At 51.1% G+C, this 64054-nt stretch overlaps 4 protein-coding genes across 7 annotated transcripts; 3 read left to right on the top strand and 1 right to left on the bottom strand.

Moving 5' to 3' along the window:
- The first annotated feature begins 7257 nt into the window (after positions 1 to 7257).
- LOC115384721 (transmembrane protein 94-like) lies at positions 7258 to 21109 on the top strand. The gene is made up of 32 exons (XM_030086962.1): positions 7258 to 7371; positions 8390 to 8576; positions 11329 to 11448; positions 12406 to 12533; positions 12625 to 12761; positions 12893 to 13098; positions 13199 to 13350; positions 13441 to 13543; positions 13631 to 13717; positions 13803 to 13919; positions 14053 to 14109; positions 14197 to 14301; positions 14399 to 14572; positions 14658 to 14879; positions 15060 to 15372; positions 15462 to 15635; positions 15715 to 15817; positions 15897 to 16105; positions 16186 to 16367; positions 16456 to 16588; positions 16658 to 16773; positions 16853 to 16952; positions 17041 to 17149; positions 17266 to 17482; positions 17563 to 17640; positions 17722 to 17807; positions 17891 to 17972; positions 18090 to 18253; positions 18353 to 18447; positions 18582 to 18675; positions 18757 to 18927; positions 19003 to 21109. Exons 2-32 carry the CDS (start codon positions 8553 to 8555, stop codon positions 19073 to 19075), a joined length of 4131 nt encoding a protein of 1376 aa, XP_029942822.1. The 5' UTR covers positions 7258 to 7371; positions 8390 to 8552; the 3' UTR covers positions 19076 to 21109.
- Positions 21110 to 22429: 1320 nt separating this feature from the next.
- Positions 22430 to 27621, top strand: LOC115384723 (tudor and KH domain-containing protein-like). Of its 2 annotated transcripts, XM_030086967.1 has the most exons (15): positions 22472 to 22507; positions 23411 to 23557; positions 24297 to 24454; positions 24529 to 24620; positions 24694 to 24904; positions 24991 to 25130; positions 25223 to 25565; positions 25678 to 25844; positions 25928 to 26103; positions 26287 to 26351; positions 26435 to 26586; positions 26667 to 26777; positions 26881 to 26935; positions 27042 to 27111; positions 27179 to 27621. In XM_030086967.1, the coding sequence occupies exons 2-14, from the start codon at positions 23493 to 23495 to the stop codon at positions 27095 to 27097; spliced, it is 1791 nt and encodes a 596-aa protein (XP_029942827.1). In that variant the 5' UTR covers positions 22472 to 22507; positions 23411 to 23492; the 3' UTR covers positions 27098 to 27111; positions 27179 to 27621. The 2 variants fall into 2 exon arrangements, with proteins under 2 accessions (XP_029942828.1, XP_029942827.1); XM_030086968.1 differs by lacking the exon at positions 23411 to 23557 and having other exon boundaries at positions 22430 to 22507.
- Positions 27622 to 28054: 433 nt separating this feature from the next.
- On the top strand, positions 28055 to 33478 carry LOC115384722 (MBT domain-containing protein 1-like). 3 transcript variants are annotated; one of them, XM_030086965.1, is made up of 15 exons: positions 28058 to 28278; positions 29858 to 30062; positions 30173 to 30306; positions 30380 to 30494; positions 30571 to 30653; positions 30730 to 30847; positions 30955 to 31089; positions 31190 to 31278; positions 31363 to 31597; positions 31674 to 31729; positions 31803 to 31907; positions 31991 to 32138; positions 32236 to 32553; positions 32632 to 32703; positions 32806 to 33478. In XM_030086965.1, exons 1-15 carry the CDS (start codon positions 28258 to 28260, stop codon positions 32913 to 32915), a joined length of 1944 nt encoding a protein of 647 aa, XP_029942825.1. In that variant the 5' UTR covers positions 28058 to 28257; the 3' UTR covers positions 32916 to 33478. The 3 variants fall into 3 exon arrangements, with proteins under 3 accessions (XP_029942823.1, XP_029942825.1, XP_029942824.1); XM_030086963.1 differs by having other exon boundaries at positions 28055 to 28278; positions 32632 to 32915; XM_030086964.1 differs by lacking the exon at positions 28058 to 28278 and having other exon boundaries at positions 32636 to 32703.
- Positions 33479 to 37057: 3579 nt separating this feature from the next.
- LOC115384724 (nucleoside diphosphate kinase A2-like) lies at positions 37058 to 40205 on the bottom strand. Its single transcript, XM_030086969.1, has 5 exons — positions 40109 to 40205; positions 38073 to 38205; positions 37563 to 37664; positions 37361 to 37473; positions 37058 to 37289 (listed from the first exon to the last, which is right to left on the bottom strand). Exons 2-5 carry the CDS (start codon positions 38199 to 38201, stop codon positions 37175 to 37177), a joined length of 459 nt encoding a protein of 152 aa, XP_029942829.1. The 5' UTR covers positions 38202 to 38205; positions 40109 to 40205; the 3' UTR covers positions 37058 to 37174.
- Positions 40206 to 64054: the final 23849 nt, after the last annotated feature.

The raw sequence follows: 64054 nt of genomic DNA, 5'->3' as shown, positions 1-64054 counted from the left end.
TTCAACTGGCTAACGCCGCCAAAGAAGACGCCCTTCTCCTTGAAGGCGGTGGCGGTTATTCAGCTTTTCCCTTTCAGCGGCCTCTATGGTGCGCCGCCCGAAGCGCCGCTCGAGTGCGGTGATTAATGCGGCCAGGATCCGCTCTTGTCCGGGCACGAAGTCGAAGAGAACTTGCTGGGCCTTGCCTTCCAAGGCCAGGGCTCGATGCGCGGCGGTGTCTTGGCCACTCCAGCTGTTGTGCGTTGCGGCGACTCGTGTCTGCTTGATGAAGAGCTCCAGTGAGCCGGCGCCATCATACTTCGGCAGCTTGACGGCGGCTCTCGCTGGAGCGGTGGGTGGGCGAGCTCCCGCATCCACGCGATCGCCACCGTCCTCAGCCATCCTCGCCGCTTCTGGACGGTGCTTCGGCCGATCGCTGGACCCGTCGGGCCGGCTCGGAGTCCCCCACTGCGCGGCGATCCTTCCTGCGTTCTCCGGGCGTCTTCTATCTGAAGCTTGCCGTGGCTCCATCCAACTTCTGACACCAATGTGGCGATTTCGAGCGGCGGAGACAACGAAGGAGACTGAGTTTGACCTTTAGGTTCACAAGCAACAGGCCCTCCCCAGCAGCGCGAAGGCCGCATCCCTCCCCCAAAGGTCCCCCTGAGCCACGGTGCACACAAAAAGGAACACAAAATGAAGGAAAACACGGCAACAGCAGAGAACAACAATGAACAAAACACATGCATAATAAATGAAACACAAATAAACCACACAGAATACGCAAACCGGCAAGAAATGGCCCAAAACCCAGTCCCGCGTCCCATCATGCCTTGCAGCGGCAGGCAAAATCACACGCAGCAGCCCCCGGGGCCTACTATCAGTCAGAATGGTGGCTTGGCAACAGTGCATTTTGGAGCAATCTCACTTTGAATTGGGTTGGATGAGTCAAAAATGCGCTTTTTCAGAGGGCTCTTACTTTGACAATACACATCAGATCTGGATGACACTTGGTGAATGGGACCCTGGGGGGGCCGACTATCAGTCAGAAGTGGAATGGTTGCTCGGCAACAGGGCGTTTTGGAGCAATGCAACTTTGAATTTGGCTGGATGAGTCAAAAATGCGCTTTTTCAGAGGGCTCTTACTTTGAAAATACACATCAGATCTGGATGACACTTGGTGAATGGGACCCTGGGGGGGCCGACTATCAGTCAGAAGTGGAATGGTTGCTCGGCAACAGGGCGTTTTGGAGCAATGCAACTTTGAATTTTGCTGGATGAGTCAAAAATGCGCTTTTTCAGAGGGCTCTTACTTTGAAAATACACATCAGATCTGGATGACACTTGGTGAATGGGACCCTGGGGGGGCCTACTATCAGTCAGAAGTGGAATGGTTGCTCGGCAACAGGGCGTTTTGGAGCAATGCAACTTTGAATTTGGCTCGATGAGTCAAAAATGCGCTTTTTCAGAGGGCTCTTATTTTGAAACTACAAATCAGATCTGGATGACACTTGGTGACTGGGACCTTGGGGGGGCCGGCTATCAGTCAGAAGTGGAATGGTTGCTCGGCAACAGGGCGTTTTGGAGCAATGCAACTTTGAATTTGGTTGGATGAGTCAAAAATGTCAGTTTTCAGAGGGCTCTTATTTTGAAACTACAAATCAGATCTGGATGACACTCGGTGAATGGGACCTTGGGGGGGCCCACTATCAGTCAGAAGTGGAATGGTTGCTCGGCAACAGGGCGTTTTGGAGCAATGCAACTTTGAATTTGGTTGGATGAGTCAAAAATGTCAGTTTTCAGAGGGCTCTTATTTTGAAACTACAAATCAGATCTGGATGACACTCGGTGACTGGGACCCTGGGGGGGCCCACTATCAGTCAGAAGTGGAATGGTTGCTCGGCAACAGGGCGTTTTGGAGCAATGCAACTTTGAATTTGGTTGGATGAGTCAAAAATGTCAGTTTTCAGAGGGCTCTTACTTTGAAAATACACATCAGATCTGGATGACACTTGGTGAATGGGACCCTGGGGGGGGCGGCTATCAGTCAGAAGTGGAATGGTTGCTCGGCAACAGGGCGTTTTGGAGCAATGCAACTTTGAATTTTGCTGGATGAGTCAAAAATGCCCTTTTCAGAGGGCTCTTATTTTGAAACTATAAATCAGATCAGAATGACACTTGGTGACTGGGACCTTGGGGGGGCCCACTATCAGTCAGAAGTGGAATGGTTGCTCGGCAACAGGGCGTTTTGGAGCAATGCAACTTTGAATTTGGTTGGATGAGTCAAAAATGTCAGTTTTCAGAGGGCTCTTATTTTGAAACTACAAATCAGATCTGGATGACACTCGGTGACTGGGACCTTGGGGGGGCCGGCTATCAGTCAGAAGTGGAATGGTTGCTCGGCAACAGGGCGTTTTGGAGCAATGCAACTTTGAATTTTGCTGGATGAGTCAAAAATGCGCTTTTTCAGAGGGCTCTTATTTTGAAACTATAAATCAGATCAGAATGACACTTGGTGACTGGGACCTTGGGGGGGCCGACTATCAGTCAGAAGTGGAATGGTTGCTCGGCAACAGGGCGTTTTGGAGCAATGCAGCTTTGAATTTGGCTGGATGAGTCAAAAATGCGCTTTTTCAGAGGGCTCTTACTTTGAAAATACACATCAGATCTGGATGACACTTGGTGAATGGGACCCTGGGGGGGGCGACTATCAGTCAGAAGTGGAATGGTTGCTCGGCAACAGGGCGTTTTGGAGCAATGCAACTTTGAATTTGGTAGGATGAGTCAAAAATGCGCTATTTCAGAGGGCTCTTACTTTGAAACTACAAATCAGATCTGGATGACACTTGGTGACTGGGACCCTGGGGGGGCCCACTATCAGTCAGAAGTGGAATGGTTGCTCGGCAACAGGGCGTTTTGGAGCAATGCAACTTTGAATTTGGTTGGACGAGTCAAAAATGTGAGTTTTCAGAGGGCTCTTATTTTGAAACTATAAATCAGATCTGGATGACACTTGGTGAATGGGACCCTGGGGGGGCCCACTATCAGTGAGAAGTGGAATGGTTGCTCGGCAACTGGGAGTTTTGGAGCAATGCAACTTTGAATTTGGTTGGACGAGTCAAAAATGTGAGTTTTCAGAGGGCTCTTATTTTGAAACTAGAAATCAGATCTGGATGACACTCGGTGAATGGGACCCTGGGGGGGCCGACTATCAGTGAGAAGTGGAACTGTTGCTCGGCAACAGGGCGTTTTGGAGCAATGCAACTTTGAATTTGGCTGGATGAGTCAAAAATGCGTTTTTCAGAGGGCTCTTACTTTGAAAATACAAATCAGATCTGGATGACACTTGGTGACTGGGACCCTGGGGGGGCCCACTATCAGTCAGAAGTGGAATGGTTGCTCGGCAACAGGGCGTTTTGGAGCAATGCAACTTTGAATTTGGTAGGACGAGTAAAAAATGTGAGTTTTCAGAGGGCTCTTATTTTGAAACTAGAAATCAGATCTGGATGACACTCGGTGAGTGGGACTCTGGGGGGGCCCACAATCAGTGAGAAGTGGAACTGTAGCTCGGCAACAGGGCGTTTTGGAGAAATGCAACTTTGAATTTGGTAGGATGAGTCAAAAATGCGCTATTTCAGAGGGCTCTTACTTTGAAAATACACATCAGATCTGGATGACACTTGGTGACTGGGACCCTGGGGGGGCGTACTATCAGTCAGAAGTGGAATGGTTGCTCGGCAACAGGGAGTTTTGGAGCAATGCAACTTTGAATTTGGTAGGACGAGTCAAAAATGTGAGTTTTCAGAGGGCTCTTATTTTGAAACTAGAAATCAGATCTGGATGACACTCGGTGAATGGGACCCTGGGGGGGCCGACTATCAGTGAGAAGTGGAACTGTTGCTCGGCAACAGGGCGTTTTGGAGCAATGCAACTTTGAATTTGGCTGGATGAGTCAAAAATGCGCTTTTCAGAGGGCTCTTACTTTGAAAATACACATCAGATCTGGATGACACTTGGTGACTGGGACCCTGGGGGGGCCGACTATCAGTCAGAAGTGGAATGGTTGCTCGGCAACAGGGCGTTTTGGAGCAATGCAACTTTGAATTTGGCTGGATGAGTCAAAAATGCGCTTTTTCAGAGGGCTCTTACTTTGAAAATACACATCAGATCTGGATGACACTTGGTGAATGGGACCCTGGGGGGGGCGACTATCAGTCAGAAGTGGAATGGTTGCTCGGCAACAGGGCGTTTTGGAGCAATGCAACTTTGAATTTGGTAGGATGAGTCAAAAATGCGCTATTTCAGAGGGCTCTTACTTTGAAACTACAAATCAGATCTGGATGACACTTGGTGACTGGGACCCTGGGGGGGCCCACTATCAGTCAGAAGTGGAATGGTTGCTCGGCAACAGGGCGTTTTGGAGCAATGCAACTTTGAATTTGGTTGGACGAGTCAAAAATGTGAGTTTTCAGAGGGCTCTTATTTTGAAACTATAAATCAGATCTGGATGACACTTGGTGAATGGGACCCTGGGGGGGCCCACTATCAGTGAGAAGTGGAATGGTTGCTCGGCAACTGGGAGTTTTGGAGCAATGCAACTTTGAATTTGGTTGGACGAGTCAAAAATGTGAGTTTTCAGAGGGCTCTTATTTTGAAACTAGAAATCAGATCTGGATGACACTCGGTGAATGGGACCCTGGGGGGGCCGACTATCAGTGAGAAGTGGAACTGTTGCTCGGCAACAGGGCGTTTTGGAGCAATGCAACTTTGAATTTGGCTGGATGAGTCAAAAATGCGTTTTTCAGAGGGCTCTTACTTTGAAAATACAAATCAGATCTGGATGACACTTGGTGACTGGGACCCTGGGGGGGCCCACTATCAGTCAGAAGTGGAATGGTTGCTCGGCAACAGGGCGTTTTGGAGCAATGCAACTTTGAATTTGGTAGGACGAGTAAAAAATGTGAGTTTTCAGAGGGCTCTTATTTTGAAACTAGAAATCAGATCTGGATGACACTCGGTGAGTGGGACTCTGGGGGGGCCCACAATCAGTGAGAAGTGGAACTGTAGCTCGGCAACAGGGCGTTTTGGAGAAATGCAACTTTGAATTTGGTAGGATGAGTCAAAAATGCGCTATTTCAGAGGGCTCTTACTTTGAAAATACACATCAGATCTGGATGACACTTGGTGAATGGGACCCTGGGGGGGCGTACTATCAGTCAGAAGTGGAATGGTTGCTCGGCAACAGGGAGTTTTGGAGCAATGCAACTTTGAATTTGGTAGGACGAGTCAAAAATGTGAGTTTTCAGAGGGCTCTTATTTTGAAACTAGAAATCAGATCTGGATGACACTCGGTGAATGGGACCCTGGGGGGGCCGACTATCAGTGAGAAGTGGAACTGTTGCTCGGCAACAGGGCGTTTTGGAGCAATGCAACTTTGAATTTGGCTCGATGAGTCAAAAATGCGCTTTTTCAGAGGGCTCTTATTTTGAAACTACAAATCAGATCTGGATGACACTTGGTGACTGGGACCCTGGGGGGGCCCACTATCAGTCAGAAGTGGAATGGTTGCTCGGCAACAGGGCGTTTTGGAGCAATGCAACTTTGAATTTGGTAGGACGAGTAAAAAATGTGAGTTTTCAGAGGGCTCTTATTTTGAAACTAGAAATCAGATCTGGATGACACTCGGTGAGTGGGACTCTGGGGGGGCCCACAATCAGTGAGAAGTGGAACTGTAGCTCGGCAACAGGGCGTTTTGGAGAAATGCAACTTTGAATTTGGTAGGATGAGTCAAAAATGCGCTATTTCAGAGGGCTCTTACTTTGAAAATACACATCAGATCTGGATGACACTTGGTGACTGGGACCCTGGGGGGGCCTACTATCAGTCAGAAGTGGAATGGTTGCTTGGCAACAGGGCGTTTTGGAGCAATGCAACTTTGAATTTGGTTGGATGAGTCAAAAATGCGCTTTTTCAGAGGGCTCTTACTTTGAAAATACACATCAGATCTGGATGACACTTGGTGACTGGGACCCTGGGGGGGCGTACTATCAGTCAGAAGTGGAATGGTTGCTCGGCAACAGGGCGTTTTGGAGCAATGCAACTTTGAATTTGGCTGGATGAGTCAAAAATGCGCTTTTTCAGAGGGCTCTTACTTTGAAAATACACATCAGATCTGGATGACACTTGGTGAATTGCACCCTGGGGGGGCCTACTTTCAGTGAGAAGTGGACTGGGTTGTTGCCAACAGGATTTTTTTTTTTTTTTTTTTGGGCGTCTGTTCGTGTTTGGTGTGTGTTCGTGTTTATTTTGATACTTTGTATTGTCGCAGTAGAATATCAGTTTCACTGTGCCTGTCACTCCAGGTCGTGAAAACTTAAGAAAACTAACTCGGCTAACCAAATCAAAAGGAAGATCTCATTCAACTTAACCCAACTTTTATTGTGAAGTCACTGTGAAAACGCTGTTCCCGTAATGCACAGAGTATGCGCGCACCACAGAGTCAATTGAGTGCTAGGTTGACCGTGCTTTCTGAAATGAGGGCGGGCTTGACCGCAGTTAACTAATTCGTGGGAACGAATTAGTAATTCGTGCGCACGATTTAATTATTTCGAGGGAACGAATTAGTAATTCGTGCGCACGATTTATTAATTCGTGGGAACGAATTAGTAATTCGTGGCCACAATTTAATTTTTTTTTTTACCATGTCATGTCCGGGGCTCCGTACAATAGAAATACAGTGCAATGAAATAAATATAGAGATTAAAAAATAAAAACAACAGAAAATCAGCTAAGAAAAGGTGAATGAAAAAAAAAGAGATTTAAAAAGATAATTAAAAGGTCTTGAGTTTCTACAAGGTTATATGGGGTTAAATAAGCTGAAATTAATCCGTTTCTTTGTTGAAATTGAAAATTAATTGGTTTTTAGGTTTAGAAAATATTTCTTTGTTGAAGCCCACAACACAAGGTATAATAGCAGGAAACCGTGGGTTTTTTTTAATGTGTGAAAATTTGGGGAGTTGTGATTATTGTAGTTATGTAAAGACCTGCTTGGTATAAATAAATGAACAGGGGCGCGTCGGGGACCCATCCAAGATGGCGGCCACGCAGATTCGTCCGCTCGAGTCTTGACGTATTTACGTCTCTGGTTTGACGTCTTCGGACGTAACAACATCCTCATACAAACAACCCCGTAGGACCGCCCACTTTCAGATGAGCCAATCACAGCGCGGCTCCGGCTGCGCCCGTCCAATCACGGCAGTGCCTGGCTCCGCGCAGAAGGCTCCATAACATGGCTGCTGCTGGTGTACGCTGAGAGCTCGCGCTGAGACTTGCTTTTTTGGAGAGGACAGCGTTTCCGAGGGGACGCGGGCCTCGCCCGGGACTGGGCCACAGGTGAGTCTCTGCGGGGCGGCAACGGGGAAACAGGACGGCGCGGCGGAGCGACTGTAGCTCCGGTTTTCTGCGCCGAGGCCGCGGCTGTGTTAGCATCTGTGGCTGACATGAAGGGACGGCGGGACAGGCTCGGTCTCATTCAGAGACATGTCCAGGAAGCCTCTCTCTCTGTCCTGAACCCGCCCGGTCTGCTGAAGCTCTGCTCCTCCAGACCTCCGCAGTGGCTGTTCGGAGGGAATTCCTGTCATGTTCCAGTGTTTGTTCTGTGTGAACAGGTTCTCCTGGACAGGTGAACCAGTCTAAACAGGTTCACCTGGACAGGTGAACCAGTCTGAAGGTGAACCAGTCTAAATGAAGTCCATGTGTCTAAATATAAGAAACACTGGAAGGTGCAGCAGCAGGATTAGAGGGATGTGTTTGGATCTGGGGGCTGGACCGGGTCCAAGGTGAGCTGTTCCTGTAAACCCCAACACGCTCACCTGCTGTAACAGGTGACCTCTCTTCTCTCACACCAATAAAATAAAATGAATAAAGAGGCTTTTTTCTTCCCATTAATATCTGAAGCAGTCCCCCTACTGAAATCCAGATTATAGAGCATCTTCCTCCCACCAATTGCGGAAGACAGCTGACATTCATGAAGGTGTAGCTTCTTTAACACAGAGAACCAGAGAGTTCTGTCAGGGTTCCATGTTTGTCTCCATGGAGTACATGGCAGAACAGGCCATGTCTGTAGAGTGTTTTCCCCTGCAGTCAGACAGAGACAGTCCTCAGTCCTCCGTCCTCCTCTCTGGACTGGCTCCGCCTCCTTTCTCCTGTGTTGCTCACAGCTTTGGCAATAGGGATGCTGACAGTGGAGAACAGCTTGCCTGTCCACAGTGAGCAGATCAGTGGATTCCTGATCCTCAGCCCACAGACACACAGAACACTCAGAACCTACAGAACCCACAGTGGAGGTGACTTTAAGAAATGTCTCTGTAATGCGGTTCATACTGATCTCCTCCTTGTGCTTCACCCACAGACCTGAATGTTCTGAGGACCTGCGGGACGGTCTGGTTTTACCGCTGCAGGCGGAGGACCGAGGCTGCATCCGCCCAGTGGCACCCGCCTGCAGCTCGTTCGGGCCGACGGGCGTCCGGCCGGCTCGGGCCATCGGCGGAGCATGTTGAGTGTTTGTGGTTGCCATGGAGACGCAGGATAAGAAGTGGGTGAGTTTGATTTGCTGGTCGCTGGAGAAGTGCCCCGGGGGCGGGCGTGTGGGTGGGGTGGGGTTGTTTACTGAACACCCGATGCCCCTGAGTCGTTCCTCCACCCCGAGGGACAGCTCGGTTCACCGTCCCTGGCTTTTTCAAAGGGGTGTAGTTATTATGCTTCAAGGAGACGTTCATGTAGAAACAGCAAAACACCAGGTCCTCAAACATGAGGTGGCTCTGGAGGTCAAAGGGGCAGCTCTTTAGGTCAGGGCGATGGCGGCTCTGGAGGTCAGGGGGACGCTGTGGTATCGGACGTGAAAAAGTGGTGCTAATGTTTAAACAACCATCTTCAAATAACAATGAGCAGAATGTGAGAAAAACACCCAACACTGAAAACCCAGTCAGTGGAGATATTATCAGAGGTTTACAGATGAATGTATTAGCATGACCTGTTTAGTCCTGTAATACCACGGTAGTCCACCAGATGGTGTGTTGAGTCAGGCAGGACAGTTAAACTCTCTTTATTTCAGCTGAGCTGCATCGATACATGAAACCAGGGCTTAGTGCGTGGGATTACTGGATCTGGACTGAACTGATCAAAGACTGACGGAGAACTGGTTCTTCGTCCAGACTGAGTGACTCCAGGCTGACAGAGGAGGGCTGGACGTTACACCTGGACCTCCAGGAGGCTCTCCCCTGTCGTCCTGGAGCACCTCTGCTCCCGATTCGCTAATCATTAACCGGCAGCCGCTCGGTGAGGAACGTGGAGCCTCCCTCCTCCAGAACACTGAGCGTGCTGCTGGCTCAGGGTTAGAGTTCACTCTCAGTCCTCTTCCTTCAGGACATGGTGAGTCTGCGCTCCTTTAACGCTTCAGATCCAGGTAGTCCTGGTTCGTCTCGCCAATAAATAGATCGATAGACTTCTATCTCCTCAGTAAATCATCTTTATTATTCTGTTTCTGTGGTGTGTTGTTCAAACTGTAGCTGTAGTCTGCTGCTCCGCTTCAGTCCATGTGGAAATTCATGTTTTGCACTGGTTTATTAAACTGAAACATTCCCGTTTCATCCTCACAGCTGTTAAAAGCTAACGTTAGCTTAGCTACTCTCCAGCCTGATGCTCTGCTCCATCGGTATTGTAGCTGAAACAAGATGCGGGAGTTGTTTTTGAAACCTAGCAAACACTTCCTGTGGCTGAAAGACGGATAAGATGGTGAAAGTTGAGGAAAAATGTGGACCAAATGTTCCTCTGTCAAAAAAAGGAAACGTTGGCGGTGAAACTTGATTTAATGCAGAATGAAGAGTCCGTTCTGTCATTTCCTACGACACACTTTAGCTACTGCAGCCAGAGATTTCAGATTCCAGGTCGTCAGTTGGTGAAAGCGGCTTGTTCTCCTGTGAGGTGAGCCTGAATCTGGGAGAACAGCAGCAGAACGCTGTGTGGAACCAGATTAACACCGTTACACATTAAGCTACGTTAGCAGGAGCCGGTCTTTACTCGCCACTCTGAAACAGACGGAGCAGCTCCACCTTATAGTTTCACTCCTCCAGCTGGGTCCAGGAAGCAAATCCAGAATAGCTCTGGTGTTTTCTCCCTTTGTGGATCTGGTGGGAACCGTCTCTTCGTTGTGTTCTTTGCTGTGGACGAAGGTTAAGAAACGCCTGAAGGCGGCTGCACTCCGTGGTCTGACTGGGCTGAAGAGGTCAGAGGTCATGATAATTATCTCTTGCACGGTGACAGAGTCAGTGATGGAGGGTTAGAGGACGTCAGTCTGACCGCCGCTACCAGCTACCGCTGCTAACAACCAGTGGAAAAACAGCCGGAAACCACACTGTCATCAGACTCGAGCTGTAAGCTACAGTTAGTCTCATAGAGGCAGGAGGCGTCGTTCTGCAGGAAAACATTTTTCACCACACAGAAATACTCATAGAGTAGAATAGTAGAATGATTTTTTTTTCACAATGAAATCACAATTTTATCACCATTCTTTTTTTTTTTTTTTTTTACATTGGTTATTGAGATCAATCTGTAGGTTTCAGAACAGTGGAGCCAAACCCTTTCCTGATGTGAAGCCTCCTCAAACAAGATCATTTAGGGTGAAGAACCTTTCTGAACATTGTAGTTTAAATAGTTTATAGTAGAAATGGAATCAGGAGCATGAGAAGTCAAATAAAAACTCCAAAACAAACTAACAGCGGCTCCGCTCGGCTAGCTTCACGTGTTTCCTGAAGGCCGCGGCGTGTTGCGGTACGCCGTGCAGAGAGACGACCCGCCGCTCCAGGTTTATTAAATCTGATGCCTGGAGCTGAGGTTCTCCTCGTACGCCGACGACAGTGTGGTCAATGGTTGGAGATGTGGACTGGTTGGTTACTAACTCCAGCACCGCCCCTTCAGCGGATCAGCCTCTCACCCTCGGCCACGGCTTCCTGGAACGACTGCGTCTTAACGGAGGAAGTGAGCAGAAGCCGTGGGACCGGGAACGCAGCCTTTCCCAGACTCAGGGTCACCAAGTGTGTGTTCACATAAAAACAACAAGACAGAGATGAATATGGCGGCCTCCACACTGATCCAGGGCTGAGCGTTCGGGCTCGCCGTCCCACGCACCCGGCTATAAATATCCCCCACTTCCCAGAGAAACCAGCAGAAGCCTTCAGACGCAAACATGAGGACCGGAGTGTGACGGCGGGTTTGGTTCTGCCGGAGTGTGACAGCGGGTTTGGTTCTGCCGGAGTGTGACGGCGGGTTTGTTTTGGTTGTGTGTTGCTGCAGAAGGAGGACGTGGTTCCGCTGGGGCTCTCCACTGGCCAGGCTCTGGTCAAGCTCCGGGACCAGCTGAGCAGCCTGCTGGACCAGCACCAGAGGAAGGCCCGCAGACGGGCCTCAGTGCCGGTAAAGAGCTGAAAGCAAGCGCACACACACACACACACACACACACACACACACACACACACACACACACACACACACACACACACACACACACACACTCTCGAACACAAAAACAAGCACACACACAGGATGCAGACAAGCCTCAGTGCCGCCACACATACAAAAACAAAGCATGCACGTCAAACCTATGCATGCAGATGGGCCTCAGTGATGGCACACACACACACACACACACACACACACACACACACACACACACACACACACACACACACTGGCAGAAACAATAACATTAGAGCAGACTTCCATAGAGAGTTCCAGGGTTTTCATTTATCGTCAGTACACAGAGAAGATTCAGAATTCTGTCTCATGAATGACATTCAGATTGTGTTTGAATATAAAAACGTCTGTATTGATCCAACATGCAGACGTGTCTCGTCCACACGTCAGTGTTTAAATCTCCACGCCTCCATGCTCCCACTCTGTCCCTGCAGCTCCTGCTGTCTCGCCCGGTCTCTGTCTCTCACTAGTCCTCTGTCTCTCTCTGTCTCTCGCCCGGCCTCTGTCTCTCGCCCGGCCTCTGTCTCTCGCCCGGTCTCTGTCTCTCGCCCGGCCTCTGTCTCTCGCACGGCCTCTGTCTCTCACCCGGCCTCTGTCTCTCACCCGGCCTCTGTCTCTCGCACGGCCTCTGTCCGGTCTCTGTCTCTCGCCCGGCCTCTGTCTCTCGCCCGGCCTCTGTCTCTCGCACGGCCTCTGTCTCTCGCCCGGTCCCTGTCTCTCGCCCGGCCTCTGTCTCTCTCTGTCTCTCGCCCGGTCTCTGTCTCTCACCCGGCCTCTGTCTCTCGCACGGCCTCTGTCTCTCGCCCGGTCTCTGTCTCTCACTAGTCCTCTGTCTCTCTCTGTCTCTCGCTCGGTCCCTGTCTCTCTCTGTCTCTCACCCGGCCTGTGTCTCTGCAGGAGCAGCTGGTCAACAGCTTCCTGTACCATGGGAACCGTCACTCCTGCCTGCACTGGCCCGGGGCGGCCCTCACCCTGCTGGTCATCCTGGGACTGGTCTGTTGCCACGGCAGCCAGCCGAAGGGCAGGTGGGTGGCGTCCTCCGCTCCGTCCGGGGGAACCCTCCGACTGGTCTCGGACGGCGTGGAAAGTGACTCGTGTCGCCTCTCGCCTCCTCAGCTCCGGCATCGAGCTGATCAACGCCGCGGCGCTGCTGCTGCTCTTCCTGCTCAACCTGCTGCTGGTCGGCCGCCAGGAGAAGCTGAAGCGGAGCGAGATGGTGCGGCGGCTGAAAGGCATCATCTCCCAGCTGAGCGGTGAGTCTCCGACCCGCTCCGCCCGGCGTGGGAGAACCGGCCCGACTCGCTCCGCCTCCGGAGCCGCGAACAGCCTGACCCAGATAGACAGTTGTAACTCGTCCTCACCGCCTCGTCCGTCCTCCTCCCAGACTACCTGTCGGGCTGTGTGGGGGACGTCCGCTGGCCCGCGTCCTCCTACCCCGACCTCTACACGCCCCCGTCCCCGTCCTGGTCCCTCCACTGGACCTACAGGGACTCCCAGCTGGTCAACCTGCCCGTCAGCCTGCTGGTGGAGGGAGACGTCATCGCCCTGAGGCCGGGCCAGGAGGCCTTCGTGTCCCTGCGGGGGATCAAGGTCCGCGCACACACGCACACACACACACACACACACACACACACACACACACACACCCTCCCTGCTAAGACGGTGAATAACCTGGCCCCTCCCCCATCAGGACGACGAGCACATCGTGTTGGAGCCGGGTGACCTGTTCCCGCCCTTCTCCCCTCCCCCGTCCCCACGAGCCAATGAGAAGAGAGGACCGCAGAGCCCCCAGCAGCACCGGCTCTTCAGGGTGGTCCGGACCCCCGTCCTGGACATGGTCAGGTAGGGGACCGGGCCCCGCGGGGCCCCCCGGTCACGGCGGAGGGGGAAGCGGGTGGATGAGTGACGCTCTGCTCCGTCCGCCGCCCGCAGGAACAGCCTGGACTCGGCTCTGTCTCGGCCAATCACGGTCCTGAGCAACGAGAGGTTCACCGTGCAGTCGGTCATCACCAAGGTGGTCTGTCCCGTGGTGCTGGTGAGCCGCTCCTCCACCTCCCTGGACTCTGTGTGTGTGTGTGTGTGTGTTCCCCCTCTTACTGATGTGTGTGTGTTCGTCTTTCAGGTGGCCTTCCTGCTTGTGAACACGGTCCGGTTCTTCTGCGACGCTCCCAACCTCACCCCCGTCTGCTACAACTTCTTCCAGCTGCAGGTCAGAATTCGCTCGTGGCCCGGGACGGTACGGGTCAGAGGTCAGGGGTCAGCAGTGGTCAGCAGTGGTCGGTGTGTGTGTTCAGGTGATGGGGGTCCTGCCCGTCCTGCCGCTGCTCTTCCCGGTCATGTGGGTTCTGGTCAATGCCTTCGGAGAGGCCCGGGTCCTGGCTGAGTTGAGCCGGGCGTCACCAGCTGGCCTGGTGAGACACACACACACACACACACACACACACACACACACACACACACACACACACACACACACACACACACACACACACACACACACACACACACCCTCTGAGTGTTAACCAGCCTCTTCTCTCCTCCCAGCTTGCTAAGTTCTCTGAAGACACTCTCAGCAGCTACACTGAGGTGGTTTCCTCCCAGGTAAACCTCCACCCCACCCCCGACCTCTGACCTCTTGCCATCTGTGTGTTGATCTGACAGTGTGTGTGTGTGTGTGTGTGTGAGCAGGAGATGCTGCGCTGTGTGTGGAGACACCTGCTGGGCATCCTGAGAGGAGACTCCCAGACGCTGTGCTACACCTCCAGCCTGCTGCACACGCTGGGATCGGTCACCGTGAGTCCCGGCTCCGCTCAGACCCCGAACCGGCACCGAGGGCCCAGTCCCAACAAAGCCCCTGAACTCTCAGGTGTGTGTGTGTGTGTGTGTCCAGGTCCTGTGCTGTGTGGACAAGCAGGGCATCCTGTCCTGGCCCAACCCCAGTCCAGAGACCGTGCTGTTCTTCAGCGGGAGGGTGGAACCGCCTCACAACAGCCAGGACGACCTGAGAGACGACCTGTCCGTCAACTCCTACTGCCGAATGGAGCCCGAGGACGAGCGGGAGGAGGTGAGGCCACCGAAAACCTGACCTGGTCCATTCAGAACCAGAGGACGCACGTCGTGGATTAAATGAGATGAAAATGGTTCCACAGGCCCAGGAAGGCGAGGCCCTGCTGTGCCTACCCTCGGAGACCAGCATCCAGCCGGGGGAGGGGCCCGAGCCCAGCGAGACGTCCCACGACACGGCCCGGTCGTCCGACACGCTGCAGCCGCGGCGCGCCGGCCAGACGCCGCACACCCGGACCAAACACCACTCCGGGTCCAACGTGAGCTTCAGCCACGACACCGAGGGCGGCGAGGACGACCAGCTGCAGGTAGAGAAACTACCCTGAAACTACCCTGAAACTACCCTGAAACTACCCCGAAACTACCCTGAAATTACCCTGAAATTACCCTGAAACTACCCTGAAACTACCCTGAAACTACCCCGAAACTACCCTGGCACTCGCCTGGCACTCGCCTGGCACTACCCTGACTGTGCTGCTGCCGGACAGGACCTGGCCCTGGGCTGCCCGGACGCCGAGGCGGACGACTTCGTGTGCGACTACCACCTGGAGATGCTGAGCCTGTCTCAGGACCAGCAGAACCCGGCCAGCATCCAGTTCGACGACCTGTCCTGGCAGTGCCACCTGCCCTCCCTCAAGCCGCTGGGCCTCAACATCATGCTCAACCTGTGCAACGCCAGCGTCACCCAGCAGCTGTGCCGCTTCTCCGACCACCTGTCCAACCTGGCGCTGCAGGAGAGCCACGGCACCGTGCTGCCTGTCTACGTCCCCTGGGGGCTCTGCGAGCTCTCCAGGCTCATCGGTGAGTCCCTGGAACTGCTGCGGCTCTGGGAGGGGGACGGGACGAGAACCACTGTCCTGAAACGGTCTCTGTGGGTCCCGGTGTCTCAGGGTTCACCCCCGGCGCCAGGGAGCTGTTCAAACAGGAGAACCACCTGGCCCTGTACCAGCTGCCGTCCGGAGAGAAGACCAAGGAGTTCTCGTCCCGCCGCCTTCACTACTTCACCAAGCGCCAGCCGCCCATCTCCCACCTCATCTCCCTGTTTGTCAGGGACTCGTCCTCCAGTGAGTCCTGCTTCTGTAGCAGAGGACAGACGGTTTCGGTCCGGTCCTGATGCTGACGGACGTTCTCACGCTGTTCTAGATAACGTCCAGATGCTGTCGCACGGTTCTGCAGACCTCATCCTGGAGGCCTGCACGGACTTCTGGGACGGGACGGACATCTACCCTCTGTCGGGATCCGACAGGTACGACTCCGCCGGGGAGTCTCCGCCCGGAGACGAGGGTCCGCCGTGTCTCCATGAGGCGTCTGGTTCTCCGTTGCAGGAAGAAGGTTCTGGACTTCTACCAGCGTGCCTGCCTGTCGGGCTACTGCTCCGCCTTCGCCTACAAGCCGATGCAGGTGTCCCTGTCCAGCCAGCTGGACGGGAAGTGCGTGGAGCTGGCCCCGGGCCCCTGCCTGTTCTCCGGGGTGGAGCTGCCCTCCACCACCCCCATCAAGCACGGCTCCTGCAGGAACAGCTGGAGCTCCGACGGTCAGTACGAGTCGCTCCTCCCGTGGCGTTCCGGCGTTGAATCCCCCGCTCTGAGGCGTTTTCCTCCCCGCCGTCTGCAGAGGGCATCGGCGAGGGCGCGGAGCGGGACGACTGCGTCCACGCCCTGAGCGGGCAGATCTTCATGGGCATGGTGTCGTCCCAGTTCCAGGCGCGGCTGGACACGGTGCGCCTCATCGACGCCCTGGTCACCGCCTGCATCCGCTTCGTCTACTTCTCCATGGAGGACGAGCTCCGCAGCAAGGTGAGCGTCCGTCCCGCCCGCCGCCTCGGCGTGGAGAGCCGGGCCGAGACGCCTGACGCCGGGGGGGCGGGGGGGGTTTGATGTGCAGGTGTTTGCGGAGAAGATGGGTCTGGAGACGGGCTGGAACTGCCACATCTCTCTGACTCCGAACGGGGACAGTCCCTGCGACGGCGCCCCGTCCAGCCCCAGTCAGGGTTCCCTGCACGAAGACATCCACCCAGGTAGGGTCCGGTCTGCGCGACGCCGTGAGGAACCGGTACCGGTAACCAGCGCTCTGCTGTGTGGCGCAGACTCCCGGGACGAGGCGGAGGGCCCGCTGCTGCCGGAGGAGGAGGCGCACTCCGACCTGGTCAGCTTCCAGCCCACCGACAGCGACGTGCCCAGCTTCCTGGAGGACTGCAACCGGGTGAGCCCCCCTCCCCCCTTTAAACAGACCCCCCGACACCACCTGCCACCGGGTGGAGCCTGACTGTGTTTGCTCCCAGGCCAAGTTGCCTCGAGGGATCCACCAGGTGCGTCCCCACCTGAAGAACATCGACAACGTGCCTCTGCTGGTGCCGCTCTTCACCGACTGCACCCCCGACAGTCAGTCCGCCCGCCGCCCGCCACCCGGCCTCCCGGCCCCCCAGCCGGTCTGATCCCGCTCAACTCAACGCTGGTCTCTCTGTTGCAGCCATGTGTGAGATGATCAAGATCATGCAGGAGAACCGAGAGGTCACCTGCTGCCTGGGGAGCTCCGCCAACTTCCGTAACAGCGGCCTGTTCCTGCAGAGCGACCTCAGGTGAACCCGCCCTACATGAATGAGTAGAACTGGACGACCGTTCGTCTTCTCGGGTTCCAGACTGGAAACTTCAAGTCTTCCTTCAGGACTTCCTGTGTTTTCTCTTGGCTCCTCAGCATCGCTCTGGACCCTCTGTACCCGTCCCAGTGCTCCTGGGAAACGTTCGGCTACGCCGGAGGAGGCGGGGGAGGCGGCGGCGGAGGGGGAGGGGGGTTCGGCGGGGAGGGGGAGGGGCTGTCGCCGCTCCGGCTGTCGGGGCAGCTCAACAGTCTGGGCTGCTCCGTCACCTTCCACCAGGGGGAGAGCGTCAGCATGGTGAAGCTCATCGAGCAGGTGGGACACACACACCCGTGTCTCTCACACACGCACCCATCAGGTTGGATAATTAGTGTGTGTGTGTGTTTGTGTTTCAGGCACGACACACAATCTACGGTATCCGCAAGTGCTTCCTGTTCCTGCTGCAGTGTCAGCTCAGTCTGGTCATCATCCAGGTGGGAGGAGCTCCAGCTGCTCAGCCTGCAGCAGGAAGTGTGTGTGTGAGTGACACAGTGTGTGTGTGTGTGTGTCTGCAGTTCCTGGCCTGTCTGGCTCAGCTTCCTCCACCCATGAACACCACTGACATCCTGTGGGTGTCGTGCTTCAGCTGCCCCCTGCTCAGGTGAGCCGCCCCGCCCTCGGGGTCGGGCCGGGGCCGCCGGTCCCGAGCGCCGCCCTGGCCTGACCGTGCACTTCCTGTTTCAGCGTGTCTCTCCTGGGGAAGCCTCCGGACAGTTCGGTCATGAACGTCGCCACGGGGAAGAACCTGGACGCCATCCCGAGGAAGGTAAGGTCAGGGGGCGGAGCCTGGAGCGCAACGTCACGGTTAAATGAAGCCTTCTGTGAACAGGGGTGTGTTCTGATCTGTGTGTGTGTGTGTGTGTGTGTGTGTCTGTGTGTGTAGACCCAGAACTACTTCCTGGGCTGCTTCCTGCTGAAGTTCGGCCTGACCATGTGTGCCTACCTGCTGGCGTTTGGCTTCACGCTCCAGGCCGTCTGCCCCTCAGGCTCCGCCCTCCCCTTCCCCGACAACTCCTCCGTCTCCTGCGGCTGCCTCTTCACCGCCAGGTGAGGCGGAGGTGGAGGCGCAGCAGGAGGCGCCGCTCCACCCGCCCTCGTTGTGACGTGTGTGTGCGTGTGCGTGTGCGTGTGTGTGTGCTCCTGCAGCTCCTCGGATCAGGCCCTCCACTGGTTCTCGGAGCTCTCCAACGGCCTGCTGCTCACCCAGAAGGTCATGTCGTGCTTCCTGGTCCTCCACACAGGTGCAGCCTCCTCCTCCTCCTCCTCCTCCTCTTCGTCCTCCTCCTCCTCCTCTTCGTCTTCCTCCTCCTCCTCCTCCTCCTCCTCCTCCTCCTCCCTCTCTGTTAACCCGCTCTCTTCCTCCGGCTCCCCCCAGTGGTCATCTCGCTGAGCTACGTTCACCGCTCGCAGCCCCTGTGGAGGAAGAGTCCGTTCAGCAACACGTGGTGGTGCCTCACCGTCCCCGTGGTGTGAGTGTCTTCACGGAGCGCCGCCGCCGCCGGCCCGTCCGGACCCGGACTAACCCGCCTGTGGACCTGCTCTCTCCTCAGACTGGTCAGCCAGGTGGTTCAGGCCACCGTGGACTATCAGCTGTGGCACGACGAGCGCAGCCTGCTGACCTTCGACCTGCGCCGCATCCCGCTGGAGGCCTGGCTGCTGGCGTCGCTGTCCCCGCTGCTGGTGGTGGTGGTGAACGAGGCGGTGAAGCTGCACGAGATACGGTACGGGGTCCGCCGGGGGTCGGACCAGGTCCCGAAGCCCAGGAACCGGTCTGAGCTGTGATGTCTCCTCCGCAGGGTGCGAGTTCGATACCAGAAGAGGCAGAAGCTGCAGTTTGAGACCAAGCTGGGCATGAACTCTCCGTTCTGAGGCGAGGGGTCTCCGGTCCTGGTCCTGAGGAACTGGTCAGGACAGGTGGTGCAGAGACTTGAAGGTCGCCCTTCAGATCTGAGTCCACCTCAGGTCCAGGTGAAAGACCTCCTTTCCAGACCAGAAGGATCCGTTTCCACTGAGAAGAGCTATTTATTGCCTGGTTTTAGTTTTCGAGGCATGAAGAATGTTTGAAGGTTTTCTGTTCTCCGTCACTCTGAGAGTCCTGCATGCTCGCTCCTCCTCCTCGGGGCGGGGGTCCCAACGTCATCCAGACCCCCGGCAGTGTGGGAAACCCCAAAACCACACCCTTCAAACACGTTAACGTCACGTCCCAGTCCAGGTCCTGGAGGTGCTCCGGTCCAGGTCCTGGTCCTGCAGGTTTTACCTGGTGAGGCTCTCCTGGTCAGTGATGGCCTGGTGGTCCAGCAGGACACGTGAACCCTGCAGAACCGGGTCAGAGCCTGCAGCTTTAGGACCATGAACCCTGAAGGTGCAGCCGTCAAACAAGAATTTTACCACATTTTAGAACTCCAAAAAACAGATTTTATTCAGATTTTTTTATTAGATTAGTTTTCCGACACGTCAGATTTTCTGTTTTTATTCCACATCATCGTTTCCTGTAACGGTCCGGTCGCTGCTTCCCACTGAATCAGATGAATTCTCTAAATTCCCACGAGCTGCAGTGACGAAACGGAATACGTTCTTCCTGTGACCTGTGACCTCTGTAGGACCAAAACACACTGGAACTCTGAACCAGAGTCTTTGGAAGCTGCTGCTCCGCTCGGCGTTATTCCACTCCTCCCCACTAGATGGTGTCTTGAGTCCTTTTAGACCTTTATTTTAAATTTCTTCTCAAATTTTGAAGTCAGCACGCTGTTTGCTAATTCAGAGTGGGTCCAGCATCTCCTCTGGGCGGTATGTCGCACCTGAGTGGGAGTCGGATCTGTTCTTTATGTCCGAAGGGTTAGGGTGTGTTTCTAGTTCCAGGCAGGATGTTTTGATTCTAAAGAGGTCCTCCAGAGGAAGATACTCGTGGCCTCACGGTCGGCTCTGCGTTCACTGCTCATGTGCTGATTGGCAGTAAAAAGGGCGACGCCACTGTGGAAAAACAGAAAATATCGAACTCTTGGGGTTCCACACAGGGTCAGATGTAGCCTCTACCTCTCGGAGAGCCATGTGACTGGAGCTCCATCCTGAGCCGAGCCTCCGTCAGACCTGCTGGAACAAACACTGGGAGGCCCGAACGCCACGAGGCTGTCCGCCATCGTACGTTTCTGAAAACCGCTGACGGGTCCGACATTCCTGAATCTCTAAACTGCTACTACCAGTGGGAAAACATTTAGCTGTTGAAACTTAGCATTAGATCAGAGACTACACTGACAGAGAGCCATATGTGGCTGGAATGATTCCATTTTTAAAGGTGATCCCAATAAAACGGTTCAGTTTGCTTTCGCTAAAAAGGATCTTTCTCTTAAAATTAGCTCATATCTTTGCTCACGTGATGCATTTTTCTGCTTCGGTAAACAAAGAATCTTTTTGGATTAAAGTCCGTCTGTTCATCCATCCAGCCCAAAACTGATTTGACGGTTTCTAAATATCACCCGTTATAAATGCTGTGGCCACTAGAGGGCGGGCTCTGCTCCACTGGCGGGCCGTTGTTCTCTGGTTTTCAGAAAGATACGATGGCGACATGTTGGTGTGAGCTGCTCTTTTCCTACGCACACGTCTTTAAAGCTCCGCCCACAGGCTGGCTAAGGCTGGTTTTCGATGACTCGGTTCTGTCAAATCTCACACACTGTACCTTTAAACGCCGTGAAGCCGTACTGATCACCAAAGGGCCTGCGATGGTTTCCGTCTGTCCTTCATGCCGTTCCTTAGCTTTGATTTCTGCCATGACAAACATGGACGATGCTGCATGAGAACAATCCAGTGAATGTTCACGTTCTGTACAGTTCCACGGTGCTCGCACTCGGACGCAGTCAGCATGGATCCCGTGTGTTAGCGAGCTAACGCTAGCAGCTGGAGGCGGGTGGGGGATGGGTGGGGGGGGGTGAACTCTGCTTCAGGCGGTCTCGGGACACATAAATGTATATTTTGTATTTTTGAAGTCTTTATGTTGGAGACTTGGAGCCGATTTGTTTGTGTATTGGGTCATGTTAATAAAACTGCTCTTTTATTTATAACTTCTCTGTGTTTGTGAACAGATCGCACGTCTTCTGAACATTCCTGTTGCCCATTACATCTCAAACCCGTTATTTGTATTATTTGTTTTTTTTAAGAGCTGTAGATGTTACAACCGAGCCAAAAAGGATGAAAGCTTCTAGGAAAACCACAGTAGCTGCATTGTTTCCATACAGTCCTGGTCTACAGCAGGTTTTAACCTGTTCACGGCTTCATGTGCACGTGAACCCTGGACCCTCCACGTTTAATTCCAGCGGCTCTAATCTGAGCTGGGCAGGCCTGAAACGAACCCTCACCGTTTTAACACACTGCAGAAAATCACTTCAGGACCAAACCGTTCTGGATCCCAGCCTCACTTCATTTCAGATCTCCTCTCAAACCTTTAGAGAAGTTCATATAACGAAGGTTTTTCCAGTTTCTCACAGCTGAGCTGTTGATGTGAGGACTGAATAGAGCATCAGGTTTCTACTCTGTTAGTGTTTTAGTGTTTCTACTGAACAGCAGGTGGCCAAAGGCTTCTGGCCATACAGCAAACTTAAGATGAAGAAAACAAGTTCATTTAAGGTCGCAGAATTCACAGATTTCTATATTTCTTTGATTTCATTCATGAAATCTGCCACTCGCTGTCCTGTTATGAAGATCTTCAAATATTGATGTAAACTGGAGCTGCTGTGAAGGCCGAATGTCCCAATGAGGGATTAATAAGATCTGATCGAATCAATGCATTGCTCGAGGTCAATGAATTAAAGTGAAATCATAGGAAAAAGTAGTCTTCCGGTTGAGCCTTCAAAATAAAATATCCTACCAGTTGAACGGCGTGTTTTGAATCAGAGCTGGTGAGTAAAGGAGTGTGCTTGAATTTTAAATCCTTTTTTTGTTTGATAGTTTTTATGATTTTTAACCTGGCTGTCAATAGTCGTTTTTGGTTTTAAGTTTTTGGAGTTATTTTGTTGAGCTCTTTTCTAGTGTTTATTCCCTTAAACCTTTTTGTTTTTGCTAATGGTTTTTCTTTTACCTCGTTTGTGTGGTTTTTTTTATTTTATTTTAGTGTCCTCTTTGTATTTTCTGCGCGTTTCTCCTTTAAGTCTTTGCCGGTCTGTCTTTCTTGTATCTGTACCTGTAACCCTGGTGCGTTTTATTGTGAAGCTCCGCTCCTCTTCCGGTTTGGGACTTCCTGCTGCGGACTTGACGGCTGCTGCGGTCCGGGTCGGAGGGACGGAGCTCGGCGGACAGGACGTGTCTCTCCCGGTACGTCTCCCTCCCGCCTTGGTGTCTCGGTCCTTGTCTCTGAGCGCAGGGTCCGGGTCCGGACCCGGGTCCGGTCCCGGTTCCGTGCGTCCCGGGACGGCGTCGTGTAGCTAACCGGCGCGGAGCAGCTAGCGGCGCTAGCCGGGAGGAGAAAGTGACAGTCGGTCACGAAGCGAGCGAACCGACGGTCAGAGAGGAATGACAGCAGAGGTGAACTCCGCGGTGTTATCAGCGTCCAGAAACCGTTTAAATGCTTCAATTCCGACCGGAGCGCGGCCGCATCCCAAACCCTTTACCTGACACCCTCCCCTCCGGAGGAAGCATCCAAAACACTCCTTCATCCGGAGGAAGGATGTAAAACACTCCTTCATCTGGAGGAAGGATGTAAAACACTCCTTCATCCGGAGGAAGGATGTAAAACACTCCTTCATCTGGAGGAAGGATCCAAAACACTCCTTCATCTGGAGGAAGGATCCAAAACACTCCTTCATCTGGAGGAAGGATGTAAAACACTCCTTCATCCGGAGGAAGGATGTAAAACACTCCTTCATCTGGAGGAAGGATCCAAAACACTCCTTCATCTGGAGGAAGGATCCAAAACACTCCTTCATCTGGAGGAAAACACTCCTTCATCCGGAGGAAGGATGTAAAACACTCCTTCATCTGGAGGAAAACACTCCTTCATCCGGAGGAAGGATGTAAAACACTCCTTCATCCGGAGGAAAACACTCCTTCGTCCGGAGGAAGGATCCAGAACTCTCCTCCAGTGAATTGTCTCATCCTGAAGACCTGACTGTTGGTTTTCTTCTCACCATGTTGTTTCCAGCGTAGACGTTCTTCTCTGTGGACCTCAGACTGACCCCCCCCCCCCCCCCCCCCCCCATCTCTCTCCTCCATCACTAGTCCTGGTCTTGGATGTAAAGAGAATTTAGAAACAGTCAGAGCAGGTGGGACGGGAGACGTGTCTTGTCCCCATTCCTCTGAGATGGACGTTGGAGTGTCCAAGTCCCACGTCTTTGTCAACTACAGCCCCAGAGCGCTGCTGTCCCAGTGAGACACACATCTGCATGGTGCTGCTGTCCGTCTTCCTCGTTCTTGTCCTCATCCTAGCTGTCCTCCTCCTCCTCCTCATCCTCCCCGTCCTCCCTAGTAGGGCTGCATGACGTCTGAACCAGCATCACTTTAAAGAAACTCTTCAGTCCATTGTTTTGAGTTGGGATTTCTTCTTCCTGGACCAGATGTTAACCAGACTTTCACCAGATGTTAGCTTGACCTTCACCTGACCTTAACCACATGTTAACCAGGTGTGTGTTGTTCTCCTGGTGTGTTGCCACATGATTTGATGAGGTGTTGGAGTTGTGCAGCCCTACAGGGAAGCGCCGTGTGTGTGGGTGTGTGTGTGTGTGTGTGTGTGTGCCCTGAACTGGGAGCTGCTCTGCTTAGTTCTCCATGACAACACGTCTCCTGCAGTGGTTCTCAATGTGTGGCCCTGGGCCCGTCCGGGTCCGTCATTACTGTGTTTGACTGCTCATCTGGTTCCACAGAATAGTCTGATGCTAATGCTAATGCCTCATTCGGGTTACGACCCCCCCCCCCCCCACATGTTTGACACCCCCAGCTCCATGTTTGCTGCAGAACGGTGTCCAACATACGGCTGGAGGGCCGCCGTGGGTCGGTTCGCGGGATGTGGCTGGCTGATGCTTTGACTCTGTGTGCTGCATGAGCCGGCGGAGGTTCTGCCGCGACCTCCTGACCCCTGACCCCCGGCTGAACGAGGCGGTGTGTGCAGGTGGAGCCTCCCGGCCGGCGTTCGGCGACTCATGGACGCAGTGAAGGAGGGACGGAGCGGCCTGGGCCCGGCCAGGGCCCTGGCCGTGGCCGCGGGCCTGTCGCTGGGCGCCACGGTGGGCTACATGCTGTACCGGCACGTCAGCGGAACCAGCACCGGTCAGTCTGCATGTGTGTGTGCGTGCACGTGCGTGTGTGCGTCTCCCTCTCTGATGCCTCCCCGCCTCTCCCAGAGCCGGACCCGGACCCCACCGTGTCCACCGTGACCCTGCCGCTGGAGGCGTACCGGAGCCTGTCCAGACAGCAGGGCCAGTTCGTGGACCTGGTGAGTCCCACTCCGGCTCCTCGTCCGGGGTGTTTGCCACGCTGCGGCAGCGTCTGGACCACGTGTGTTTCAGGTGGCCCACAAGTCCGGGGCCCAGGTGAAGGTGGTGTCCTCCTGCGAGGACGCCGGGGACCAGGCGGACCAGGCGGACCTGTCCGTCCAGCTGCAGGGCACCACGGAGCAGGTCCTGCTGGCCCGCTGCGTCCTGGAGAACCTGGTCGCCGACTGTGAGCCCGTCTCCGAGGTGCTGGAGGTCCCTCAGACCTGCCTGGGCCGGATCATAGGTACACCCGCCACATTTAGAAGTGTGTGTGTGTGCTGATGGGGGGATTCATCAGTGTGTGTGTGTGTGTGTGTGTGTGTGTGACAGGGCGTGGTGGAGAGAGCTTGAAGACGATCACCAGGACTACAGGGACCAAGGTGTGGTGCTCCAGAAAGAGGTCCGGCGGCCCCGGGGCCATGGAGAGGGTGACCATCTCAGGGAGCAGGCGGGAGGTGCAGCAGGCCAAGGTGAGGGGGGAGGGGCTCCGGACCCCCGACCCCGGCGACCTCCGTGACCTCTGTGACCAGACCGGGACACTGACGGCCTCCTGTCCCCGCAGGAGCTGATCCTGGAGAAGGTCTCTGAGCACCAGACGGTGAGGACCATGATCTCCAAGTCCTCGGCTCAGCGCCACAGACGGGGACAGACGGTCTCCACCCCGCCCGAAGCTCCGCCCCTCTGCCTGAACAACAACGGGCCCGTCTGCAAGGAGAAGAACGGGGCCCTCTACCCCCCCGGGACCAACGGGGGGCCAGGGGGGGTCCTGAAGGAGACGGGGGAGCTGAGCCTCTGCTGCTCCGACAGCAGGGGGGAGGAGGAGGAGGAGGAGGAGGAAGAGGAGGAAGAGGAGGAAGAGGAGAGCCCCTCCACAGAGTCGCTGCTGGAAACCTCCAAGTTTGAAAGTGAGCGCTGTTCACTCCAGAACCCGGACCGGGAGCTGCTGCAGACTAAAGAGCATCTTCCTCCTCTAACTGTGTGTGTGTGTGTGTGTGTGTGTGTGTGTGTGTGTGTCAGTCCCCAGCCCTGACCTGAGCTTCCAGCCCGACGAGCACCTGGAGGTCTACGTGTCTGCGGCGGAGAACCCGAGCCACTTCTGGATCCAGATCCTGGGGGTCCGCTCGCTGCAGCTGGACAAGCTGACTGAGGAAATGACCCGGTTCTACGGCAGCGCCAGCCCCACCGTAAGGCCCCGCGCCTCCCGGAGCGTTCCCGGCCCGGCCCGGTCTGAACAGCGCCCCCTGCTGTGTGGCTCTGGTCCCTGCAGGACCAGGCCGTGGAGTCCCTGCTGGTCGGGGACATCGTGGCGGCGCCGTACCAGGACCACGGCACCTGGAACAGGGCCCGGGTCCTGGGCGTGCTGGACTCCGGCCTGGTGGACCTCTACTACGTGGACTTCGGGGACAATGGGGAGCTGCCCAGAGACGGCCTCCGGCGCATGAGGTGAAAGGTCAACAGGCCCCGACAGAGCAGGGTCAGAAAAGAGACTTCAGCGTGTCAGATTCTGTTTCCAGCTAGAACCTGAAGGCAGGGCGGCTTTCTTTAATGGAGGGTCTCAGATAAAGACTCCCTGTGTGTGTTTGATCTGGATCTTTCCGTTCTGGTCTGTGCTGGACTTGGTTTCAGGAGCGACTTCCTCAGCTTGCCCTTCCAGGCCATCGAGTGCAGTTTGGCCGACGTGAGGCCCAAAGGTAAAGTCAGGACTGTCTCCGGGCCCCGGAGCAGCTGGCCGGTCCCTCACTGGGCCTGTCCCCGCTCTCTGGTCCTGTCCCAGGAGACACCTGGACCGAGGACGCCCTGGACCTCTTCGACCAGCTGACCCACTGCGCCCAGTGGAGACCCCTGCAGGCCAAACTGTGCAGCTACTCCCACTCCGAGGCCTCGTCCTGGCCCAGCGTCAGGCTCTACGACGACAGCCAGGGCAAGGTGGGGCCTGCTGGACCTGCTGGACCTGCTGGACCTGGTCCTGCTGTCCCTGGTCCCGCTCACTCCTCCTGTCCTTCCAGATGCTGGACATCGGCGAGGAGCTGATTCTCCGGGACCACGCCGTCCGCTTCCAGGAGACTCTGGACGGGAAGACGGAGGGCGAGAACCTGGGCTGCCTGCAGAGGATGCTGGTGGGTTCTGCTGGGTTCTGCTGGGTTCTCCTGGTTCTGCTGGGTTCTACTGATATGCTGCTCCCTGTTCAGTAAAGACCAGACTGTCTCCCTGTTCCTGCAGGAGGACGTGATCGGAGCATCGTCTGAGCTCAGTCTGTCCTGCATCAGTCTGTCAGGTGAGGACGCCGCCTGCCTACACGCTCTGCCTACACGCTCTGCCTACACCCTCTGCCAGCAGGGGGCAGTGAGCAGGCCTGTCTCAGTGTGTATTTTGTCTTGCAGAAGCTGCGTCCATCTCGGGAAGCGTTGACGACGTGATCGAGGACGAGCTGCTCTGAGACCAAACCTGAAGGTAGACCAGTCTAAGACGGGACACACTCTCACGTCTCAGCATGTCTGACTCTGTCCTCTGTCCTCAGGATCGCCCAGCAGGAGACACTCCGCCCTCTGGTGGTGAACCCTGACCCCCCTGACCTCCCTGACCTGCTCCTCAGCCTCTTCCTGTGCCGTCCTGCTGCCTCTTTAGTTCAGTTTGAAGACAAACCGCGGAGTCCTCTGTCCTCCTCAGGATGGCCCAGTGGGAGACAAGCTGTCCCCCATGTCCTCCTGATGGTGACCCCTGACCTCCCTGACCCGCCCGTCTCTTTGGTTCAGTTTGAAGACATGCAGAGGAACAGGGAGCACTGTGTCTGCTGCATTTCTGTTTTCTCATCTTACATATTTTCACAGTTTAGACAGAGAGTGTTCTGGAATGTGGAGCTTAGTTTTGTTCAGAAGGAATACACTTTATTTTGAAAGGAATAATAGAATATATAAACATGCACACATATATAAAATAAAGGATTTATTTTATTTGACAAGTCGTGTTTGTCAGTTTTGTCTTGTCATGCCGCTTCCTACCACCAGGTGGAGCTAAATACAACAACCTGATCTAAATACAACAACCTGATGCAGGGGAGACCAGTGAGAATATCCTGATGAGAAGAATCTGACAGTTTTAATCCTCTGCAGATGATAAACATCCTTTAACAGAGCTGCTCCATCCAGAGATAGTCCAGACCCATCCGGCATGCCCGCGGGACCAAACAGACAGAGCTAAGAAGGATTCTTCTTGGTGGTTTTAATGGTTTTAGTTATTCTGAGTGGCTGATCGGTCGGTATGAAGCGGGAAACTTATAACAGCCAGGTTTTAACTGTAGTTGCTGCCTTGTTGATCATCATACGGCACTCAGGGGGAAACGGGGCTGAGGAGGATCAGGGTTCTGGAGCAGCAGCGTTCCTCTTTCCTCTCCCTCCATCCTCCATCCAATCACAGAGAAGTAGGTTACTCGGCGCATGCGCGCTGCGCGGAGTGATTTGTTGATGTCCTGCTCGCTGGGCTTCATTTAGGATCATTTTGGACTTTTGGGACGGTTTCGCGACTCGGTTCGACCCCGGTTCGGGGCTCCCCTGCTCTCTCGGCAGCTCAGTGACCCAGCGGTGTCTATATGAGGGGCTGATGGAAGACACACGGGATTTGGTGAGTGTTTTCGGGCCCGTGGCCGCGGACTGCGGAGGGTTTTTCTCTCCTTTGTTGTTATCTGTCCGGGCTAGCTGCTAATGCTAATGATACAACAAACACAAAGTCTCACAAATAAAACCTCAACATGAAGTAAATTACTATTACGTTACTCAGAATACTCATTAAGATGTGCAGATTTGCCACGCTGGTGTGAATTATGCCCTAATTTGTTGCTAAAACCGGAGAAAAACAGGTTTCCGCTAACAGGGTATGCTAACTAGTTAGCACCGTGGCTAACTCCCAAAGGGCCGCCTCTTCTCTGGCATTAAATCCATTTTGTCATAAAAACGGAAGGTTTCTCTGTTTTTGTGCTTTTGGGGTGTGTAACAGAGTGTGTCCTTAGTGTGTGCAGTGTGTGTTACGGGCTGGATATTCTGTCTCTGCAGCCTGTTGACAGGAAGAAGAACCATTCAACATGTTTGTTTTTGTAGCTATTAAAACCTCCTGAGGGAAAATCTGAGGGATTAAAAACACCAGAGATCCCGAGAGGAGGAGGGAAATGGGCATTTATTCTAAAAAGACTATATTTCTGCTAGTATTATTTGTACACATGTGCCGTTATAAATTGGAACATTTACAGTTTTATCAGCGGAAAGCCTCCTGGGATGGAACTGACTGCAGGAAATACTATGAAAACAAGTGTTTTCATTATAATCCCTTCAGATTACAGCATCCTTCTGCTATATGATAATCTCTTTAACTATCAGGAGGTTGTAAAATGTTAAACGGTGAACTAATATTTCCTCATAAAGCAATTTTAGCTCATTTTTGTTTTTTTCAGAACACAGATATACGTTTGAATGAAACTTTGTAGGTATTTTAATTTAGGTAAACACATTTATTTTAATGACAAAAAAGATTTTTCGTGGCTAATATTCTTTTATTATTATAACATGGAACTGTATCAATATCATTTGTTAGAAATTCAGAGAAGAAATTAGTGTCTTTGGGCTTGATAGAATGTTTTATTCACTTGACGTATTGAGAAAACCCTTTTACGCATCTAGTCGTTTCTCCAAAATGTGAAAGAATCTTTTTTTAAAAGAACCTGAATTATGGATGTGTGTGAGAGGTTATGTTGAACACTGCCTGCTGGCAAACAGGCGACGACATTAAAGATTAAACTGACCTTCACAGATGCCAGATAAGAAATGGAACTGCAGCAGAATTACATGTCAGTGTTTAACACAGCAGCACATGACAGGTTCAATAAGTAGATCAATACATGGACTCTAACATGAAATGAGTCTTTTTCAATGAACCATTTCCATAACTGTTTATATGCATGTGTTAGTTCATATTTTAGTCTGTGTCATATAGAAGTAGAACATGTTGTGTGTCAGTGCGTTTAATATTAAAATAAGTTCAGGCTTTTGTCATCACAGTTCACCAACATGAAATGTGTAGAAACCACAGCAGAAGCAGAAGGTGTGTCTGTGTACTTTATTCCCTTCAGTAAGACCCGGTCCATCTTGATGTGTCGGAGTGTTCTGCTCCGTTCGGGCTGCTGACTGTGCCTTGCTCCTCTGCCGCGCAGGCTGAACGCACGCCACGTTCAGAGCGGAAGCGGCGAGACTCGTTTGGGATGTTCGATGGCTACGACAGCTGCAGCGAGGAGTCCACCAGCAGCTCCAGCTCGGAAGACAGCGAGGACGAGGTGGTGCCCTCCATCCCCGCCAGCCTGCCCATCATCAAGAACAATGGCCAGGTGTACACCTACCCCGACGGCAAGGCCGGAATGGGTCAGTAACGCCCGAGGACGTCCACCGCGGCTCTGCTTTAAGGTGTAGAAACAGGAGGATTTCACTCGGTAGCAGTGTGACACTGGTCTTCTCTCTGCCCGGCTCTGCAGCCACCTGTGAGATGTGCGGCATGGTGGGAGTCCGCGATGCCTTCTACTCTAAAACCAAGCGTTTCTGCAGCGTGTCCTGCTCCAGGAGTTACTCCTCCAACTCCAAGAAGGCCAGCATCCTGGCCCGGCTGCAGGTGAGCGCGTCAGACGCTGTGTGTGTTTGTGTGTGTGTGTCGCCTCAATCCTGACGTTTGCTTTGGTTTCAAGGGCAAACCACCCACCAAAAAGGCGAAGGTCCTGCAGAAACAGCCTCTGGTGGCCAAGCTGGCAGCGTACGCTCAGTACCAGGCCAGCCAGCAGAACCAGGCCAAGTCCAAAGCCGGTAAGACAGCAGAACCCTTCCTGACCCGCGTCTCTGTGGACGTCCAGCCTCACTCTGTGTCCCCCACCCCTGTCAGTGGTCCCAGCGGAGAGCTTCGACTGGGGGAGGTATATCTGTAGCAATAACACGGTGGGAGCGCCGGTCAGCTGCTTCAAACATGTGAGTGTGAATCGAGTGGAGTGCCCGACGGCGGCGGCAGACGTGATCCGGTTCACAGCTCCGCTCTGTCCTCCAGGCTCCCATGGGGACGTGCTGGGGGGACATCGAGGAGGGCGTGAGGATCGAAGTGCCCAACTCCGACACCAGTCTCTCCACCAAGGTCTACTGGATCGCAGAGATCATCAAGCTAGCAGGTGGGACGGGGAGTTTTGGAAGCCGACGTGGAGGGACCCGGTGGGCGGAGTGTGCTGATGGTGAGGCGAAACGGCGCTGGGTTTGAGCGTTTGTGGTTTGTCTGCAGGGTTCAAGGCTCTCCTGCGGTACGAGGGCTTCGACAACGACACCAGTAAAGACTTCTGGTGTAACCTCTGCATCCCCGAGGTGCACCAGGTGGGCTGGTGTGCGTCCAGCGGAAAACCCCTCGTACCTCCCAAAAGTGAGTGTGTGTGTGTGTGGTTGTGTGTGTCCACTACGGATGGACGGAGAGCGTCCTGTCTCCTCAGCAAACCCTGATTGCCCGCTCTGTCCTCCCCCAGGCATACAGCATAAGTACTCCAACTGGAAAGTCTTTCTGGTGAAGCGTCTCACTGGAGCTAAAACACTGCCGCCGGACTTCAACACCAAGGTGAGACGCCCGACCCAAGCGGTGTGGAGTTCTGCAGGGTTCCGCTCCGAGCCCACTAAAGGAACTGTCTGTGTCCCCCTGAAGGTGCACGAAAACATGCAGTTCCCCTTTAAGAAGCTGATGCGCGTGGAGGTGGTGGACAAGAACTACCTGTGCCGGACGCGGGTGGCCCTGGTGGAGCAGGTGATCGGGGGCCGCCTGCGGCTGGTCTACGAGGAGAGCGAGGACGGCTCCGACGACTTCTGGTGCCACATGCAGAGCCCGCTCATCCACAACATCGGCTGGTCCCGGAGCATCGGACACCGCTTCAAACGATCCGGTGGGGGTCGGAGGCGGTCGACCACGACGCAGCTGTCAGCCGGCGACGGAACCACTGACACTTCTCTGTTTTCCAGACTTCACCAAGAAATTCGAGGGTCAAATGGACGCTCCTCCTCAGCTCTTCCCAAAGGTAAAGCAAGAACCCAGCTCCGTCTGAACCACTCGGATCGGTCGGTGAACAAACCTGGTTTTGTGTGTTTGAGGTGCGAGACGTGGACCAGAGCTCGGACTGGTTCAAAGACGGGATGAAGCTGGAAGCCATCGACCCCCTCAACCTCTCCGCCATCTGTGTAGCCACAGTCCGAAAGGTCAGCCGCCCGTCCTGTCCGCTGTCCGGCCAGGTCCGCCGTGCGGCGGCGGGCCGGGCGTTGAACCGCTGTGTGTCGTGCAGGTGCTGGCGGACGGGTACCTCATGATCGGCATCGACGGCTCCGAGGCGGTGGACGGCTCCGACTGGTTCTGCTACCACGGCACCTCGCCCTCCATCTTCCCCGTGGGCTTCTGTGAAATCAACAACATCGAGCTGACGCCCCCCAGAGGTAGCTTTGTGTTGTGCGTGAGCCTGTAGACCCCGGCCCTGACCCCGGCCCTGACCGCGGCCCTGACCCCGGCCCTGACCCCGGCTCTGCCCCCCAGGGTACACCAAGCTGCCGTTCAAATGGTTCGACTACCTCAGAGAGACGGGCTCCCGGGCCGCCCCCGTCCGCCTCTTCAACAAGGAGGTCCCCAACCACGGCTTCCGGCAGGGCATGAAGCTGGAGGCCGTGGACCTGATGGAGCCGCGGCTGGTGTGCGTCGCCACGGTGACCAGGATCATCCACCGCCTGCTGAGGATCCACTTCGACGGCTGGGAGGACGAGTACGACCAGTGGGTGGACTGCGAGTCCCCGGACCTCTACCCCGTGGGCTGGTGTCAGCTGACCGGGTACCAGCTGCAGCCGCCCGCCGCGCAGAGTGAGAACCGGCCGCGGGGCGCCCGTCTCCCCGGGACGGTGGACGTCCTCCTCAGCCGTCCGTCCTCTGTCCCTCCAGGTAGCAGGGAGATGCCGCAGTCGGTGCCCAAGCAGAAGAAGAAGGCTCAGCAGTACAAAGGCCAAAAGAAGAGTGAGTGTCCTGTTTCCTCCCTGCTGATTGGTCCAATCGCCCCGTCCCCTGTCCCCCCCGTCCCCCCGTCCCCCGTCTCATGTGTCTCTGTCCCGTCTCCAGAGTCTCTCCTGAGGATGAAGGAGGAGCCGGACGAGTTCACCTTCTCCCAGGGAACGTCGGACCAGGAGAGCAACGGCTCGGGCAGCTACTACATCAAGCAGGAGCCCTGAGGGGCCGGGGGGCCCCGGGGGGCCCGGGGGGGCCCGGGGGGGGCCGCCGCCACCGGGAGGAGAGCCAGGAGCTCAATAACACGGGGGTCAGTTCTTCTGAAGGGAGCGTCCCGCTGAACAGTGCGAGCGTGAGCCTGTGAGTGTGTGGGTGTGTGAGAGTGTGAGTGTGTGTGTGTGTGTGTGTGTGTATATGCGTGAGTGTGTGTGGGGTTCACAGCTGGCTGGGGCATTATCTTCCTCTCTGGTGTTCCTCGACCAATCAGACGCCGACCGGACCGCCCCCTCCCCTCCCCCCTCCCCCCCTCAGAGACCTGTACAAACTGTGAGCCGCGTTATTGAGCCAGGTCGCCCCTCGCCCCTCCCCCACCTGTGTGTGTTGGTGTTGTCTGGCCCGGGTCAGGGGTCAGAGGTCAGGAGCACAGCTGTGTATATTCTCTCCTTCTGTTCATAGTACTTGAAGTTGTGTTTTCTTGAACTCTGGAGTTGTGTTGTTCTCTTCTTGGCGCTGATTCCACAGCTGCTCGGCGTTCCTCATCGTGTCTGTCGGGTTTGGGGGATCGGGGGGGGTCAGGGGTCAGGGGTCAGGGGTCGGGTTCTCCAGCACCATTCAATCACTGTGGGAACAAAGTCCAGGATGACCTTTCATCCAGATTGAAGCATTAAAACCTTTACTCTCCGCTGGAACTTTCCAATCGGTCCATTGAGACGCTGACATGTCTTTGGCGGCTGCCGGTAGCGGTGCAGCGCCAAACCCAGCGCCCGCCCCTCAGCGTCCAGCAGGGAGCCTGAGACACTTCTGTCCTCACTGGCTGGACGGGGACGGACCGGCTGCTGGCGTCCAGTCCTCCGCCATCCGAGACATGGGCGTGTCTCCTGAGAGTGGGACCAGGCGCCGGGCGCGTGCCGCGGCGCCGGCGGCGTTAACCAGGATAAGCTAAACGCGTCCCTCAGGCTTTGTGCTGCAGTGTTGATGGGGAGCTGCGTGGAGGACGGCGAGGCTGGCAGGGGGCTGCTGGAGCGCCCGGCCAGCGCTCGCCTCTGTCTGGGTAATATGCAAAACGTGTGTGTGTGTGTGTGTGTGTGTGTGTGTGTCAGAGCCATATGTATGCAGGTAGTTTGTGGTTGACCTGAGCCTTTGCTTTTCATACTGAGAAACGATGCACTGCAGGTGAAAGGGGGCGGGGCCACAGCAGGTTGGGGAGGGGGCGGGGCCACAGCAGGTTGGGGAGGGGGCGGGGCCACAGCTGGTTGATTTGTCCCTTAACATCTGAAGATGTCAGACAGTTGAACCAGGGAACATGAGAAGGTTAGTTTGGTTCCGGTCAGAACCCTGATCATGACGGCGTGTTGCCATGGTTACACTACTTCCTCCATAGTGTAACCACAGCAGCACCGGTCAGTGTGTGTGCGTGTGCGTGTGCGTGCGTGTGTGTGGTAGCTGAGGAGAACCTGCAGCACGCTCTAGAACGCCAGGGCGGCTCCCGGCCCCCCGGGGAGCCGCTCACCTTCTACCTCCTGATGCCGGCCGCGCTCGGCGGCGGCATATGCAAACCCGGACGAGCCGAGCCGAGACGCCAAACAACGGAAGAGTCTTTCTCAGCACACGAGCTCATTATGCAATAAGAGAGACGCCCCGGACGCCGCCGGCGCCGGCGCCGGGAGGAGCAGAGTCCAGTCAACTCTCAGGAAGCTCCGCCCACTCAAACCACCGCTAACATTCACTGGATTCAGCCTCAGCTTTTATATCTACAGGGACAAGATGGCTAGAAACAAAAGTTTAATTAAAGTCTTTAAATAATTTACTTGTGCAGATTTATTTGTTTCTAAAATAAAATATTAAAAGAACACTTTGAGTTGTAAAATACTATCACTGAAACTAAAAAAGTAATTACATTTAAATAACAAGATTCACCTCTTCCATAAAGAATGTTATTTAGAAAAATTCTAATCATTTAGGGTGAAAGTTTTCTCTGAAGAATTAATTTTTTTTTATTTACATTAAAATGACAGAACTTTTCTAATAAAATTGTAATTTCTGTTCAGAAGTTTGTAACTTTCAGGAAATAAATGTTCTTTATGAGTGAGATCTTATTGTATCGTACAGATGGAAGCGGTTCGTCTGAACCTGGAGGTGTTTTGACCCTCATTTGTTGCCGTATTCAGACCACGCCCACTTCAGACCACGCCCACTTCTGAGTCTCTCTTCCCTTCTGATTGGACATTTTCCTTTCCCTTGTCGATCCCAAGCGAAAAGCTGAGACGAGCAATAAAAGACACGGCGTCACAATCAGCCCGGGCCCTCTCAGAGGTCAAAGGTCAGAGGAAGCATCAACAACTACCAAACTGCGATATTATCTTAGTACAACCAGACTGTTATGGACTGACTGCTGCTAGCCTCTAGATTAATGCACAATCAGCGCTCTCAGTGGGAGGTGTGGCCTGGAGGCTCCGCCCACCGCCGTGGGAGGCGGAGTCAGGGTGGGGTGGGGTGGGGGGGTGCACTGATCAGCTCGTTGCATGTCAGACTTTGTGCCGGTGTCGTGCTGAGCTTTCTGTCGTTGCTGTAAAGGTCGTCGGTCGTTGAGTGGCTGTGTTCCCCTCCTCCTCCTCCGCCGCCGCCGCCCGTCAGGACCGCCGCCCGGGGAGGCGTGTCCGTCCTGCTGAGCGGCGCCGAGCGGCAGAACGTCTGTGCCAAGACGAATCAGACCCCTCGTTGGACTCGGTCCACTTTGATCCAGTCCCGGTTGAAATCAGTGAATTTGGCAGTGAGGACGTCAAACTGAGCTAACGCTAATGCTAATGCTAATGCTAACTGCAGTTCTGCTGGTTTTGGAGTTAAAAGCACAAAAAAAGAAAGTGGCTGAACTAACTAACCAAACCGGAAGCGTTGAATTGGTTACTTTAACTCTTCTGAACTGGTAGCTGACAGTCGGGTTTCGCCTTGGCACTGGGGGGCCGAGGAGCATGCTGGGTATTTAGTCTTTGATTTCGTTGGTTTCCCTTTGATACTAACACGGGTCTTTTGTATGTGACAGCCCCCTCCTCCCTCCCCCTCCTTCTATATCAAATCATTATATCGTGGTGCTACTATATATATATTTGATAAAATGACTTAATGTATTGGATTACTATTGTCTGAAAATGAGAGGGTTTTATTTTTGGATACAAATAAACTAAAAGAAGAATAAAGTCTATTAACTGGGACCCTCCAGGTACAGTAGATGAGAGTTTGTACATCCTTTTGATAGTGTAACTTTGTGCTGTGATCAAGCTTTGATAGACTTTGTAAATAAAGCCAGACTCTTTGGATCTTCATTCTGGGTGTAATGACGGCTTCTTTGTTTACAGAACTGGTTTGGGTTTGTTTTGTTTTTTTCCGCATGGCTGTGAAAGTTTATCTGCTCTTTTTTTTTTGTAAAATCTTTTACACTGAATAAAAAAAGGCTTATGACTACGACTGCTCGTTCCATCTTTCAAACCTTCCAGGTGTTAAATGCAGCCGTGGAGGATTGTCTAAGACGTTGGGCCATGTTGACCCCTCAGTCTCCTGGCCGCAGTTCTTCCCTGTGCCCACCAGGGGGCGCAGGGACCACAGGAGCCCATGCAGTGAATGTAGAAGGCCAATGCAGCTCAGGAAGGCTCATGTATAGTTTTGATGCACAGATAAAAACATCTGAAGATGTATTTAAGATTTTAACTTTTAGTTCATGATAGTGGACAATCTCACGTGTTCCCCGTCCCCGATTTTAATAGTTTTTGTTCTTTTCAAGCATGTTTTTGGAGCCAATTCTCAGATTTTAGCCGTTTTAACTTTCACCTCAAAGTGGTTTTGTCTGCATTTCTTTTTTGAGAAATTGTTTTATTTTTCCCAAGCCACTATATAAATTTGTCCCCCATTTTTTGTGGTTTAGTTTTGTTGAGTACCTCTTTTTTTTTTTAAATCCCTTTTCAACCAAGAGTGACAGTTCATTAGTAGAAGTTCTCCAATGTTTATTCACACTTTATGGAGCCGCTACAGAGACTGAAGAGCCACAGGCTGAACACCCCTACTCTACTGGAGCTTGAGTACTTAACTGGTCAGGAGGCTTCCCTCCCCTGCTCTGACCCCCCGGCCCCCCCACAGAGACAGACTGACAGCGGACCGAGGTGTTGTTGGACTTTATTCAAACCAAAGTGACGTCAGGTTGAGGAATGACAGGGTGGAATGTCTGTAGAGGAATGGGGGGGTCTACAGTATGAGGATGGGGGGGGGGGGGGGCTCAGTACAGCCAGCTGAAGGCACAGCTGGTGTAGCTGACCAGCTCGTCGTCCTTGAACCACAGGGAGATCTCCGTCTTGGCGCTGTCCACCGAGTCGCTGCCGTGGATGATGTTCCTGAGGGCAGAGCGGAGCGTCAGCCAGACGCCTCGGAGGGCGGGGGGGAAGGGGGGGAGGGGGGTACTCACTTGCTCACGTCGATGCAGAAGTCTCCTCGGATGGTCCCGGGGCTGGAGTCGGCCGGGTTGGTGGCACCCAGCATCACGCGGCCCGTCTTCACCACGCCTTTCCCCTCCCACACCTGAAACACAGCAGGGCAGCGGGTGAGGCCGGGCGCCGCCAGCAGGACCGCGGGTCAGGTCCCGGTCCGGTTCAGGTTCCGGCTCTCACCATGGCCACCACAGGACCAGAGCTCATGTAATCGATGAGCGTGGGGAAGAAGGGCCGGTCCTTCAGGTCCACGTAGTGATCGGACAGGAGGTCCCGAGACGCCTGGAGACAAGGACACCATCAGAATCAACGCTACACACCGTCACATGTCCTAACACCACATTAACCATGACTAATGACCTTTAACCCCGACTGTCCCACCCACTGCCGTCTTCCCTTCACCGCCCCGATTCCTCCTGCTGCAGCGTTTCAGCACCGAGTAAAAATACACCCTGGCTCTGATTTCCTGCTGCCCTACAAACCACACTTCCCTCCCGGATTTAATCCACTTCCTGTCGGTAACCCAGAGCGCCGTTCCTCCCACGATGCAGCAGGAAGCTCCGTGTCGAGTGGAGGATCAGGAGAGCCCACTCCGAGCTAATCAGCCGCAGCGCGGTCAGGAATAGCGGCGTTAAGACCTCCGCTGAGCGCATTAGGCCGGCGTGGCGCGGCGCGGCGGGCCAGACTCACCTGGATCATCTTCATGCCCACCAGCTTGAAGCCCTTCTGCTCGAACCTCTTGATGATGTCGCCGATCAGGCCCCTCTGCACGCCGTCCGGCTTCACGGCGATGAAGGTGCGCTCCTTCTGTTCGGCCATGGTCCTGAAACAGAGGAGACGGTCAGCCTGCAGCAGGGGGCGGGTGGAGGCGGGGGGGGGGGGATCCCACTCACCCCGCGGGGCTGGGGCGGGGGCCACTACCGCTGCCAGCCGAGGGCGCCGAGCCCATCGCACACAGGGCGCTGAGCGAGCGGCCGGAGCCAGAGCGGATCTGAAGCTGCGACAGACTACCTGAGCCGAAGCCCCGCCCCCTCCGGGGAGAGTGATTAAAGCTGAAGCTCCGCCCCTCTAGAGGAGTGAGGACCCTGAGCTCTGGGGGGCTTAAGCTGAAGCCCCGCCCACTCCAGAGTCCACCACGTCAACTCAGATCACCGTTTACTCTCAAAGTCACATCATTTCACCACAAGAGCCAAAATCAGGTCTGTGGAGCAGCGTTAGAACCGACCAATCAGCTCCGCCGTCAGGGCTCAGCACGGCCAAACAGGGTCAGAAACATTCAGACTGACCCAAACACTTCAGCGCCGGAGCTCAGAGAGCGCCACATCAGGACGAGGTGGGGAAAAGCTTGAGGACGGTCTCTGGTTTGTGTTCCATTCATGTGATCATTAATGTGTCCTCACTCACTGAAGTGATTCATTAAGATTTAAACAAACAGCTGACAGACCTGTGAAATCACATCAGGAGAACATCAGCAGAATAAAGTTTGATGTATAAAATGACACTGAATGTGTGGAGGTCCAGGGACATGTGACCATGTTACATCATCTTCAGGACATTCATGTGTTCACGCTGCGTGAACAAACACAATGAGGGCCAACGGTCCGTGAAGATAAACCCTCTCTTTACGAGCAGCAGCAGCAGCTCAGGTCACCGCAGCACATCTCAGAGCGCCAGAATAACCCGCCTGCCACTGGCAGAGCCGTCCTTATGCAAGGCACTCACAGGTCATACAAGTCACATGCACGGCGTGCACGGCGTGCACGCCACCAACCCACCGGAATCACTCCACAGTGGCTTATTTACATATTTTCTTCATGCTCATATTTGAACCTCGAACTCAAATTCTGATGAAAACTGCATCCTCCGTGCTGATGAACACATCCAGACCGTGTATGAGATGATGATCCAATAATCTCCACCCAGTCTGCACAAAACACTCTATAAATAAACGCTTTCAGCAGCTCTGACAGTTCACGGCTCCAGATTTACACCAAGATTAGGTGAAGTCAGCAGACTAGCTACCAGCCTGCTTCCTGCACGGGGAGCAAAGCATCATGGGAAGCACCACGGTGGCGTGTGTGCCGTTCACTCCTCAATCCAGCCACTTCTCCTGCAAAACGCACATTTACTACACACTCATCCGGGTCACACGTGGGGCTTTGATGGCCCACGGAGAAGTAGAACGGACCAATCACAGCGCTGGGCGTCTGCGTCTCGTGCCGCAGTGCCGCGTAGCCACGCAGAGGGGCTCGCGGCCCTCTGACAGCCGCTGGTTTAATCTGCCGCGCGGGGCGGTTCCTCCGGCCGGCGGCCGTCAGGCTGCACGGTCCGCCCCGCCCGGCCGGCCCACCCGTTCACTAGCCGGGGGTGTGAACGGGGCGCGGCCGGAGCTCCACCGGGAGGCCCGAGGCCTTCACACCCCTCCTCCACATGGTCCTCTTTTGTTCCAGAGGCGCTCGCTTCAACGCGCCGGGTCCGCTCAGAGGGGCGGGAAAACGGCTGCTCCGCCCGGTGTTTTATCAACACTGCTGTCAGAACTCACCGGAACCGACAACAGTATCCTCAAGTTCAGCACTTTATTAACGCAAAAGCTTCACACGGAACAACAAAACAAGCGCTCCCCCTCAGGGAGCGGCCGCAGCCTGACGGAGCGTCGGAGTGAAACACCTCCCAAAGCCTCACGCGGTGCCCGGCTGCCGGGCGGCGGAGCTCCGCGGCGCCGTTACCTTCAAGATGAGCTCCGGTGCTTCGGCTGCTGGTTCTGACTCCGGTTCGAGCGGGAGAAGACCGACTGAGGCTGCGCAGCCGCCTTTTATACCGCCGAGGGGGCGGAGACTCGGCGACGGAAAGCCGGCAGGGTCAAAAAGTCTCCATTGAAGAAACAGTCAAAAGGCGAAAACACGAAAACTCACCAAACAAATGATAAATTTAAAGTCATCTGAACAGCTTACATTAACCAGTAATACCAAACACACACACACACACACACACACACACACACACACAGGTTTGTATTTCTATCCTTGTGAGGACACTCACTGATATAATGCATCTACGAGCCCCTGACCCTTACCCTAACCCTAACCCTAACCCAGACCACAACACAGCCGAACCCTAAAGAAATGTTTTTGACCTTTGACTTTTTTCAGTCATGGTCAACATGGTCAAGAGAACTCTGTTTCCCCTCATTAGGACCGGAAGAAGGTCCCACAAGGCACATCGTGCAGGTTTTCCTATCCTTATGGGGACATTTGGTCCCCACAAGGATAGAAAAATGCACACACACACACACACACACACACACACACACACACACACACACACTGGCAAGTGACGACAGGTGGTACATAGTGAGTGTTTAATGAGCAGGTTGCCTCGGTGCAGCCTGCAGCTCGTGCTGCAGTCATCAAGGACAGACAGAGAAGGTGTTAAATCAACATTCACCTCAACAGCAACCTGCCCGTATGGGGAGAAATCTTAACTCAAAGCTCCTTTAGAAGATGTTCAACCTGTTGTGTTGGAAATATTCAGCTAATTCACTCAAGCAGAAGAATTTGCAGAGTGAAACAACTCCACGACCAGCGAAACCAGACAGAACTGGTTGTAACCTCCATACATTAAGGCCACTGGAGACGTGTATCTCTGACTGGAACGTTAATCTCCGCCTCATCCATCCCACTCACTGCAGATTACTGAAGTGTTTCTAACAGCAGGAGAGTTGGACTGTGCCACTGCAGCTGCACGGCCGGCCTCATCCCTCCACCCTCCTCCTCCATCACTTGGAGGAGGATCTGCGGCGGATCAGGCTTCCTCTGTGAAACGCTGTGATCTCTGCAGCTGTTGAGAACAGCCAGGTCCCGCTTCCCGCCCCGCTCATCCAGCGGCGGATGCTCTTAGAAGGCGAATAGAGAGTTAATCCTGAGGCCTAATCTGCAGCGCTCCACTCTCTCTGCTATTTCTGCTGGAGCTTAAGGTCAGGATTAAAACCTCTCCCATCTTTCTCTCCCCAGCTGACTTTTACAGGGAATGAGACTATTGACGGATAAGTACTGATCGCAGCATGCCAGCAAGCCTGTTAGACCAGGCCTGCCTGCATGCGTGTGTATGTGTGTGTGTGTGTGTGTGTGTGTGTGTGTGTCTCTGTGTGTGTTAAATTGAAAGTTTTCTGTGGTTTTTAAATCCTAAGTGGGCCCTGAAGTGAGACATGACTCGATGTCAAGGGGTAAACATGACCTGCCAGACCTGCATGGCTACACCTGCTGACCTACACCTGTAGACCTACACCTGCAGACCTACACCTGCAGACCTACACCACTCCACCTGTAGAAGCTCTAGTGAATAACTCCAACCACCTTGTGTGTGTGACCTTGTAGGAACACACACACGTAACCTAAATACGCTCACACACAACACGAGCAGTTAAAAATACCTGTGCTGTGTGACACCCGGCCAGGACGTCCTCAGCGTCCTCAGAGGGTCACGAAGGGCCTGAAAATGGCGGCAGGCAGAGAGCGGTGGAGCAGAGGTTGAGTTCATCGGTCAGACTCAGTCCTCAGGGCGGACCTTTAACAGATCGGCTTCCAGTATCACGTTCAGTCCCTCAGACCCGAAACCCTTCGACCTGGACTCTTCTGTATTCAGCAGGATTTCTTTTGAAAAGTTAAAAGTGAGGAAGTTCTGCGTTAGAGGACCGTCCAGATGTTCTGCAGCTGCTGTCGCCTACGCTGGTCCTGTTCCTGCTGCTCTCTCTGGGCTCCAATCCGGCTTCTAGTCCATTCCACTATCAATTCTATAGCGTGGGTTTTATTTCTGGAGATACTTGGATTAAAAAAGGTGCTTAGAGTTCTCTCTCTGGACTCTCTGGATGCAGTGACATCTAGTGGTGACAAAGGCTGTGTGTTGTGTAAGTCTGAAGACTCGCCAATCAAATAAATAAAGAATGGTCTATAGTCTGGAAGATAAAAGATCAGAATGAAACGACCTTATAAAACATTTTAGAGGAACAGGTGCTCTTTTTTCTGTTTCCTAAATCCAAAAACATTTTTCAGAGGAAACACAGAGTTGTGTGTGTGAACAGACTAAACCTAGTGTGACTTAAAATCCAGAAAATCCAGAAAACAACCAGAGAAGCAGCCGCCATTAAACACCAACGTAGAATTAGTGGAGAGACGACCAGAGCGCTGCAGATTAAAGCATCATTTTCATAATCCGTCTGCTGAGAAGGGAAAGAAATCCGGCTGGATTTAATCTTTATGGCTGTAAATATGTCGACACGCCGTCTGAAGCCCAGAGGATCCACGACCTCTGACCTCTTCTCCAATGGATGATGTTTGACAGGATAAATACAAATGAACAAGACGAATATCTTGTGTGTGTGTGTGTGTGTGTGTGTGTGTGTGTGTGTGTGTGTGTGTGTGTGTGTGTGTGTGTGTGTGTGTGTGTGTGTGTGTATTGGGTTTATTTCCAGTGAAGTGTGTGTCGCAGTGACTTTCTACTGATTGCAGGACTTTCTTTTCTCTTTTCTGACATCCAGACGACATAGAGGAGAATTACTGGCACCAATAACCTTATTTAAAATACAAATATAAATGTTTAGAATATAAAAAGATGTAAACATGCATGTCAGAGGTGATTTTTTTTTTTTTCAGCCGGGAAACATCTCCCTTTGGATTCCATGTTAAACTGAGGTATCCTGAACCTCCTGCTGTCACAGCGCAGCGCCGAAAGTGGAGATTTATTCAATACATTCTCATTATTATTAATCAGGATGGCCTAAATTTTTCTCTCTTTTTTTCTCTTTTTTTTTTATTGTTTAACTGTTTAAGTTTTCGTCATCTTTTGGTCTGTAAGTGTCTCAATTGTCCAGATTTTTTCTGGGTCAAAGACGGCTCTGAAACTATTTCCAGATCTCTTGTGTTAGTTGATGATCTGAGCGTGTTTCAATAAAATGACTCCTATGTGAATATATGGAGAAAAACAGATCCTGGCAGCATATTTGACAGGTAGCTGTCAGCGCCCCCGTGTGGCCGCGGAGGATCCTGCTGGAGGAGAAACTGATTTTCATTTACAGAATCATTGCACGTTACATTGTAAAGAAACGCTGCTCCATGTTTTTTACGCCCTCTTGTGGACACATGTAAGAACTACAACAACTTTACAATCCTTCCCTTGCAGCGGCTGATTCTGACCACCAGGGGGCGATGAGGTCAGAGCATCAAACATGGCCCGCCGCCATTTTGGATGGGTCTCCCATGCGCCCGCAGTGCTATAATTTCTACAGAGGCAGGCGTTTGGACAACTGAGTGAATTTCCCCGCATTATTATACAAGGACATACATATAGCATGGCATATTAATAAATACGCAGATAAAATCTTTCTTTCACGTGCTGGGCCGCTGGCCCAGGTCTTCCCTGTGCTGTCCTGTAGAGTATTGCCCTGTTCCCACCAGCAGAGGGCGGTGTAGCAGCACAACTACAGCTACTAAACAGGCTGTGAGTCGGATCCCATCCAGACTGTGGAGCTCTGGACTCAGCTTCACTCTGAGGTTTGCATGTTCTACCTGGATGTGCTTAAAAGCAGAATTTTGACCAATTTTAGCTTTACAAACAAAGAGAACCAAACCTGGAGAAACTGAACATTTACTCGAAAAAGACTGAGTCAAACTGAGGGAGAAACTGCAGGACTGCAGGAGTATTTTTATGTATTGGGATATTTTGTAGTGATATATACATATGTATATATATATATATATATATATATATATATATATATATATATATATATATATATATATATATATATATATATATATATATAAAAGTACATTTTAGTTTAGTTTTTCAGAGATTAGATCTTCATGTGTTTCTTGAGTAAATGAGAACAAAATAACTTCAGAGTGAAAGTTCCAGTTCAGTGTAAACGTGTACGTCACAGGATGAGTGTTTATGAATGTTTCTAATTGGTATTATTATGTTGTGCGTGTTGTATTATATTGTGTGTGCGTGCGTGCGTGCGTGCGTGCGTGTGTGCGTGTGTGTGTGTGTGTGTGTGTGTGTGTGTGTGTGTGTGTGTGTGTGTGTGTGTGTTAAACCAGCCGCTCTCTGATCAGGGGAAGCTGGGAGTCAGACGTACTGAACGCTTCATGCTGATCTCTGCAGAGTCAGTGAACACTGCTCACCGTCCGGTCAACCTCAGATCAACCTCAGATTCTCAGCTGGAGCTACCTGATGGAGCATGTAGGGGAGGGGTGGAGGAGTGGTGGAGGGGTGTGTTCGCTCTGACAGGCCTGTGTGTGTGTGTGTGTGTGTGTGTGTGTGTGTGGGGTGTGGGGGGGGGGGGGGGGGTGGAGGGCTAAGTGATGCAGGCCTGTCAGCTTTCAGTGCTTCATGCTTCTTAGCAACATCTTTCTAATGCTGTTGTGACACTCAGCTCATACTGTCACCTCACACACACACACACACACACACACACACACACACACACACACACACACACACACACACACACACACACTGTCAGCAGGTATCAATGAAGCTAATGGTGTGGAGTCTTTACAGTCAGTCCTCCATCACTGTGGGACGACCGGAGGGATGAAACGTGTGTGTGTGTGTGTGTGTGTGTGTGTGTGTGTGTGTGTGTGTGTGTGCGCGCAGCTGCTTTCTGTACATCCCAGCTGAATGATGCATGGCGCTGCAGCCGGCGACTGGACCGGCTGTTTGGTGTTTTTCCTCAGCAGCGTCACTCTGACATGTCAGAGTGACGCGTTCACACACACACACACACACACACACACACACACACACACACACACACACACACACACACACACACACACACACACACCCTCACAGCGGAGCGGAGCTGCATGGATGACTTGATAAAGCTGCTTGGTCCTGTTGTCTGCTCTCGGTGTTAATGTGTGACGGTAAAACGGGGCTTTATCGCTGGTTTGATGTGTTTTATTAGCATTACCTCAGTTTGAAGGAGTCACAGAAGCTGTGGAGAGAGAGAGGAAGTGTTGGTGTTTACTGCTCCTGTCTCTGCTCCGCGGTTCGAGTCCAGAAGACGTTTCACAGTGAGGGCAATGAGCCTTGTTAACACCCCGAGACATAAAGGCTAAAGCGCCCGTGAACGTCTTTGTGAATTATACATGCAGTAAACTGTATCTGAAGCTGTGTGTGTGTGTGTGTGTGTGTGTGTGTGTGTGTGTGTGTGTGTGTGTGTGTGTGTTTTCCAAGGACAGTGAGGTTTCCATTAGGGGGCATTAAGCCCCTCCACACCGGGCCTCTCCTGCACACACCCTGCCTTTGTCTTCATTAGCCCCTCTGACAAGCTCCTCCTGCCCCTCCAGAGGCTCAGTGTGGCTACCCAGAATGCCGTGCGGCTCCACAACGCCTCCACCCGGCTCCACGTCGCCTCATGGACGGAGTCCCAACACCACAAACGTTTTTCTTCCACCACTCATGTCCGTAGACGCTGTAAAACACTCCCTGATATGGGAAACAACAGGTCACTACAACCGGTCCGACTGTTCTGCAGCTCCTAAACCTTTCTCTAGTTCTGATTAAAACTCTGCTGTTGTGTTTTTCTCATGATTGTATTTGTGGGAACATCAAACGTTGAATCCAGCGGTGGTGGATGTTTTTCTGTGGGACTGGAGCAGCTCTGTGTTCTCACACACTCCTGCTGAACATGATAAATGCTGATAAATTCAGGATGAGGCTTTATCTGATGGGCGCTTTTGCGTCCCTCACTCACAGTGTTGAGAACAGCGCCACCCAGTGTCTCGGAGTGTGTTCACGAGTTCTGCGTCAGTCCACTGTTATCCACCGTCTTGACTCGAGGTTTAACAGATCAAATGAATGTGTTTTGCACATAAAATGATTTTTTTTTCTAATGAATTAATGATATATTTAATGACACATTTAAGCATTTAATTCTAAATTAAATTAATTGTAGACATATATATTCTATTGCTACATTATTTGATTTTGTGATTGTCATCCTCCAACCAGGATCTGTGTGGACTCGGTCCTCTTCTCTTGCGGGCTGTTAGACTGCTCTGCTTTGTAATTTGACACCTGGATCCTCAGCTTCATTCGCTGTTCAGGTGGAGCAGCTCAGTCTCTGCTCTCTCCCTCCTCTACACTCTGCTTTTCCTTCTCTTCCTGTCTCTCTCTCCTTTCAGCAGCAGCTCAGTAGGCTGCAGCAGGCCTCCTCCTCCTCCTCCTCCTCCTCCTCCTCCTCCTCCTCTTCCTCCTCATCCTCCTCCTCCTCTTCCTCCTCCTCCTCCTCCTCCTCTTCCTCTTCCTCCTCCTCTTCCTCCTCCTCCTCCTCCTCCTCCTCTTCCTCCTCCTCCTCCTGCAGGTGGTGTTATCCACAGCTCCACCTTCACACCGTCACTCAGGGCGTGGTTGGTATTCAGCGCGGCGTGGAATCCTGGGTTTATCTGATTGGACGATCTGATGCATTATTGAGGAGGCAGGAGGAAACCGACTCACACACACACACACACACACACACACACACACACACACACACACACACACACACACACACACACACACACAGACTGAAAAGAGATTTTATTTGCTGAGAGGAGGTGTGTGTCCTCTCTCTTTCTGGTGGGTTGGTAACGACCTTGAGTCAGAGAGGAACTGCTGAAGGTTTCAGGATCTGAGCTGAACGAAGACTTTAATGGTTTCATTCTGGAACATCCAAATGCTCAGCTGTTGTATTTGCCGTCACATTGATTTGGAGTGTTTCTGTTGTCAAAGTGTTTTTAACATGTGTTTTTGAACATAATGATCGGTCTTCTTGTTTCCAGTTCCTGATCGATGAATGCAGAAGGTTCAAACAGGCGTCATCAATACCACCTGGAACTTTAAAACTTCAAAAACAAAAACCTGAAGGTTACAATTCTGTTTTCTCTCCACAAACTGCGGCTGCTGTTCCACCGTTTTCACTGTTTTCATGTTTGTTTCAACAGTTTTAGACGTTTTAAGTAATAAAATACATCCAGAGTTCAGAGAGCTGATCGATGTGGCTTCAGAGAAATCTCCTGCTCCTGCTTCTGAACTGTGTCTCCATCTGATGCTGCTGGTCCTGAGCGTGCTGCTGCGGCGCCAGGTGTCCAGCAGGGGGCAGTGTGGGTCCGGGCTGGCCTCTCACCTTGCTGAAGTGAAGACAGGCCAGGTTTAAAGGCAGGGTTACTGCTGATGGCCTGTTTGATTAATCTATCAAGTCCTGTCTGGGCTGCTCTGAAAGGCTCTGGTTTGTTGGCCGTGCACAGTGCGCACGGCGCCGTGCACAGTGCGCACGGCGCCGTGTTTACCGCCGGGGATCGAGGAGCGCCTCGGCGCTGCAGGGGAAAGCCGAGCAGGTGCTGGTGAGAGCTTCACACACACCTGGAAGAGCTCTGGACAGGACGGACGCTTCACGTCACATTATGAAATGATGCTCGTCGTGCTTCCCTCCACTTCCTCCAACAGGCAGACGAGTCGGCCGCCACGCCACGGCGTTTAGTCACCTGACGCCACAGACCTGAGCACGAAGCTGCGACTGTAGGAAACAATCCGACATGCTGTTTCCAGGGATCAATTCCCAGAATGCACCTTTCAATAGGATGAACCAAACATGATCCACTGTGAACCATCTGATCAGACTGTTCATGTGGTGAAATGCAGTGATGGGCAGTAACGCGTTACTGTAATCTGATTACTCCACAGTCCACCAGGAGAACCTTTGGTAACACTTTACCTGAAGCCCCCCTGTATAACACGTTATAAGTACATTATAGCACCGTATAACTACAGTTATAAACACTCATAAATGATCACAATGCTTTATAACAGCAGGACCGAACCCTGACCCTGACCCTGACCCTAACCCTGACCCTAAAGCTAACCCTGACCCTGACCCTATGCTGTATAGTGGGTTATAAAGCATTGTGATCATTTATGAGTATTTACAAGTACTTATAATGTGTTGTACCGGGTGCTTCAAGTAAAGTGTTACCAGTTATTTTTTAAAGTTCGAAAAGGAATGGAAATTCAGTAAGTCCCCTCCAAATAACTTGAATTTCAGCAATAACTTAATGATTTACTCAAAAGTGCTGAACGGCACGCTCCCTCAAAAACGTTTCGCTGCACGTTTTGTGTGAATTTTGTGGCTGAGTAGCTACCAATAACAGCAAGAGTGAGACCACACACACCAACAGGAGGATTTAAATAGCACACACTAAAAAATGTTGGGTTACTTTGTTAATCCAGTCGCTGGGTTATGAAATCGATAACCCAATTTGGGCTATTCTGATGCGTCTGGAGTTATTTATTGCAACTCATGTGTTGGGTTAGAGTCCATCAGACTAACATAGATTTTTAAACTCAGCACATGGGTTGTTTTGACCGCTGTTGGGTTGTCAACAGGTCCAAAGAAATTCAAAATAAATACTTTAAACGTTGTTTGCAAGTGTGTCATTGCATATTGTATTATTTGCACGACCAAGTGTAGATTGAATTTTAAAAAAGTTTGAAAATTAGCTGTTTACAAGATATCTATATTGTATACATTTCTCTAAGACTCAGCACAGCTACATGGTGACGCAGTGGTTAGCGCTCTTGCCTCACAGCAAGAAGGTCCTGGGTTCAAGTCCTGGCTGGGACTCAGGGCCTTTCTGTGTGGAGTTTGCATGTGTGCGTGGGCTTCCTCCCCCGGACCAAAAACATGCATGTCAGGTTAACTGGTCACCCTAAATCATCCCTAGGTGTGAGTTGTTTGTATGTGTCAGACTGGTGACCTGTCTGGGGTGTACCCCATCCTCGCCTCCAGCAGCTGGAATCGGCTCCTGCAACATGCAACCCTGAAAAGGAGAAGCAGCATAGAAAATGGATGAATCAACACTTTTTGGAAGATTGTGTAGTTGAAGTGACACAGAATTGTAGTTAATTTGACCCAGAATTTGGACACATTCAACCAGTATATAAGGTAAAATTGACCCAGGGCTGAAATTAATTAGATGCAACATTTGTGTTGAATATGAGAACAATATTCAACCCAATCATATGGTAGAATCGACCCGGGGCTGAAATTTATTTGACCCAATGATTGGATTAAATCTGTGAACCCATCTGTCGAGTTAAAAAGACCAACCCACTTTGTTGGGTTAAAATAACTGCTGTTGGGCTGGTCCAATGTTGATTAACTGCTGGGTTAAAAAATAAAAGAATGTGGGTTGTTTTTTACCTTTCATTTCTTAGGGTGCATCAGGCACCATAGATATATACAATATAGACTTTGATACACACGTCCATCCGCTGTCACTGCAGGGTTTATGTATCACACATCTACGCTCGCCGTGGCCATGCTGTTATGCAGGGTCCGGGGTAATTTCAAGTTCACTTGTTTGGATAGAATTACCAGTATTCACTATATGAAGTCCTCCATAGTGCTAGAGGGGCTGAAACAGCTGATTATTGACTGGAGATGACTTTGGCAGGCTGGAAAAACAGGATACGGCTCCTTTAAAAGCTGATAAAAGTCCATTTTTCCTGATAGAGCCCCTTTAAACAATCATTTATCATTAAACTGCAGCTGTTGTTCAATGAAGCAATGTAAATGAAACAGGAAGAGCTTTTTGGTTTTTCATGCTATTGAGACGCTGAGTGAAGATTTCCTCTGATGTTTTGATGAGTTCAGCTCACCTCATGTGACGTCTCTCTCTTTCCACTCTGAAGTGTCCGGAAGCAGAAGGAAGCTGTGAGTGAAGACAGTCTCCGGCTGACGGCCGCTTGAAGCTTCCAGGAGATTAAATATCCCGACGTCTCTCATTCACATTCCGGAGTCACGGCGGCGGACGGCCCGGCCATGCTAATGACCGGCTCCAGGCAAGACGCACCGGTCCAGGAGGGGTCATCTCAGGTCACACTGACTGGAGCCATGCACCTGCACCCCCACCTGCACCCCCACCTGCACCCCCACAGCCACCACAGGTTCAGTGGAACAAACAGTGACGTAAACTCAAATATACAATGGGGGAAATAAGTATTGAACGCATTAACTGTTTTGTCATTACATTTATTTCCAAAGATGCAATTCATGTGACATTTCTTCCAGACACTGGTATTAACTCAAATAGTGTGTCAGATAGTGTGTTCAATACTTTTTTCCTGTGTTATTGCACTTAATTCCACATAATCACTATTTATGGATTTGAATGTTGTGATTTCTTTTCATGTGTGGGTTATTTGAGTTAATACCAGTGTCTGGAAGAAATGTCACATGAATTGCATCTTTGGAAATAAATGTAATGACAAAACAGTTAATGCGTTCAATACTTATTTCCCCCATTGTACATAAACTCAGGGTGAAAACATGAAACTGGCCTGTTTCTCACTGTAAAAATGAATTAAAGGGGACGAAAAGCACAACGTCAAAGAAATGAAAATGTCAAAGTGTGTGTCGCAGTCAATACTGTATCAAGGTCCATTAATGTAATGACTGTCAGTAATGGAAACATTTTGGCCATTTTGAACTGATAAAGTCAATAATGAAATAAACCAGTGAGAGGATCAAGACTCTTCAGGCCACTGGGTCTGGTCTCAACAACAAAACTGCACAACATGCAGTTTTATTTATGGAATAGATATTTCACTACATCAACAGACTTTGAAACATTTTTTTAAATTCAAATCCTTGAATAAAAACTCCGGTCCAGGTCCCAGCGGACCCGTCGGTTCTCCGGTCTGTGACCCAGCAGGACTGTGAGGGACTCATGTGGACTCAGAGGGTTCTGGGTTCTTCCAGCTCCTCACTCCAAACCTCAGACTGATCCAGCAGATGCAGAACACTGTATTCATGTTTGAACTTTATTACTTTACTTTTCCAAAACACAACCTGGACTCACTTTAAAGCAACAGACCTGATTCTGTTCTTCCTGCGTTTTCCATCATATAAAATCATGATCTGAAACTGAACCCAATCAGACTGACCTCACCGAGATTTATTAGTTTCAATCATTTAACTTTATGCTCATTGCATCCACCAGATCTTCATAAAATAAAGTTACATTAGGGTTGGGGTTAGGTCCTGATGTTATAAACCACTGTGATCATTTATGAGTGTTTATAACTGTAGCTATCCAGTGCTATAATGTACTTATAATGTGTTATACTGGGGGCTTCAGGTAAAGTGCTACCAAATATTTTTTCTGATTATTCATCTCACATTGTTGTAGAAACTCCAAGAACTGAAGCTGTGGATCAAACACTGGACTCACCAACACCAGCATCAGAGACTGAAGGACACCAGATCGTACTCATGTTTTCACTGCGTTTCATTGCTCAAAGTCAACCAGCTGGTTCTCCTCAGGGTGAGTCTGGCCCTCAGGACGTGGCCGCAGGAGGTTCCTCACCTCCTTTTCTTTAACTGCACTGTCCCAGAGAGCAGAATCCTGGATTACCGTGTCTTCACTTATTCATGAGCATCTCCAAATGCGGCGCCGGCATCCAGCACACCGTGTGTGTAGGTCGAGGTGAGATACAGCAGCTGTGATGGAGGAGACTGAAACAAACAGCAGTTCAAAAGTTTTTTAAAGGTTTGAGATTAAAGGTGCTGTAGGCAGGATTTCGCTAGTCAACACTAATTTTTCTGTGTTTTCTTTGGATTAAATGTTAGAGTATCCATTGATAATCCTTTAGGAGTGTAGCATAATTGCACTACCGCGAGGGCGCAGCGTTTCCATCTGTCTCTGTTCTGAGCTGAAAAGTAATCTCGACAGCTCCAGGTATCTTTGACCAATCAGAAGAGCCCCTGAGGCTCTAACCGTGATTGGTCGAGGGGCGTTTGTCGCACGTTCTTGTGGGAGGGGCTTAATTTGCGTAAGGGCGTGATGTCAGGGAAAACAGGACAGGATTGGCTGTGCTGGGTTTCAAATGGCCATCTTAGATGGGTCAAATCGCCATCTTGCTTAGGTTTACCTAAGCAAGATGGCAGAGATGCTGAATCCTGCCTACAGCACCTTTAAGTGAATGATGAAACAATTCAGCTCTTCCTGAACACCAGTTCTACCTCCTGCGGTGTCACTCAGTCTTCTCAGTAAAGTGAAGAGAGCTGAAATGTTCTAGAGCTGTGTCGGTAGTCTGTCACCAGCCAGCGGAGGAAGATGCTCTATAATCTGGATGTTAGTGGGAGAATATTCACCGTTTAGATCTTAAACTCAAATCAAGGTGTGTTTCGGTTGGGGAGGCTGTGACTCGGTGTTTCTCAGTAAGAGGCCCTGGTTACTGCAGGCGGAGCCGCCATTAGTGTTCCATTCATCAGAACAAGTGATGTGAAGCCACCGTTGGAGAGGACACACACTTCCTCCGGCGCTACTCGCTCCTCAAACGCCGTCCCGTCAGCCTCCTTCACGCCGACCTGCCGCCGTGTGTCTGAGCAGGGCGGCGAATCGTCCCCCGCTGAACACACACGCTGCGAGTGACGGCGGCATTAGGCCGTTTCACACACACACACACACACACACACACACACACATCATGCAATACGTGTTTTTTTTCAATGTAATGAAAAAAACGGGGTGAGGTGAAAGTGGCCTTCACTCTGTCCATCAGGGTTCATATACAGACTTTTTATGACAGTTTTTTTCCCTCTCATTCACGATTTAGCCTGAAGATTTGCCGTTTCTACAACCAGATGAGCTCTCAGCGCCCCCTGTGGTACAAACTGGTATCACACCCATCCAAAGTCATTTAGAAATGCTAATATCCAAACTGATACAGGGTCATATCTTCATTCCACCGCCAGCAGAGGCAAACAGGATCAACATAACTTCCTTATTTCAGTATCAAAGGAAACTCAAACAACACTGAGTCATGTTGAGTAAAACTCAGACTTAACCACTAGCGGGGGAAGGGGGGTGCTGCCGGGGCTGCAGCCCCCCCGGTGGCGGCTGCAAGCACCTTACATTAGCGTCGACTGTAAACTTCATTAAAACAAACAGAAAGAGTAGTAGTTTTTTTGCATCTTCAGCACCAAGGACAGCGCCTAAAATGGCAGTGATTCACTGCTGGAAAGTGTCTTTGTTCTCGTCTGCTCTTGTCATATGGTGCATTGCTGCCGACCTCCTTATGGGGAAAAAATGTAATAACATGTGAATTTGTTAGAACTTCTGGTAACACTTTATTTGAAGCCCCCCTGTATAACACATTATAAGTACATTTATAAAGCATTATAATGCCATTATAACACATGCAGCTATAGTTATAAACATTCGTAGATGATCACAATGCCAGGACCTAACCCTAACCCTATGCTGTATAGTGCTGTGTAGTGAGTTATAAAGCATTGTGATCATGTATGAGTGTTTATCACTACTTATAATGTGTTATACCGGGTGCATAAAGTTAAGTGTTACCGACCTTCTTATTGTTTATTAGTGTGTATCATATGGCTTCCAGCCAGCAGCCTGAGTGGCGATGTGCTTTACAGCAGGGAAACAATGCAGCGAGTCACTCCTTCATTCATTCAGTTTCCAGCCCCCTCTACTGAAAACACCTTCCCACGCGCCTGCCATTAGCTCTGTTTTGTTTGTGGTTTTTAAGTTTGCTCAATTTCTGATCATCTCTGTTCAGAAAAAATGGTGAGAGGGTTTTTTTTAAGGGTGTCAAGTTTTAAGAAGAAATCACTGATCATTTTATTTTTGTAAGGGCACTTCTAAAAATCAGTGTTTTTTCATATTTTGGATCAGTTCTCGTAAAATCATTAAAGTCTGGTAAAAAAATACATTTAAGGTATTTTTACTGTCCTAAACAGTGAGTGAGGTTCTTTATATTTACCTCCGCCAGGAGGTTATGTAATCACGTCCGTCTGTTGGTTGGTTGGTTGGTTGGTTGGTCTGTTAGCAACATTACAGAAAAAGTAATGGACGGATTGCAATGAAACTTTGTGGAAAGGAGGGTCTTGGGCTAACTTAGAATACATTAAATTTCGGTGAAGATCCGGATCACTGTCTGGATCCAGGAATGTTTCAAAGGATTCTTTATCATTGAGAGATAGGGAGTCTTTCACAGAGTTGGGCAGGCCGGCCGACAGGGGGGTCAAACGCCTGGTTCACAGGACGCACCGTGTACAGAAGCCGAAGCGCCGAGCACCGACTGTCAGATCGGCGCCCCTGTTAACCTCTCTGACGGTTCATACAGGAGGCGTAGCGGCTCGCGCCGTGGACCGTGGCGCTCCGCTCCTCTCTATTTTCTCCGTGAGCTGCGCGCGCCGTGGACCGCCAGCTGTAAAGCTGGACAGAGCAGATCGCACCACACAGGAAGTCGGGAACGGAAAATACGAGAGAATCCGGTCAATTTTCAAATTAAAATGAAGTAAAATAACATAAATTATGTTGCTTTTAGGTTTTCCTTTTCAGATAAATACACACACACACACACACACACACACACACACACACACACACACACACAGGGAGAGAGGGCGAGAAAGAGAGGCACCGCACGCTGCAGCGCTCCGCTCTGATCACAATGTGTGATTATATCTGGTGTTCTTATTGTTGTTGGTGACTGATTTGAGCTGTGGCGGAGGTCTGCCTCTCTGAGGGCCACATTCTAGCCTATTATTTCTGTTTTTAAAGCGCGTTATAAACTCTTTTCTTCTCTATTTGAGATTCCATGAGAGAGACGACTGAGAAATGTGAGTTAAAATACAGAGACATGAAAAATATTAAGAATTCCACAACAACAGTTGTGTAATATACACTTATGCAGCACATCGTCCTTCAGCAGAGGCGTGATCCTGGTGAGGGACACTTCCTCACCTGGCCCTCCACCACTCATGTTTGTGAGCTTTACAGTGTGTCCAGCAGATCGTTCTCATGAATTAATTCACACAGTGTGGAGTTAGAAGTGTTGTTTGAGGCTGTCGTTAAAGATGATGAACACACACGTCACACACAGGAAACTCCATTTAAGACAGCTTCCCAGCAGGAAGTCGCACCGACACACTCTCCACTACAGGAGGGGTTAATTCTCTCTCAGAGCACAGCGCTCCTCATGAATAATAGATCATCCAGACCGCGGCAGCATAAAGAGATGATATGCATATTCAAGGTTGAACACGACTCCGGTTACTGTGGCTGTGAGGCATGTTGATGAAAGTGTAGATTCCTGGGATGTGGCTTGTTTGTGGAATTCTACGTGTGGAAACGGAGGAAGGCTAATGTACCGTGAACGAACGGAGCCTCACCTTGATCTGACGAGGACAGGGAGACGGTCGGTCCTCGTCGCGGGTCGTCAGGAAGACATTTAGAAAAACAGCAGCGGCTCTAATGAATGCAGAGCAGGTGTGTTTTACTGAAGCTCACCTGGCAGAGCCAGCGCTCCATTAGAGCTCTTTGCAGACGGGGAGACACTACCAAACACATTCCAGTGACGGCTAAATGGGCTTTTTACACGGCGCTGGAGGAGCCTGCTGATTGGCCGACAGCTGTACCTGCCACCGTGAACACAGCTCTCTGTTTTTAAAGTCCTGTTCACACCTGTCTGTTTGTGAATGAAGTTTTCTCGTGGTTCATCCTTCTTCTGCCTGAAATCAGTGACGAGCTGCTTGATTTTTAGTACTTTTAAATCCATTAAATTCTAATGGAAATGGAAATGGAATTAAATTCTCCACACTGAAATATTATTATTATTGTTAACCCTTTGCTTATAGAAAGTTACTGCCTCTGTTAAGAGCAACAACCACCATGAATATGGGTTTGATAAATTGACGACTTGCCCTAATGAAAGTGTCCAGGAAGAACAATGGCCTCCAAACGTGTGGAAGATTGAATGTGTGTTTGTTCTCGTGAGGAGAAGCATTTCTGCAGCCGACACCCCCCCAAAAAAAAAAAAAAACTTCTCTGAATCCCTTCCGCTGCTTTGTCTTGGTGGCAGATCGTCCCTCATATTGCCTTTTTCTTTGTTTTGTTTATTTTTTTCTCCACAAATTGAGATTTATTTAATCTGAAACGTTGAAATGCATCAGCGCGTCTCGCCCTGAAGCATCAGCACGAGCGTCAGACCTCGGTGAATCAGTCCGGTGGCGCTCGCTCTCCTCTACATGCAGATTTTATTCGCTCGTGGGAATTGAGGAGCCCATTCGGGAGGAGCCGTTCGCCTGACGTCAACGGGACTGACAAACAGGAGGTTGAAGGTACGACACACGGATAGAACAGCAGAAACAGGAGAGAAGAAATCGACATATCTCAGTAGGAATTCAGAGCGTAAGGCCTCCTCTCCATGCATTATTAACACGGCGGCGGCTCCTCGCGGTTCTGGCGGAGGGTTTCTGGTTCACGAGCCGAGTCTTGCAGCAGCAGCGGCGGCAGCATCCTCGTCCTCTAATGGGGAATTCTAATGAGCTGCAGGTATTTAGGATGCATCAGCCGCAGAATGCAGTGCAATCAGTCATTAGACTGGGCACACTAATGAAAAAAAAACAAAACAAATGATTTTTACATTGCTAACATTAAATCATGGGAATCAGCCCCCAAACAACTTTTTAATAGCGCGCTCCTATTTTCAATGAATATTAATTATTCACATCTATCTATGCATAGCTGAGTCTGAATATTTCCTTCTGCGCAGCGTCTGATGATGTGCTTTCAAGGAGCTCATTTCAATGTTCAGTGTTTCTGGAGCGTTTCCTCCTGCAGGGGTCTGGTATACATTTACATGTTTCTGGGTTAAGCGGCGTCTCACGGCCTCTCCTGGAACCTGTCAAGCAGTAAAGCAAAGGAGGCTAATAAAACTATGCGAACTATAAGTTCATCCAGAAAAACCAAGATCCACTCAGTGCATCAAAGCAAAAGTCTAAACCAGGGGTGTTCAACCTGCGGCTCTGGGGCCACATGGCTCTTCAGTCCCGCTGTAGTGGTTCCACAAAGTTTTCACAATATGAAATATAAATTAATATTTCAGTTATTTTTATTATAGTTACCACAGCACTGTTCAAAATGGTTGAAACTGCTACAATTTCAAATTTGTCAACAAAAAATAATTGAAAATAGGAGCAAAAACAGTTAAAATCCAGTACAAAAATAGGTTAAATTTAATAAATGAGCACTGTCAAATGATTAAAAATTTTAATCAGATTAATCACAGCTTACAAATTAATCAATCATGATTAATCACAAATAATCGCAATTTCCAACTATGTCTGAAATATACCTTTTTTTTCCTGTATTGCATTAACAAAAAAACGACAGGAGGTGATTATATATATTTAACACGTGATGTGTTTTTCATTTAAGGATCCAAATAAAATAAATATTAAAAAAACTAAAACATGCACACCGTAACATGATGTCTGTGTGTGTAGTGTACTTGTACATGCTCTGTGCGTCACCGCGCCGCTCTGCAGGCTGCACGCCGCGCCGCTTGTCATGATGCGCATGCGTTAAACTGCGTTAAAAACTTTAATGAGATTGATTACTTCAATTAATTAACGCCATTAACGCGATATTTTTGGCAGCCCTAAATAAAATGTTCACTACTCTGAACCGTAGATGCATCATTCGATATATTTTTGTTTGTGAATCAAAACTGTAAATGAAACTTCCTGAGCTGCATTCGCCTCATTTTAAAGGGTAAAAGTTTTTTTATGGGTCCAGAACAACTTAACTTGGCAGAAAGTCACAGAAATGCCTCTTTTGCTCAGAAAGGTTGCGGAACCCTGGTCTGAATCATAAATATAACACCGTGACGTTACCAACTCAACACACTGCGCCGTCAGAGCGACTCTCCGTCCGACAGCAACAGGTCGGCCATCAGCCGGCGGCCCGGCCGCCATGGCTGGCCGTGACGCAGCGTGCTGTGAGGAGGATAACTCACCTCCTCCTCCAGCTCGCTCCGCAGCTCCATCAAACCTCCATCAAACAGCCGCCTGACAGCTGTTCTTGTCAACGCGGGGCCGTAATCCATCACTGCCCGGTCCGGGCTGACGTTCTCCCAAGGAGAAACTGCTTCCTTGTTCACGTCTGAGAATCTGTCGGCGATAACATGAGCGAGCGAAGGACTTCACTGAACCGTCATTAGCATACAAAGTGGCGGCGGTTAACTACCCACAACAGACCGTTCCTGAAAGGGGAAGCTAACCTTTGTTTATCAGCTGCTGCGGAGCCCGGCTAATGCTAAAGCTACCTACTGCCAGACAGCAGGAGGTCTGAGGTAAGGATGAATGATTTAATCCAGCTTGATTTTAGTTATTCACCAGACTCAGAGGAGGCAAGCTACAGGATTTTATGAAGTCTCTGCGTGTTGCTGCCTTGCTAGCATTAGCCTAGCATGTTAACGTGCTTGAGTTCCGCTGAGGAGTAACCAGAAAGCGTGCTGTTGGCCATATTTATCTAACGCTCTCATTCTACATGAAAGCGAACGGTACCTTTTCTCGCCGTTACATTACCGTTGCTAATCATCCAGCTAGCTTAACCTGCGGTCCAGTGAGCTGCAGGTGGACGGCGTCGGCAGACAGAACGCCGTACGAACACCGTTCCAATGAACACGGCTTTGAAAGTCAGCGGCGTGTTTCTTTAATTAAAACGAAGCCCTCTGTCGCTAATGAAATACGTAGCTGCTGTTTGTGAGCGGAAACAGGGAAAGGCACATAAATACTGTTTTCTAATTAAGGCTTTATGTTGCTGACTTCAGCGAGTCGCTGCTTTCACGCATGATTACGTGCCTAACGCCTCTGCCTGATTTATAAATTCATTTGGAGAACAAAGATGTAGATTTCTTTTTCTATTTATTTATTCTTTCCTTTTTCTCACACAGTCTGGAGATAAACAGCAGCGGTTCCTCCGGAGCTTAAATAAGCCTTTGAGCCGGCGGTGCTGGTGTTCTGTCCCCGCTCGGTCTGGACTGGTGAGTTCTCAGCTCTCAGCCAGAAGTCAGCAGGTTTTAAATGTCTGTGTTGCTGCAGATGAACAGATTTTCTTTATCGTTCCCTGCAACCACTTCAGCCAATACACTGGAAAAACATAACTTTTTTCTTCATATAGCTTATTTCCTTCATCAAAGACTCCAGACTTCTGAGAAGGTGAACAACCGACACTTTGGCCTCAGTTGCTCTCTGAGTTTGCATGTTTTCCCTGTGTGAACCTGAGTTTCTTCCTCCAGTCCAAAGACGTTTGGGGTTCTGGTTTCTTTTATTTATTTTAAGTTTATTCTTCGACACTGCTCCATCTGCCTTCACTTCCCCTCCCCTCATCACAGCCTTATCACCAGAAACTCTTCCTTCAGCCCTTGATAATTAAATCCAGAAGCAGGAACCTGGTTTCTCAAAGAAATAACTGAACAATCGTTGACAAATTTCCTGCCAAATATGTTGGATCTTGGTAATCATTGCCCCTACCTCACCTATCATTCCTCTGATCCAGTCTTCCAAACCTCACATCACCTGCCTGGAGGACCAGGACCAGGACCAGAACCAGGACCAGACCTGGGAGGTCTCCTCACTGGCCCTGGATCAGACTCTCCCCACCCCCATCAGAGCCTGTTTCACCTCCATCTCCTTTAACCTTCTGTCCACCAATCATTGATTTTGGACTTCCAATAGTTCGATGTTGTTTAAGAATATTTCAAGACTCACATTTCTGAGTTTTTGGAGGCAGTCTTAAAAAAAACCAAAAAACAAAAAACATCAAAATCTCAGAAATATGCAATACAGACATGCAGTAAAATAAATGGGTCAGGAAAAAACTAAGTGAAAACATTGTTTTTTTTAATGTACTTAATTAAAAATATTCATGTTTTTATTATTATTACATATTTTTTTGTTTTGCTGTTCGGTAGAGTTCTATCAAATCACCAGACATTTCTGAAATTTTGGTGCCTCTCAGTCCACTTTGAATCCCCCCCCCCCACCACACACACACACACACACACACACACACACACCTGAACCAGGTCTGAATCTCAGCCTCCACCTGTCTGTCCTGTCCTGTTTCCTCCTTCCATCATGTAGCCCCAGCTGGAACAGCAGCTCGGAGTCTGGTTCTGCAGGTTTCTTCGTCTTTGTTTCCACTTTAGCTAACTCATCATGAGGGGTTTTTTCTCATCACATTGAATTGATTTCTGTCTCATTGGGACCACTTTAAGATCTTGATTCTTCCTGTAAATCATCTTTGTTTCCCAGAAGTCAGCTGTTCCAGGACTGTTGTCTCTTGTGTATAAAGTTCATTTTGCAGATTTCACTGCAGTAGCTTCCAATGCTGAGTCCTTCCTCTTCTGCCTGACGTCCTAAATGTCACCAGCAGCCAATATTTACCTCCACCGGTCATATTTATAGATCCTCTGTACTCGTTATGAGGAAGTTTTATGCTGAGAAAGTTTTTCTTTCTTCACTCCAAGGTCTTGATAAGTATGCTGCTGCAGTTACTGAACCTCTTCTCATATTTCGAGAGACTGACGGATTTATCTGGTTGCACTTTTACATATTTAATGTATACGTTAAAAAGAAGAAAGAGGTGTATTAACAAAATCTGTGTCCTGAAAACAAGAAAACGATCATGTGAGCAGAATAACAATGAGAACGCTGAAGGTATAGAAGTCTGGAGATAATCTGGGAGCAGAGACACTGAAACACGGCGTTCCAGCGGCCGGCCCGGCGTGTTCGTCCTCTCTGAAGCTGTCAGGAAGTCTCCAGACGGTACAGGGAGGACAGTAAGCAGCAGGCGTCCCAGACGGGTCCACATGGTCCTGAATCCCTGCTGGCCCAGCTCTAGTGAAATGTATACGATGAGTTTGGAAAGTTGTGGTGGACTCACACAGAGTTACTCCACATTCTGCACAAACTGAAGAAGGAGGAGAAGAAGTCGAGAGAAGTCTGCAATTCATGTGAGCTCAGTGAGATTTTCTGGGAGAGACCAAAACCTAATAACTTGCAGTGTCATTTGAATGAAATGAAACCGAAAATCACCGGAGTCTTCTGACCACCCTGTGATAATGCTTCACACTTTGTTTCCTCAGGGAACCTCAGGGTTATGAATTATTGTCAAGATGTTGACACACTATTGGAACGTTATGGCAGTATTGGTAGGGATCTGTGTTTGTTTTCTGAAGCCAGAATGAGATCTGAGATCTTCCAGTCAGAGGAGTTTAAGCAAAACTCCGAGCAGCGACTGAATCTAACGGACGGTCTGGAGTCAGTGAGACAGAGGGCAGCTTTTCCTTCTTCTCATGCTAAGTGCACATCTTGTCAGGCAACACTGTTAAATGCTCACCGTCGCGGACGAAACGGCGGATAAATAAAATTTAGCGGTCCCGCTTGGCGAGCGCCGTCTGTAACGGCTGTTTGTTGTGGCGCTGTGATATCTGTGTGTTGCTGGTGATGGATGGTGATGAGCGGCGTGAAGGCTGCGGACCTGGAGAGGGCGGCGGTTAAGTGACACACATTTATCAGCATTTCAGCACATGTGTGGACGCGGCGGCGGCGGCAGGTTAAAGAACCAGCAATAATGTTTGTATAGGAGACGTGAAGTGAACTGAAGCTGAAAACAAGTTTCTGAAACTCCAAAAGCCAAAGCGACGACAGGCGGGCTGGAGAATCGGCAGCCAGCACACTTCAGCGGAATTAGTCAAATCTGACACGCCATTCGCTCAAGCAGCTCATTTGATCCGGGGAGGATTCCTCCGTCCCGTCTTGGAGCGAGCAGGACGCAGCAAGTGGAGGGGATTAGACTGGCAATTAGAGCCGAGGAGGATCTGTGGAGTGGAGAGTGTGTGTGGCGGCGCAGGCTGTGGATTACACTGCAGCGGCCGGAAGACGATGCCAGGTCATGTTCCCGGCGCTGCTGGGACCGGTCCTGGTCCAGTCCTGCTGGACCGGTCCTGGTCTGGACATGGAGGAGACGCCAACTTTTCAAACAGATTCTCTCTTCAAATCAATCAGTTGAGACAAATCGTCAGTGTCTCTATTAATGTGTCTTTATTTCTGTGAACACAGTGGATCCAGTTTTACTCATTCTCTCGCTCTCATGAGTTTTGTTTTCACTGCTTAATGTACATAGCATGAATGGTCCGAGTAAAATACCCGAACTCAAACCATCCCAACTGCAATTTAACCAGCAGGAAGTTTCAAAATAAGAGTTTCAAGAGAAACTCGCTATAGGAGAAAAATTAATCTACGAGGATGAATTGTGTGAGTGAAGAGCAGCTGGAGACAGTGGGAATAACGTGGAGCGCTGCTGTCAGTGAACCACACACACCAAACACTGAGCCGGGGGGAACTCCATGGGCCGAGGCCAGGGAGGAGGAAGAACAGGAAGCCTCAGAGAACCACTGCTGCCAAATGAAAACCAGAGAGACAACAGACGGGTCTGCTGGGAAGCAGGGTGGAGGCAGCATCATGCTGTGAGGCTGCCTCACTGGGACTGAAGGCAGAAATGTAGACAAGAAAATGTTTCAGGATCAGAAGACTGAGCTCTAGGTGGAAACGGACCAACGACGAGAGAAGCTTCTGGAAGGTTTCAGCTGGATGTTTGGAAGAAAAACTTCTCTTGAGTTATGTGATTCTTTTGTAAAGAGAGGTCTTTGAGGCTCGGTGGTTTTAGTAAATCAGACCCTGATGGAGGGTTTATGACAGCTGGGCCGGGCTGACTCGTTTTAATAAAGGCAGGATCGGACTCTCAACTTTTTTTTTCTCTGGAGTTATTTGCTGCAAACATTCCCATGATGCTCAGTGCTTGAGTTTAGAGATAAACACTTTCCTCTGAAGGCCCGAAGAAGAAGAAGAAGAAATAAACACACCCAGTGAGGGAGTGTTCATATGAGAGCAGGAACCAGTGAGTCGATCCGTCACACCTTCTCAGTCCCGGCCCGGGCTTGTTGTTCGTCCCAGACGAGCCCGAGACGAGCGCCCCTCATCTGTTTGATCATTCAAGTTACTTTTTTAACCACCACCACAATCCCTGAACACAGTGGAAAGTGAGAAACGCAGTGGGGCCGTCGATTGGCTGACGATATTAAAGGGGCTGTATCATGCAAAATTCACTTTTTGTATGTTTTAACCTTGTCATATAGTTATGCACTCACCTGAAACACCCCCAAAGCGTTTTTTTCCTTCGTACCTGCGTGTTTAAGCTTTCCTGGTGTTTCTGCTGCTCAGAGAGGCAGCCCCTCCCACACTCGTGAAAACGCTCTGTTTCCCACGTTCACGTCACACGGTGAAGATGGCTCCCCTGAGCCCTCCTCCCCCAGGCCCTCGGCAATCAGCGTTGCTGCTTTTTGTAACTCCGATTTCGAGGATAAACTTTGACCATCGTCTGAAAGCAACAGTCAAGCAAGAGCAAGAGTCTGAAGGGTCTGAAGGGTCTGAAGGGTCTGGAGGGTCTGTGCTTGACTGTGGAGAAGCTAGAGCTAAAGAGCTAAAGCTAGCTAGCGTATTTGTTTGAAGCCCTGATTGGTTGAAGTAGCTGTCAGTCAAAGTCCACAGGGGGAGAGGCGGGATTTCAGTGAAACAGCGTTTTCTCTTCCGGGTTTCAGAATTAGCCCCAGAAAATCTTTTATTTCACACAAAATGACTTTTCCTTAGCGCCAAAAATAAACTATTACCATGTTAATGCCATTTCTAGGGTTTGGACGAGCTAAAAAAGCAGGATACAGGCCCTTTAAAGATTTTCCACTGACATTGT

This window comes from Salarias fasciatus, unplaced genomic scaffold (assembly GCF_902148845.1).
Source record: "Salarias fasciatus unplaced genomic scaffold, fSalaFa1.1, whole genome shotgun sequence".
NCBI lineage: Eukaryota > Metazoa > Chordata > Actinopteri > Blenniiformes > Blenniidae > Salarias > Salarias fasciatus.
This window is presented reverse-complemented; position numbering and strand designations above follow the sequence as displayed.

Excerpts from the sequence above, each read along its gene's own strand:
- LOC115384721 (XM_030086962.1), top strand. The coding sequence starts at position 8,553 with ATGGAGACGCAGGATAAGAAGTGG. Across the intron at positions 8,577-11,328 it reads AGACGCAGGATAAGAAGTGG|AAGGAGGACGTGGTTCCGCT; the intron begins GTGAGTTTGATT and ends GTGTTGCTGCAG. Across the intron at positions 16,106-16,185 it reads GAACAGCTGGAGCTCCGACG|AGGGCATCGGCGAGGGCGCG; the intron begins GTCAGTACGAGT and ends CGCCGTCTGCAG.
- LOC115384723 (XM_030086967.1), top strand. The coding sequence starts at position 23,493 with ATGGACGTTGGAGTGTCCAAGTCCCACGTCTTTGTCAACTACAGCCCC. Across the intron at positions 24,905-24,990 it reads CTGCCTGGGCCGGATCATAG|GGCGTGGTGGAGAGAGCTTG; the intron begins GTACACCCGCCA and ends TGTGTGTGACAG. Across the intron at positions 25,845-25,927 it reads ACGGCAGCGCCAGCCCCACC|GACCAGGCCGTGGAGTCCCT; the intron begins GTAAGGCCCCGC and ends TGGTCCCTGCAG.
- LOC115384722 (XM_030086963.1), top strand. The coding sequence starts at position 28,258 with ATGGAAGACACACGGGATTTG. Across the intron at positions 31,598-31,673 it reads ACACCGCTTCAAACGATCCG|ACTTCACCAAGAAATTCGAG; the intron begins GTGGGGGTCGGA and ends TCTGTTTTCCAG. Across the intron at positions 32,139-32,235 it reads CGAGCTGACGCCCCCCAGAG|GGTACACCAAGCTGCCGTTC; the intron begins GTAGCTTTGTGT and ends TCTGCCCCCCAG.
- LOC115384724 (XM_030086969.1), bottom strand. The coding sequence starts at position 38,201 with ATGGCCGAACAGAAGGAGCGCACCTTCATCGCCGTGAAGCCGGACGGC. Across the intron at positions 37,665-38,072 it reads TGGGCATGAAGATGATCCAG|GCGTCTCGGGACCTCCTGTC; the intron begins GTGAGTCTGGCC and ends CCTTGTCTCCAG. Across the intron at positions 37,474-37,562 it reads CTGGTCCTGTGGTGGCCATG|GTGTGGGAGGGGAAAGGCGT; the intron begins GTGAGAGCCGGA and ends GCTGTGTTTCAG.